The 72,089-nt window shown below is 44.2% G+C and overlaps 1 protein-coding gene and 1 long non-coding RNA gene across 4 annotated transcripts; both read right to left on the reverse strand.

Annotated features, from left to right (window-relative positions):
* Positions 1 to 13,946: 13,946 nt before the first annotated feature.
* Positions 13,947 to 28,756, reverse strand: triqk (triple QxxK/R motif containing). Of its 3 annotated transcripts, none has more exons than XM_040189097.2 (4): positions 28,508 to 28,756; positions 26,291 to 26,365; positions 20,227 to 20,312; positions 13,947 to 15,448 (listed from the first exon to the last, which is right to left on the reverse strand). In XM_040189097.2, the coding sequence occupies exons 2-4, from the start codon at positions 26,349 to 26,351 to the stop codon at positions 15,341 to 15,343; spliced, it is 255 nt and encodes an 84-aa protein (XP_040045031.2). In that variant the 5' UTR covers positions 26,352 to 26,365; positions 28,508 to 28,756; the 3' UTR covers positions 13,947 to 15,340. The 3 variants fall into 3 exon arrangements, with proteins under 3 accessions (XP_040045031.2, XP_040045030.2, XP_040045032.2); XM_040189096.2 differs by having other exon boundaries at positions 28,523 to 28,661; XM_040189098.2 differs by having other exon boundaries at positions 26,872 to 28,642.
* Positions 28,757 to 30,762: 2,006 nt separating this feature from the next.
* LOC144383471 (uncharacterized) lies at positions 30,763 to 32,016 on the reverse strand. The gene is made up of 2 exons (XR_013450888.1): positions 31,624 to 32,016; positions 30,763 to 31,367 (listed from the first exon to the last, which is right to left on the reverse strand). It is a non-coding gene; the product is annotated as an uncharacterized LOC144383471 (long non-coding RNA).
* Between the last annotated feature and the right edge of the window lie 40,073 nt (positions 32,017 to 72,089).

Here is a 72,089-nt window from a genome sequence, read left to right on the forward strand (position 1 = left end):
GTCAGCTATCTGAAGCTTAGTGGCCCTTCATTCCTCTCCATCATGTTGGACTACGCTGTTTGGTTCAGGACAGATGTCATTAATAACCCCCAACATAATGAAACGCTACAGATCCCTAAATCATGATACGGTCCACAAACATGGAAACACTCACCCTGGAGGTGAGGAGGGAAATGGGGCTCCTGGAGTCGTAAACACCGGGAAAGAATCATGTTACAGTGTTTGGAATTACTGCCAAACTGTATTAACTGATAAGATCAGGGGAGGAGTGGGAAAGCAAATTGAAAGTGCCTTATCGCTTGATGTGGAGTAAATCTCAAGGACTTGTTTAGGCACCATAATGCCATGAATAATTACTACATCCTACTAGTGCAGGTCTGATTTCATGGGTTTCTAAACAGGATGGAACTTTTTACAGTTCAAGCTTGCAAATTGTTTTTGAGGAAACTGTTTTAATAAAGTAATTACAAAAGCAAACTAAATGTTGCGATGTGCTCACAGTAAAATGAAAGAATATATTGTGCATATTCTGATTGTTGATTGTTGATACAGACATCGTTGTCCGCATCACATAGTTCTAATTCAGCTGTGTGGAATATTTGCATTTGAGTAAACGAACACACGTCTGATCTTTTAGACAGTTTTCAATCTTGTTATGTCCCTACTAGAGAAGTGAGGGAAGACAGAGGAAGTCCGATGCGAGGAATTAAATAAAACGAGAGAGAGAGAGACTGAGAACGAGGCCGAACGAAAGAGAGCGAGCCAGACTGCGGAGAGAAGATGTATAGAAAGAACAACGCCACAGGAAACGGAAAAAAAGGAGGTAGAGAAAAGCGAGAGGGGAGCTGCGGAGCGGCAGTCTCAGGCCTGCTGTGCGGTGCGTGGCGGAGCCTCATCATTCAGCTAATTATGATCAGGCTTTTCCCTGCAGGCACAAGCAGCGCTGGAAATGGAAAGTCTTTGTTCTCCCACACCCCGATGGAGGCGATGGGGCATGGCGCCATGCAGATGAGATGTGTGTACACACCCGCACTCACATGCAGCCCGCCCCCCACACACACACACACACACACACACACACAAGCGAATCGTGCGGCCTCATTAACTCTACATGCACACACTGCGCTTACTCCCACACATACATGCATGTGTACAGAACGCACACAACCACCATTCAAACTACTCTCTTAATGCATGTTTATACAGTGGCCTAAACTTCTCGGCCGTACTCGTAATTATGCAGCGCCACACACACACACAAGCATACAAATGATCCGGACTTGAGGGATTGCGCACAAACCCACACACATACATGCACAGAAAATTGTTCACAAACATGAGATTGAGCTTTTCACCAAGAATGCATTGGAACATTAAAATTACACTATCAATTGGGTTTTCATGTGCTGAGCAAAGTTATGCATCTGTAATACACAATAACACGGACGTCGCTTAGAAAGAGCAGTGGGGGTATTTAATTAGAGAAGTGAAGACAACAGACAAGAGATTCATCTCCAACAAAGACCGAAGAGATTCCAAAAGGGTTAATTCAAGCTTCATGGACCGGCCTTGTGGTGCCGAGTTGGAGCAATTAGGACAAATACAAAAACACATTATTTCTAAGACTTCTGGGGTCAACCATCATACCAATATTATAATAATATCCATAATGTCCACGAGTGCCTGTCAGGACTACGCTGCGTCGTTCATGGCCACTGAGCAGCACTAATTAATTTAAATGAATGGGTATTTCAAACACTTAATTACAATAGAAAGGACAAATAATTGCTTAATTAATAAATAAAGCAAAAGCCTGCCAAGAAATTGGCAGTGGACTGAATACACAAGTACTTTTCTTAATTCAAGTATTTGACAATAGTTTGATTGGGCCTAATGAATTCTCAGGAAATCTACTCAAACAATATCTGAGAACAAACTATATGCTATGTATTCAAATAGAAATAAATCTTATTTACAGAATGTAAATGTGGCACCGATGAAATAACAAGTTAATGTGAACATTTTAATTACCATGTCATCAATATGAAAAATGTCTAAAAAGTAATTGAGAAAAACACTAAACAGAAAGAGCAGCTGGTGGAAAACAAAACAAGTCAGAGCAAATTTTAAGTTGAAAGATGATAAGATGATGTAAACAGGCCTGAAGATTATTACCATTTAATATCCTTGATGTATCAAAACTGATGGAGGATTATTAGAATATAACAGACCCATTTTGACTGATCGTGTTTCAACAACTAGACAGAGGCAGCAAGATAGCTTCATAAAACAGTCCCAATTGGCCTCGTTGTCCATATAAATCTTATGAAATAGTCACAGTCCCCAGAGTCCCCATCACCTGGTGAGCAGGTCTCCGCAGCGGGGGGCCTGCATGTCCAAGGCTATTGGCCAAGAGAAAAGGAAATAACTGGACGGATGTGATTAACTACAATTTGAACTATGGAGAGCAATAACTAGGTCCATTCCAAAGGTTCTGATTAACAGCGCATCACGGAAGGTGCCGTGCGGGGAGACGGACACGGCCCTTTACTGCAGCTTACAAGAGCAGTATTTCAGTGAGGAGAACCATATCTGCACGCTGGTGCTCTGGAATGAGTTATGATTGGCTTAATGTCTTTAGAGGGGAGTGAATGAACGTTTCGGAAAGGGCGCCGTTGCAGTCGAGTGCCTCAAAAAGCTGATAAAAGGAAATCCTTCTCCAGCACCATCACTGGATTTGCAGCAGCTTGACGCTCTACCTCACCTTAAATTAAATTATAGACGCAAATTTGATTTTCCGCTTTTCAGATAAACACGCGACGAACATGTTTCCGATGCTGATGTGCGTGCATACTTTAGACAAAAGAGGGATGCGGTTGTTGTTGTCTCTTGCTGCACACTGTACGCCTGTCAGCAACTGGCAAAGAATGACAGCAGGTATTGTTGTGCATTCAGGCAAAGCATTGCTCCTGTCCATATTTCCTCATGAAGTCTATCTAGGCAGCCCCCCCTGGCAGACACAGGATCTCTTGGCATAGCTCTGCACCACTCGCCGTCTCCCCTCTCTTGTTTACAGTACAAACACATCTGCCTTTCACGCATAAGTGGCTCCTCAGAGTAGTGCAACGGTAAACGGATATCCCCCCTGCTCCCAGATAGCAGAATAATGTCCCTAAAGCTGAGAGGACTTGGCAAAAACACACAGGTTGTTTTAATGAGCTGCGTGTCATTGGGCCTGGTGCCTGTTGTGTGTGTATCCAATAGACACACAACAGGCCCTCGTGTACCTACGTTTGCAAACGTGGCGCTGTCAGCGGCTCGGCCGACCCACAGAAAGCGCACGCTGCGATAGTTCAGTTCACGTCGTATTTATGAACCCTGCAGCTCATCGGGGAATCAACCTTTCTCCGCCCACCACACCGAACATTGGGTGCATTTAAAGGTGCAAGTGAATGAACTCTCTTTCTACCATTGATCAGCCAAAGTCAAAACAGCAAAAAACTAATTCAGTGACTACGAAGTTTGAAATGATTTGAAATGATCCATATGCCAATAATTGTAATGTAGCGAGGAGTTGGAATTGAACGCTGAGTCGGAGATGTCATCTTGGATTTCTTCCACTAACTGTAATATTGCATGGCTGCAACATGCATGATATAGAAAGCGCAATTTGTCTATTTCAGTTTGGGTGACAGGCAGTCTGCGTTTTCCCCTCAGTGCTGCCTGTTCGTACCTCGCCGTGCTTTTACGTGCACGTTGCGAAAACAAATACGCCCGAAGTGGTTGCAAATGCGTCAGTACATGAGGCCCACAGTGTCGCCAAAATGTGTCAAAGAGCTTTAGCATGATTACCTTCCATGACTTGATGTTTTTTAAGTAAGTTTGAGCAATCATCTTATTTTCTAATAATCCAATTTCATTCAGATGGTTTTCATTGCTGGTCTGTTTGAGTAAATCATGAGAAATATCTATACAGTGATGAAAATGCATTAGTTGGTGATGAATTGGTTGGGCCAATATAATAAAATTCCAGATGAACTTAACGGCGGTTCTTACTGACGGTCTGATGCATTTACAGAAGGAAAAATGGATGAAAGATACATAAATACATACATGTTTGGAAGAACTGCTCCCTTAAAAAAAACATGTATTTTCTGAATCGTTGCTGATGCACAGTACACATGTAACCTTGGTGAAGCTTTTTACTACCCTAACTATCATTAGAGCGGAATCAATATGCCACAGAATGGGTCACCTCTGAGAGGAATCTGGATGCGTGAAATGATGTGCTATTACCAGGCAAATGCCTTTTGAGTAATTATTACGTGCAGAACGTGGTTACAAGCCATTATATAAATGCCCCATTCATACTGCGCATGCATTATTAATGCAGCTATACAGGCTAATTATTCCACTGCATCCCAGGTTGTTGATGGGCAGGTGGTTCTACTTTGCGTTGTGTCCTGCAGGGAAGTGATGATTTACAAATGCACTGTACATAAGAATATGCAATCTATAAAAGGTCATGTACAGCTGTTGACCTATTGTGTTGTTTTCTCATTTTATGAAAACTCTATGTAACGCTGCCTAAACTACAACGGGAATATTACTTTTAGTCTTTAATAGTGTATAGTGCTGCAGAGAGGTGAAATTACAACAGAAATGCCACAGTCATCAGCTATATAATTAAACAATTAGACAAATGAACAGGGACCATTTAAATATCGAACAAAATCAAACAATGTGTTGATTTGGAGCCGAATCAATGATTTTATAATTCAGCATTTATAACGTCCATACATCCCTCTATTAAATTGAAAATACCAGGTACCACCGAGTCAGATTTTTAGTCCAAAATACTTGACTTTTTGATTCACTACACGCAGAATTTGCAATAGTATCTTTGTTAAAGTATTGTAATCAATTAAGTAACAGTCACCAACAAGGGGCGGTAACAAGACCATAATGCTTTCAGTCACTGGTGTAAACGGAATTGGCCGTTGTCATTGTGCAGCGGCCATACTGAGTGTTGCGACTATAAAGATCAGCGTCGCTGTGAAATGACATGTCTCCTTAATCTGGCTGAACACCGGCATGCTGGGGAAGTGGCTTTGAGGTTCAGACGGTGGGATCAGATACAAACGTCTTCTCTTCTCCTTAAACTTGGTTTTCTCTGCTCGGAGCCTCAACGAGTGCACGAGAACAGTGGTCAGCCAAACCGGAAGGCAACTCCCCAACGACCCGCCGGACCAGAGAGCCGGTCGAGTGGACGACCTCGTAGCCAAGCAGCCAGTCGGCCAGCCGGTGCAGCCGAGTGCAGCCGAGTGCCTCCCCCATGCTGCCAGCTCTGTTTCCTCCCAGTAGCTACAATGTGGGATTGTTTACAACTCTTTTTATAGTCCAGTGAATAAGCCCTTATTTTCTCCCAATCTACCCCTGCTGGGAGAGCCGGCCCAGACAGTGGGGAAGTGGCCCTGGGAAGTCGTAATTACATTTGGCAGTGTGTGCAGAGCTAGACGTGTGTAGGCGCGCGTGTGTGCACACCCGCACACACACAACACACACACAAACACAGCGAGGGAGAGAGAAAGCAGTGTTTAAATACACTCACTTGCACATACGCCAAGACACCTGAGAAAGATGGAGTACTTGGAAGTAGCCACACTGAGTGCTTGTTCGTAGTTAACGCACGAGCACATTAAATTGTACTCATTTAAACACCCGACGTACACACAACGGCCTGAGAGTCCTCCGCAGCCCCACAGCACTGTATGAACGCCTCCCATCTCTCCCTGAGGCGTGGAGAGTCCTTTAAGGCGCGAGATCACTGGATGCATGACGGCTCAATGTGTATCGTCTGATTCGTACGGTTGAGTCTACCGAACTTCTTCTGGAAAGGAAGATGTTGCACTGCTTTCATGCAGAGATAATGAGCTAAAAACGATATAAAGGACTAAATGTATAGTGTAGAAAAATGTATTTAGCATCCTAAGAGTCCTTTTTCAAAGCTTTTATTTTGCACTTGATGCCTGAGATCAGCTACCAATGCCTTTATGAAGGTGAATACAGCGATGGCGGCATGAATTTGTGAGAAGTAATCTGGGTGTCAGATTCTCAAGCGAGGGTCACAGCGAAATAATGGGAACGGTGGGTGTAATCGTTTTGCCTTTTCCTTCAGCAGCAGCTCCGGGGGTGCTCTTACGGTAAGTGCCCTTTGTGTCCACGCAACCTGTGTGAGTACGCTGCAATCCATTGCTTTTCTCAAACGCAATTCAGCTATTCGGTGTTACAACATTAAATGAGAGGAACAGAACAACAATTGCACCACAGAAAATTTGCAGCGGACACGTGGCTCCAGTGGAAAAAATGTTACTGATCTGAAACTGGGTAAAAAGGGTTTTGTGTCTTCATTCTCCGTCTGCAGCTCAAGTTTTTCATACTGAAAAATGATTTTCATTCATTCATCATAGCCTGACCCAGGAGGGCTTTTCACGTCGTGTGTTTTACAACTAAATTAGCATCACTTTCCTTTTTCAAGGAAGAAGTTCTCCGTCGTTGGCATTTCAGTTTATCAATAAGAATTCCCTTTTTTTGCTTATTCAGCCGTTGATCATGACACGATTTCCCTCCGTTTATTTACACTGTCACACCCCTCATTAACCGGGGAATATAACAAACACAAAAGCCATAGTCGTTATCAGTTATATATTCTTTACAACCAGTAACATAAATAATACTGAGACTCACATCTGAAGAGAGATGAACTGGATTGATCCAGAAACACATCAATGAGAGGCAAGCATGATCAACACCTACTGTCTGCTCTTTGTTTTCACCACCACCAACGTTGCCCACATTGCCGGTTCCCATCAATCAAACAACAAAGGGTTAAGCTAATTGGTATCCTCTGTGTGTCCGATTAGTGACAGATTTCAGTGTGATGTGGACAGATTGTACCTGACATGGTCAGCTGGGGAGCTTGTGCAAAATAATAAATCAATCAGGCCGAAGCTCATTGAAGCAGTGAACGAAAGAGTGTGAGAGGAGACGCGACTGTATCCAGATGTCCTAAAATCAAAAACTTATAACGCTTATATAACGCTTATAAAGATAAAACCTGTTCATCAAACAACATTTATTTTTTTACAAATCACTGATATTTGCTCATGATTAACTCAAAAATAAATACTAAACTGCTTAACGGGGATTATTTTTCAAAACAGAATTGAGGGCCCCCCTAGGCGATGCTGTACGGGGGGTTATTTTGATGCCGAGGAGCAAAAGCTGGGGCAAATTCAGGAGGTCACTCCCCTCCATACAGATCACGATGAGGCACAGCACTGTGCTACGACACCATGAAATCGTGACCTTAAGCATTACAATTTGACTTTATTAGTTATATTCTTCATTTAATTGGACAGAGACAGAATATTTAAAGATAAAATTATAGAAACTGTAATGCAGGTTCCTTTATGAAAGTGTGTGATATTAATTTTTCCTAAAGCAGAGTGACACTACAAAGAGGGCAAAGATTTTTTGTGTTAAAGTGTTAAAGCTGCTAATTAGCACTGCATGCTGATTAAAATATTCCTCCATATGCTCTAATAGCAAGACTTGTTTGCAATTGTAAACCTCATCACTCTATCATTTATTAATAAAAAGACAATAAGGGAATCTAAATGTGAAGTAGTGAAAAGTAGAAAATACAACGTGACAAAAATAGAAATGAAAGTCGTATTAAAGCAAACGAAACGCACAACGAGGTTATATATTTCCAAAATGAAAGAAAATGTAATTCTAAAAGCTGAAAGCGAAGACAGTGAAAAGAAAAAACAAAGAGAACAGAGAAAGCGAGGAGGGGGGGGGGGGGGGGCATCGGCACGTGGGAGACGGGGGAGGAGAAGCCGGATGAGCTCACCCCGGGCCTGAGGGTGAAACAGGGGGCAGGTATGCAGAGGATGCTCCCTGATTCACCCTGGTACTGGCTTGTGTGAGGCCTGCTCTCCGTCTAGCTCACCCCCGTTTTACACTATCTATGGTTGAGGGAGGGGAGGTTGGCTCAGGGCTGTGTGTGTGTGTGTGTGTGTGTGTGTGTGTGTGTGTGTGTGTGTGTGTGTGTGTGTGTGTGTGCGTTGGGGGCAGTTAGTGTTATGACTGAGGGCACTGGAAGTGGGTTAGGATGAGGAGGAGAGGGAATATGACGGTAAGCGAGGTGTGTACGTGCAGCAGGGAGAGAGAAACGGAACGAAGCTTCTGCTTCAACAAGTCACGGGTAGCACCTCGTCACTTTACTGAGGTCTGTGTTTCTGGAGCGGAGGGTGACGACGAAAACAACCCGTGAGCCGGTGCCTGCTAAGCTGCGATCAGCACTTTGCACGGGATACCACCGGGACGGCCGCTTAAATGTTTAATCTAACCAATAAAGTATTATTGTAACGCCTGCTGTGTCAGTCTGCCGTGATCCTCTTTGCAATCAAGGGTTTTGTGGCGATATGTGTGATTGGTACAATGCATTTTTATGTGTGATTGAATTATGGAATGAGCAGCAAAACAAATGTCTACATTCATACTGTTGCATTGTTTTCACTGCCTGCTTGTGCAGTTCGGTCCACGTTGCCTCTGTAAATGACATCTGTCTTGAAATTATCTGGATTCAGCTGAAACAGGAGGAAGGGATGTTTTTGATGTTTTCTTGTTTGTTTTTGTCATAAAAAAATTATACAGTTTTGATATCAATGCATTAAATGACTAGACTAGACAATACCAATAACAACTGTCAAAAAGGAATTCTATTCGAGGAGCTGTCACACCCACATTTTCCTTTTAATGACATCCGTGTTTGCTCATTGTTTGTCATCTGAAATAGTTTTTCTTTCATTCTTTTCATTTTGCGGTTTGACAACAACAATACAAATAGATATTCACTACTTTGTTTAAGAAAGTTTCTTATTTCTTATGCCGTATTTAAACAATGGAAACCATTGGCTGCCACAAAATGTGCTTTCTGAAAATCGAGGCAGATGTGATTTGCAGTGGACTGTAACTTTCCTCAGATGCTTTCAGACACAAACAATTAATATCCCATTTGGAGAGAACTAATATTCCTCCTGAACAGAATGTAACATTGGGATTCAGGAGCATTCTTAGTCTCTGATGGGTTTCTTATGCAAACTCGCTGCGGTTATTCTTGGCAGAAAGATAATTAAGATGAGTGAAGTGTTTGGAAGCTAACCAAAGTGCGAGTGAGGACGGCATGATGTAGTTTGCATATTGTGGTTTTAATGAGCATAAAAAGAAACAAACAAACATACAGAATGTGACCGTGCATATGTGAGAGCGATCAGTATCTCGCTGGTGAAGTCAGGTGAAGCTGCTGCAGCAGAAGATGGAAGCCTCTGTGTGCGTCTCTGTGTGTTTTAGAGGATGATATTTAGAAGTCGAATGAAAATAAACACAGGAGGCTGTTTTCTCTCCTTTGGACCAGTGTAAAACCGCCATGTCACTCCGTATGCAACTCGCGTGGAGACACACAAGAATCTGGATCCCGTAGTTACGATCCGAATGAAAAATAAACTGTCCATGCCATAATCATTATTTCGCTACACTGAAGCTGCTGTGATGTTTCCCATCTTATCAACATAAGTCTTTACAATCTGCTAAACACAGAACAATGCGCTCAATGTGCTACAGAGAAGTCAATTGGACGTGAGTAGTGTAAAGATGTATTATATCAAAATTGATTTCATATTCTAACTAAAAAGATTATGCAAATTTGATCATTAGACATTTTTTGTTTATTCACAAGTATCACAGCAGGAAAAAGAACAGGCACAGAAAACTCAGCTTCTGGTTGCCATGAAAACATCATCAGGGCGTTGCACGCCGTCTCACTAGCAAATCTAGAATGAGAGAGGTGAAGAGATGAAGGAAGTGAAAGAGGAGAAAAGAAGGCCCTCTCATGCTCCTCTGACTGAATGATATCTGCCCCGACCCCGTGTGACCTCTGGCTCGAGGGGCCGAGGAGGAGAGCGAGTGGCTGGTGGGGCGCTAATAGAGAGGGCAGTGTGTTCCACTGTGGGACACAGACAGAGACGAGGACAAGGGGGAGAAGGAAAGAAAGGGCATGTGTGTGGGGTGCCTGCTGTCCTTCAGCCTCCGGGGAACGAGTCCAGCAGACCCCGATCTCTGGATGACCCTCACAGCACCCCCGAAGGGAAACCGTTGACTCGCTCAGGTGAGGTAAAGAAACGTAATGATTGAGCAGCTAGAACCCTGACGGAAACCACAAAACCGAGATGAACGACGCACACACACACACACACACGACTGACAAGAGTACAGCTTGTGAGCGCAGGGGTCGCCCAAACACTGCGGCTGCGTTCTGGCTCGTTACCCCCCCCCCGTGTCATGTGATACCAGATAGAGAGGTGAACAGGAAGATTAATAGCCACCGTCTTTTTCGACCGTGTCTCATTTCCCACGAACGCTGTTGTCACAACACACGTGCCTGCTTGCTTCGGCCCGTTGAAACGTCGCCGCTAATGATGTGGGTTATGTTGCTAATGACGCTAATGTAACTAATGCGTTGCTCCCGTGACCCCTCCGGGGTCAACTCACGAGAGCGGCTAATTGTTTGTCATAGAGAAGTAAGAACAAAAAACACACAAATGTTCATCAGCCAGCAGTTTTTGGTAAAAAAAAATAAAAAAAGAAGCTCTGAAACACGTTCAGTACGGTTGCAGCTCAGCACTGAAGGATAGAGGCAGTTAGTCACTAGATGGTGAAACAGTACAGCATTTTGCTACTGAAAGCACAATATTATACTCAGGAGTACAGAAGATAACATGGTAACTTTATAAAAGGTGATAATAAATCAACATTGTGACCACAGCTTGTTCTGCTGCCTCAGTGATAATAAAAAAAAACCTTCATTCCTGCTTTAACAGCATGATATTATACACACATTTATATACACAAGATTATCTGAAAACATTTCAATTAAAGTGCAATTTACCAAACAAGTGCGGCCACTCTTGTATCACACAATGAAATCGCAGAAGTATTTTTTAAACGAGGTAGTGATTGGAGAGCCTGATGGTGGAGAAACAATCAAGTGAGCCGCTAAACTCCTTGAATGCACTCGTCAGTGCTTACCTACTCTCTGGAACAGTGACTCGCAGCGAGGGGGGGGGGGGGTCTGAGATCGCCTGATTTCAGTAAAAAAACAACAACCACCACCCAATAGAGCTGGAGACAACCTGTTTGTGTTATTCCCTCAGGTAATCCCACGCTCGCTGGTGCGCGGCAAAGCAGACCACTGAGACAATCACAGCGTCGCCGCTCGCATACATTTCCCCGTGTCTTCCACGCGCTAAAGGGCGGTTATTGAATAAAACCTCGCGGCAAGTATCGTTACAATTCTACGTGTGGTCCTTTCATCATCTCAGCCAATTAAGAGACACTTAACTAAAGACGTTGCGTGTTGATCGTGTTGTTTGGGCCGTGACCGAGTTTGACGCCTGCCAGCTAAAGCTTATTCAGGAGGAGTTTATCTGAGGCATCTCTGGTTCACACTGCGGCCTTCGTCGGCATTACAAACCACTCTTGGAAGGCGAAACAAATGGATGCCCCAAAGCAATCGCGGGACCAGATACAAGCTAAATGCACTCAACGCGTCCTCTCTGCTCTCGAGTGGGTCCACCTCGGATGGTTTACCCAGTGGCTTCGAGTCTCCCGGGGACGGATAGGATGTCAGCCGCCGCTTCCTGCTTCAGCCTGTAACAGGAACTGGCTGTGTTCCAGTGTCTTACTCTGTCTGTGTGTGTGTGTGTGTGTGTTTGTTGTCAGACAGATGACTGGGCAACCAGCCCAGGTACAGCAGAGCCCAGGTGTTCCTCTATGAAGAACACAATGAGTGTGCAAACATGGAGGGACAGGCAGGCGAACGGAGAGGGGGGGGTGGGATCAGCGAGCACACCTGTCGAGCACACCTGCCCTGTCCGCTCGCGACGCAACGTCACGGATGCAGCAGTTGTAAACACACACACACACAAATGCACATTTCCGTCAAATCCAAGATCCAGCCCTCGACCCGCGCGCCAGTCAGCGTGAAGTCGTGCTTTTCCATCAGACCGTCTAACTACTTTGGAGTCAAAACTTTTCCCCCGTCGCTCTCTCCTTTGCTTCCTCCGCTCGCCCCGCCGAGTTTCACGTTCCCGGTGTCATTAGGCAGCACATCGGGGATTAAGGCGGCGATGGGAGGACGTGATTCGCTAAGTCTGGCATTACCACACACCTCACAAACGCACTGGGGAGTTTCTAATCCACCGCACAGCGCAATCCTGCTAATGCATTCATATCAGACTCACGCAGGCCGGGAATTAAACACCAAAGTGTTACAGTCAAGTCGAGCGGCGACGGTGCAGACGGCAGATACCTGCATGCTGGTGATGAAAGAAAGGTGGGAAGAGCTTTTTCTAGGACAAAGACCCGTATGAAAAGCAATGCAGGCGGATATTTCTATACAACACAACACTACTCTACTTCACTTTGTGAACAAGAGAGTACGTTCTTAGTTACAGGTTCAAGCCTTTACGTCCTGTGTCTTTAAAGGCCGTCTGACTCTGGATGTAGGCACCACAGTTTATGACATGATATTAACGCGTATGTTTCGCCTTTCAAGGACAACGGCAGAAGCTGTGAAAGATGTGCAGCTAATCAACAAGCTGGAGAAGAATAAAGAGGGACGGCAGGGAGGCAGAGAGAGAGGATGAGGGAGGGGAATCATTGCGTGAGACTAGCAGTAGTACTTTGTGACATGCACCATCAGTCCTGTCTTCTCACCAGATCTCCCTAATGGGAGCACAGCAGTGTGTGTTTCCGTGGGAGAGAGAGAGTGATGAGTCTCCCTGCCGGAGTGACGGGTAGAGTTGTGTGTGTGTGTGTGTGTGTGTGTGATAGCTCCTGGTGGGACTGACCCTCCTCGCCGGTCCGTCAGAGACTGAGCGCTCCGTTGGTGCGCAACCAACTGCACTGTGCCGAATACTGAAAATACAAACACACTCTGAACGAGAAGAATGCGGCTGCGCATGCCCCACCGTGTCCTCTCTCACACACACACACACACACACACACAATGCGGTCACTGAAACAGACGCAAACGGCGTCCTAGAAACAGTAAGCGGGGGTCAACGCGCGTGTAAGTTGATGTGGCGTCAACGTGCGAACAGAAAATGTGACAGAATGCAAATCTTTATCTTTGTTTATATCTGCAGCAAATAGGACGAAAGGCGAAAACCTATCGTGCCCCAAAGCGTGCCGTGCGCGCTCCACCTGCAGTCACAATTATGATCCACGTCTCGGTTAACAGCCAGACGTGTATGAGAACGCCCCCCCCAGCGTGGGAAAGGGCAGCATGGGCACATTTGGGGCAAAGCGTTATCACTGTTGGTCGACACCACCAACGTGGCTCATTGGTCTGAGGACGGTGGAGGAAAGGCCGCGGCGTCGTTGAAGACATTCCTGCAGTCGAGACAGTTTAATAACCCGTTGCTGATGGGACACTTTTGTTTATAGCTTAGAATTTATGAGATCTAACAGAAATAATGGCAAGTTCATTCCTCGTAAAAGTAAATTGTCACTAGGGTGGGAAGGTTATTCATTAACTTTTAAGACTTAAAGTAACGACTACAACTTAATTTAACTGCTAAATATAGACGTTTGTGGATAAAGTATAAAACGTTACTGGTAGTTAAGACGATGGCACGGTGTTATATTAACTATGCACTGACCATCCAGATCCTATAAATTATACAATAAATATTTGCAATTACACTAATAACTTTGCAAAATAACAGGGTGTTAATTTATAAAGGGATTCTGCTCATGAAACCTCTTTAGGGGATAATTTAATTAAAGAACCAATAATTCTACACAAACAGAAAAGCTTAATTTCAATTCGGCATTCTTCATGCATTAATCCCTTAATGCATGATGATTTTTATTTTTTGAACAATTAAACAAAAAAGAAAACCAGGAACATAAATCACAATATACTACAAAATATCCTGTAACCAAATCTGTAAGACGAAAAGCAAACGGTGAAAATACTTTTATACCATGAGAAAACACTAGCGATACTTTTGTGGGTAGGAATTGAGAGCTCCGTTCCTTTGTGCCGTCATTGGTAACGTTGACCTTTGAGATAACCGGTGTCACGTCTGAAGGTTTCTCAGGTTTGCCCGTCTATTGTTACGCCTGCGAGTGCCCCACAGCGGCGAAGGGAGGGGTCTGGATGTACCGAGGCCAGAAACAAAGCCGCTGGTTGAGAGTACAAGTGCATGCTTATCTTAATGGATTCTTGGACACGTTGTCTTTCACTAGAGGTCGTCAGGTCATGGGAGAAAAGAGCGGAAACCGAAAGCTCAAAATCGGTCTCACGTTTCATCCGAGCCAGTGAGCACAGTCGGGCTCAGACACACAGACTTGTTTTTAAAAGAAAAAAAAAAACACAGTCCCCATGTATTCAGTATCAACCTTTTCTGCATCTGGAGGACAGCATCGCTATTGATAGTAATAGGGATAAAAGGTGGTGAATGGAAGACCCGTTGTTGCACTAGTGCGAGAAGATGAAGAGGCTTTCACAGACCTTCATTTTCATACAGAGACACGTTTGACAAGACAAGAAAAAGAATCAAGGTGTTCCTTGTGAGAAACACGCCGGCTCGGCTCTCGATAGTCGTCATCCATCTCTGCAATTTCCACTCTAATGAAAGAACAGGGTGATATTTGTAATGCTAATCCCGTGCATGTGTGTGTCTCTCCGCTGCCCGTGTGTGTGCGGCAGGTGCAAAGTGTCGTTCCGTATTCTGCGCACACTTCCAATCAGGGCGAGGGCTTTGTGGATTCTAATCTCACACTTTGCGATCTCCAGATATCCCCGGACTGCAGGTTTGTGCGCTGGAATGTGAGGCGAGTGTTTGTCTGAATGCGACCAGAGGTTCAGCAGGACATTTGACATTGTTCTAATAGGAGAAGAAAACAGAGAGACGCGACTGCGCAGAATGTGATTAGCGGAGGCACAAGCGCCTCCAAGCACGAGAGTCACTGACCTTTCGGCGAAAGAGAATCAAAGCTACTCTTTCAGATCTGGGTTCAGGGAGAAAAAAAATATAAGGAAGGCACATGCAAACACGTGGAATAAGTGTGAGTGGAATAGTCGTTTAGTGTGCGTGCAGATCTTCAATGGACGCCATTTCTCCTCAATAGTTTGCGGTCTGTTGTCCTCGGTCACATGACAGACCGTGTTCCGCACTGGCGTTGGAATAGGGTCCACCTCTCCTCAATCCACATCCAGATCCATGTTGATCTCGTTGCTCAGGTTGAGGTAGAAGAAGGCGTAGACGCAGAGGACAAAGAAGAGGATTGCGGCGATGACCAGGAATGCATCCTGAGGGCGGAAAAAGAGACGCTTTTAAGATCTCTATTTATACACCGTCTGTCTCTCTGCACAGGAGAGACTGAGCTTTGTTTGAACGTGTCGGCGTGGTAATCATGTAATCATTGTGCTTATCTTTTCCCAACGTTGTATCTAGATTTGCCAAGTCCCCACTTTCTTTTTTTTCCTAACATATTTAAATATGAATTATCTGAATGTTACCAGACTAACTTGGCGTGTTAGAATACCTTGTTTACCAGCGGTTACTTGTGACTGTGTACTTTCATCATCACACTTGTATTTAAACCATTAACATGAAAATATGTTGGCATATGAAGGCAAAAAAAGCAATACTGTGCCACACTAATGACACTTGCACATTATCACATTTCAGTCCGGAGTCAACATAGTATTTCAGTCTATTCAATTTAGAATTAATATCCACTTTTCCAGCTGGTTTTACTGAGTTAAACTTTTAAACCAAATGGCCTATTTCTTTTCCTTTTTTTTCTTCTTCTATTGGTTAATTGTCAAACAAATTGAAGCCTTGCAGAGGAGTGGCATTCAACTTGAAAATGGGAATTTGAAGCGCTTGTTCATTACGTGACGCTCGCACGATTACAATCTTCATCAGCTGGAGTTTCATTAGGGCCACTCAGCGTATTGAACAATGCCAGTTATTCTTTATCAAGAGAACTCATTAGCAGCAAACTTTCTAATCAACACTGGAGAGCCTGGAGAGCTTTAGAAGGTTGAGGAGTACAGTCTGATTGGGGGGGGTTATTCAAAAAGAAACATTTGATTTGAACATGGAAAATAGTTGTTACACGCAAAACTGGGCCACAACAACAAAAGGGCCACGGTACGACTGTTTATTGTGATTCTACACAAACAATTTACACAGAATGTTGCTTCTAGATCATTCAGGAAATCACTCAATAGTTACATATACGTGCCGTATTTTTACGGAAGGCTGAGTTTAAACGGCGAGCGGGAAAGCAGCAAACAAGACCGATGTGAAAGCGAAACACAAACAAAACACAAACATTCCTTTATCACAACACGACGACTGCAAATCCAACCCGCCGGCCGGACGCAGGACGACACAACGTGTCAGAGAGAGACAACAAGTGCGAGATAAGGCGCGACACAAACGAGCGGTGGTTGGGGGGGGGGGGTAATAATCTCCTTCAACCGACGGGGAGGGGGGGGGGGGGGGGGGGCAATTAAAAGGCGTCACGGCATCCGCAGCTATCTGTGTACATGTCGCGCCATTGGTCTTCATTAGCCTCAGCCCACGTTTATCTCCTCCACACAGCTTTAAGTCCTCGCTTAATTGGAAAACTTTTAAATTTCATGCACTTTAGTTTCATATATTAACCGCCAGGCTCCGCACGGCTTGATTTACTTCCCCCCCATTTTGCCCCGGCCTCGCAGAAAAGAGCGCTGGTATCGAATCACAGAGGCTTGATTGTTTTTACCCCGCTTTTTTTTTTTTGTGCGTTTTCTCACAGCTTTGAAAAACAAAGAGAGGCGTTTTTCTTTTTATTTATTTCATATTAGGCACAAACAACGAAGGACGCGACAAATGGCAACCCGGCTTGTTGTTGTTGGTGGCTGGTGTCTTTCTCTGCTTCTGCTTCCAGAGAGAAAGACACCAGCTGGTCGCACACGAGCTGGAGGCGTTTCGGCGGAATAACACTCGGGTTGTGGGAAGCACCTGCACTTGATTGAGATCATTGTTTTGGAGGAGAGTGGTCCCCCGCTGTGTTGCGTGTGTGTGTGTGTGTCTCTGCCCACATTGTGATGGAGACCTCTGGACGGGGCCGTAAGCGCCGTTCTTCATCGCGTGGCTCTCGCTCAGCGCTGGCGGCAGCTGGCCGCCGGGTCCCTGTCACCCTGGCGACGAGCCACGGCTCAGCAGACGTCCCCTCATCTGCTCGGGCTTTTATTCTCCTCCTGCTTGTGCGCTCGCGCGGGCGGGTTTGTGTACGTCAGCGGCATGCGCCTACGTGCCGCGCGAGAGAATCGCCTCGTTTGTGCCCGTTGGTGTACTTGCGCTGCGGTTCGGAGAAGCACGTCTCATGTCGACGAGGCATCACTACACACAACCCCAGGTGGTACATGATGATTTATATTTGTTGGTTTGGTTGCTGTAAAAGGGGATCCAACACCTTGGAAACAGCCACAGTGGTTTCCAGATGTGAAAGGCGAATTGTTTTATGTGACCAATGCTCAAAACATTATAATTGTAAATTGAATAACTTGATATAAATTAATTCATTGTCCATTCATCTTGAGTAAAATAAAAAACAGCTTTATGCTGATGAAACCGAAAATATGAGTTTAAACCTGCATTCACATTTTGCACCCCGATTATCTTAAATTAGATCTATATATCTAAACTCATCTTCTCACACAGCCCTTTCAGAAGCCTTTGCGACACTTAAAAAAAACAAATCCAGCAAGAGAGAAAGTCTTATCAACGCCATCACAGCTCACAGAGTCTTTTAATAGAACTTTCTGTAAATGAAATGGCATAAAACCTACAAAAGGTGCTATTGTGTCTACGCTCCTAACCAGCTAGAACGTGAGAACGATGCTCGTGAAGCTAATGGCGAGCACAGATAATGCATGCAGTTTGCTAATGAACACTCAGAGCTGCTTCTCCACACCAAAACCAACTGCTCGTATTCAGATTTTATAAAGAACCAAAAAGGGACTGAAAGTATTCGACGACCAAAAAAACAGAACCTTCCATACATTCAGAAATGACAGCTGGAAGTCATTATCTTTATCATCCATCCTCCGCCAATTCCATAAGCAATGTTTTCCCCAACTTTCTTGGCTCAGCGGCTAAATAACACAGAGGGAAAATACTGCAGGACCGAACAGACGGTCGGCGTGCCAATTAGACGAGGCAGCAGGCTCGCTTCCTGTGCTGCAAGCCAGCAGCTACCTCGAAGGCACGTGCGCTTCCACCGGCAGGCTGAGATGGCGCCGCTGACCACTTGCTGCCAGTTGTATTCATCTGGTCTGCGATGACCCCGCGCCGCCTGTGTCCCGGAGGAGCGGGGCAGGAGGAGACGTGTCCGTAGTTGCACGGAGGCGATAACGAGCTCCGTAAACGCACCTCGACTCGACACGCGAACGCGCTGCGCGTGGCTGACATTCGGAACTTCTGAGGTCGTTTTGCTCAGCGCGACGTCTAATCGCTGTTGTGGGAACAGACGTTCGTCCTCTTCCTCTCTCTCGCTCTCTCTCGGCCCCTCCATCCGTTTTGCTGCCAACTTTCCCAGACTGCCCTGCTACTAGGACGGCCCCTAGACAGCCTGCCGTGGCAGCTGCCAGATTCTCTGTGCCCACATGTCTGCTGCTCCTTCTGAGATGCCAGCTGCATCTGAGACCTGCATCTCAACCGGGGGACACGGTGGAAGAGGGAGGAAGAGGAGGAGGAAGGCGAATAGGAAGAGGAGGAAGTAGATGACAGAACTGAAGAGAGATGCAGGCCGGATCCTTGCTGTCAACCGAAGGACAAGAGGCAAAGACAGAGAGGGGGGGGGCTGTCATCAAAGAGCAGTGTAAAAAAGAAGAACTTTATGTAAGGCTAAAAGAAGCCGATGGGAGAGCAAGTGTGACCAAATATCCATTACATTTGGGCGGAATTTCAATCGGACTCAGGGCCAAAGGGTCTAAGTCAATTTAATAAACTCGTCCCAGAGGTATTTTTAAACCAACCTCCGTCTTGAGCATGGAAAAACCTGAATTATTCATGAGCAATATCAATATTTCAAGATATGGACTAATCTAATTGGATTAAAGACGTGCTTAATGAGGCCTTGCGTGTCTAAGAGATGCATATTTTAAAACCTGACCAGTTCACCCAGCGTTTAATCCTCACTATGATTTGTGCATCTCCGTGTACTACGTGCCAACTGAGGCTTAGGAGCCAGTGAAGCCTTTTGCCAAAATGTCTGAATTATATTTCCCTGCGACAGATTTTCATTTAGTGTTAAAAAAAATAATGTTTTAAACAATTTTACCTGACGACCGGATTTCTTGTTATTCTTGTCTCTGCACGTTCTGCAAGCGGATTTCAGGCTAAATTAACCAGATCTTTTATCGGCATGTGCTTCGTCCACACGGAGAGGCCTTGAAACAGTGAAACAGTGGATTGGTGACCCAACTGAACGAGGACTCGTGTGGAGTCATTCCCCTTTGCCGGCACCTAATTTGTGCGTTGTGACCAAACAACGGAGGGATGCACTTTTCTATCCGAGCAACAACGTCCTCCCCTTACACGCTGCCCCTCCCTCCTCTCCGTCTTACAACATTCCTTTTCTTTGCTACTCATTATATTTGCAACTTGTCTGTCACTCTCTTCTCCTCTATTGACTCTTCATCATTAAAAGAATAACAAAACTCTCGACTTCTAATCCTTCCAGGAATTCATTATTTCTTCATTTTGACAGACGGGATGCAGTATTTTAAACTTCATTCTATGGAGGATGATGGTTTTCAACACAGATCTTCAAAGGATAAGCAGCACTTCACTGAAGGTTGTTGTTGTCACATTCCCCAAAGACCTGACGCAGGTTGTAAGAGAGCTGAGAGCTGCGGTGGTGAACCGACCGAGTGAGACAGACTCAGGCAGAGCAGACACACAACAAAGGAGATGCCTGGCAGACACACAGGTAACTCGAATCACAGATGGGCCGGCGCCGGCAAGCAGGCAAAAATAACAGGAGACCAGTAGACGTGCAGCCTAAGTGAGTCCGGGCCGGTCTCACCTTGAATCCAGAGGAATTCTTCTTGGCTTCAGCTTTCAGCCGTGTGGCCTTTAAGGCTGACTTTGTCTTTTTGTAGTCCTGCTTACCTGAAAGACAGAAAGTAAACACAAATGAGAGGGCTGAAAAGATCGTTTTATCGTTTCATTCACTGTTAACAAGCGAGCACCATTAGACCGATGCTGATGTCAACGCGTGTTCATCCGAGATAACAGTCTCCTGCCTTTAGATGCAGTTTGGATATTCTAATAATCGTGCTCACTGCAAGATAGTGAATAAGAGTTTTTTTCCCCCAAAATGCCGACCTGTTCATTTAAACACAACTGAAATAGCTGGAAATAAAAAAAAAAAAACGTTATGGTCCGAGCTTTTCACCTGCGCTCACGGGTGAGTCTTGCGGAAAAACCGGCCACCTGGCGAAGTGCGTGTGTTGTAGGAGTGTGAGTGTGTGTTGTGCGAGTGTGTGTTGTGTGAGTGTGTGAGCATGAGGCTCATCCGGCTGTCCAATTAGAAACAACACACTGCAGGAAAAGGAACTCTGCTAACAATAGTAAGAAGGCAACAGCTTGCTGAGGAGCGTGTGTGTGCGTGTGTGTGGACATCTTAGCGAGTAACTAAAGATGTTGAGGGATAAAATTAGACTTTGGGTTTGGGTTAAGCGGAGGAGGAGCGTGGAGGCTGGGCGTAACATTCAGATGGTTACCTTTCACCCCCCCGGGTCAGCTTTGAGAATTTATCCGTTGATGACGCGACATGCAGAGGCCACGTTTTTTAATCCAAGCCAATTAGGCCTCATTTACGTCAAAAGAAGAAGGCAGGAGGAAGGAGAGGAGAGAAAGCGTCCAGGTCCTTCTGGAAAGGCAGTGGGAAGGAGAAAGGAGTGAAAATGAGCCAGGGAGGAAGAGGAGGAGGAGGCGACTGGTTTGTATCACAAGATATCACGTATGTATGGAACTTTTCCGCGTACCAAGTTCCTTTCCCCGTCCCTCATGGTCCCAGACCCCCGTTCTGCCTTCCTGGAGTAGAGGGGAGCGAATAGAAGTGGCCGGCATGTTGCCAGAAGCAGGCAGTGAGCTGATTCATTAGGACGTCTCCTCTTGTCAGGAAGCTCCATCGAATGCTTCTAATTCTATATTGAAAGGAAACTAAATGCAACGGGAAGGAATCGCTAAAGTGTGCACTCCTTTAATATAATTTGAATGTAAAGGTGCCGTCACACCAGAAAGTTGTAAACTTAAATGCATCTGTAGGTGGAAATAGGAGGTTTCATAAAGAAACAAAATAATATTGATACTTATCACAAGTTAAAGTTAATGCATAGATTGCCACAACACAATATTGATTCCATCTAGTCCAGGGGCCTTTAACCAATATTAAATAATATCATAAACACATAAGTATTATATATGAAATCTTTAAAATAAAATGAATATTGTGAATCATTGAATCAGTCTGCTGTTGCTTGCAGGCGAACCACCAGCCAGGCGTGTTCCGTCAGCCACAACAGAACTTTCTCGGTACATGTGGATTTTCTACTCATTTGTTCTCGGGAATAAGAAGATTTGCAAATTTAACCAAAGTTTGTACACGTGTTTGATTCACCACTGTGAGCAAATCAGAGTAAAGTTATTATGTAATGCTAAAGCATCACACTATTGTATATGCCAGTGTGTTTTTAATACAAACATTTTCTTGATGAACAGAATAACAATACTTTATTATTCACATCTGGTGGTCTTCATTAACAAGTCACCCTCTGAACAATTGTAGAACTCGTGCAACTTCTCCTGTATCCAGTTATGGAAATAAAGTTGTTCACTTTGATTTAAAATTGGACAATCTGTACTTTCTATTTTGTTACAGGGTGTTCTGAATGAATTGACATGGTGTAAAGCCTCTTGTGGTTCCTTTGCATGGGTCTGGGACACACACACACACACACACACACACACACACACACACACACACACACACACACACACACACACACACACACACACACACACACACACACACACACACACACACACACACACACACACAGAGCCCTGATGATATTGCATCCAGCCTTTGAGCGCTCAAATCGGCGGTCGCTGTTCCCTCTGCTGTACAGGCTCTGTAGACACTTTGTTTATTTACCGCCGCTGCGCGCCGGCCTCCCACCCGTCTACACTTGTGACCGCCGCACTGAAACGGCCCCACTGTCCGTGTCTCGGAGGAACATTAGCCCTGGCGAGGGGGCCTGGAGGGCCTCCTGAGGGGCTTCACTCAGTGTGCCTTTCATTGAAGTCATCGCGGTTTTCATGTCAAGAGGACAAGAGAAAAACAAAAAATGCCCGCCCACACACACACACACACACACACACACACACACACACACACACCCTTTGATGCAGGTTTCAGGGTTTTCCTGTTGCATATTTGTCATTGCATTTGCTTGTGCAGGTTGTTTGATTTGATTTTTTAATCTGGAGCTATTGTACTGCTTAGCATAACGAGAGGTGGGGGGCATCATCTAAAATGAACCACACAGGTGATTGAGCACTCAAAAGGTGGGAGGGGGTCGTGTGTCACACAAATTGGCTATTTACGTGAAGCTAGCGGAGGGGTCGACATCGATGTGTCAGTTTGTGGGACTGAAAAGAAAAACAAAGTTTAAAGTGAGAATAACCTTTGTAAAGATGTTGCGCTGAATGCGCTCCTGCTGACCTGAACAACCAAAGTGTAGCACTTCAAAGTTGTGCAGAGGGAACCAAAAGAGTGGATGATGAATTACTGACCGCTGTTCTTTCATATCTTTTATATTGAAGACAGAATAATTAATAAATCCATATTAAATATCTAATTTGAGATCCCCGCTTTGTTCAGAATAAATGTTTGCATTTTACGCTACTGTTCATACAAGTAGGAACTAAGTAATAAGCTGATAATTCATTTTTAACAAGTAGTTCCTGAAGTGTTGTCAGCAATAGAAGTCAACAAACTAATCACTAATAATGTTGGATACAAATACAATTTTAATTGTAATTGTGTATGTTTTGTCATTTGAAAACCAAAACCTGAATATTTGAAATGCTTTGGTGGGCAGGCAGCCATCATTGACGGTTTAATGTCACGTCAGGATTCAATGCATTTATTTGGGCTGAAAAGTAAATCACGTCTTGCTAAATTGAATGTTGCCTCATTACACAGACTTAATACAGATGCTTACTACATTTAAGCCATGCGACATGTGGTAAATACATCTGTGTATCAAGCTTTCAATGCAGACTCAACAAGTAAAATAAAAAGCACCTAGTAATTACCTCCAATGGTCCTTTTCATCAATAGGACTGTATTTAATTTGCCACGTTTCAATCATGGAAAAACCCTGTCGGAGGCCAGTGTGCGACCTCAGGCCGTAACACACAAAAAAAAGCTTCAGGATTTGTGTGTCACCATAGTGAATTACATTTTTCAAACAAAATGTGACAGCAGCATTCATTGGTGTTTGTAGACTGTGAATGCGCTCTGTTTAAAAGCCGCTGTGCACAAATCGGCGCGAGGGCAATATGACGCTCGGCCAAAGCTGCAAACGGAGTTTCTGTGGGGAATTACGCACCACAGGCAGAGCAACGGGCTGATGTGGACAGACAGACACCGTCCAGTGGTTTCTGACAGCCCGGTGGGGGGGAGATGACGGCCTCATGCTGACAGCGTGTCCGAGAGCTCCTGGAGCTTTGGCTTCCGTGTTTGCGTGGCGGCCCAGCAGTCAGTGACCACGCGGTGCGGATCGCTGGCATCCGCCGGGATGGAGGGCTGATGCGTGCGAGGAATTTCGTGCAGCGAGGAGAGTCCTCACATTTTCTGTCTTTGTAACCAACTACTTTTGAGTGTTGTGCCTTGTGATGTACTGACGCCTGCCTACAAATGTGACTGCAATCTCTCGCCTTCCCATCGCCCTTTTCACTTTTATTCGCAGAACATGATTTGAACTCCTTTACAATATGAAATATGTGGACAGTTTTCCCTACTTTGTTCAGCAGGCCGCCGCAATCATCACTCAAACCGAGTGACCACTGTGAGAACACTAGAGCTCTGCCTCCAACTATTATAGGCATAATAATGGTATTTAAAAAGAGAGTGTCAACAGCGGCCCCCTGACTGACCACCATGACTAAAGCCCTCCAGCAGAGATGATGGCTCAACGACTGCTCAAGTTGAATGAATAAGCCTTTCTTTAAAAATAAAAATGAATGTGATTAACGGTAGAAAGCTGGAAGGTAGAGAGAGGACGAGTGTCCCAGAGGCCGGTGTTATATATATTTGCTGAGTTGAGGATAAACAAAACACTGCAGAGGGAGGGAAAAAAATTTGATAAAAAAACATTCCGTGCCCCAACGTGATGGGCGAGCTGATACACGGTAACAGCGAGCTGATGAATTATAATATCATAATTATTCTTTTGTCCCACTACGGGAACTTACACACTTACATCACTCTGCTTTATGAGACCCCGGCCATTGTAGAGTAGACTTTTCTGAACAAACTATCACATGCCTGAGAGAGACAAATACCGCCACTGCTGCCAGATAGTCGACTTCTCCAAATCAAAAAACTGTCGTGACTCCAACCAACAATGGGAGATGTGAATTACAAGGAGCCATCAAACAATCAGCAAATTGGGAGGAATGGGAGGACAACAACGCTGGAGTTGACACAACCTCCAGGACACCGGACGTGGATTACAGAACATCTTCACTGAAAAATGACCAAAGAAAAGATCAAACATTCACAGGGAGGAAACGTAGTGTGATGAAAATCCATCTCCATTCCACACGGTGTCCACATTTCCACTAGTCGAGAAAAACAACTTCAAGGCTCCCAGAACCTCCAGGAGAAGCTAATTTGTGCGCAGCACCACATCTAAGGCGGGAGGGAGGTACGGCGTCAGAATCCTCCCAATTAATGTCAACTTTGGACGAGTGATCAAAGAAAACCACAAGCACCTTCAGAAGAAGTTGGAAAATTTGATGCAACGGGGCCGCTGGATGTGATCGTGAAGTGTTCTCGGCCCGCGAGGGTCGCGGAGAGTCACTTGGGTCGCGACTCGTATATGTTCCTATAGAGGAGTCGAGTGAGTATCACTCCTTCTCCAATCAAATAAGGCCACTACGCAACACCTCATGTACACAATGCATACCACTCCTGGGGTTTGAAGCAAGTATGACGACAGATTGCTGCGTACAATTATGCAGAACTGCTTTCGGCGACCTTTCGGTTTTGCTCCACAATAGGAAAACAAAAACAAAAAAAGACACGATACGAGCTGTGATCTTCAAGGAACCACAGCTGGCATGCTAGAGGGGGACCAAACTTTTGATTGATGCCAACCATATGGCCTTTGTTAGGCCTCTGTGATGTTAAAGGGAAGGATGGGGAAACAAAATACTGCAGGATTAGAGTGATATTAAACTTTGACAGAGCAGCTTCTGACACGATATCAAAAGGAGCGGCTTTGTACCGTCTCGTCACTTCTGTGACCGTGGACGCTCGTCTCAAAGTGGAATTAGTTGCCTGTACACTGGTTCTACTCCAGTGAGTCTGGTTTGAAGTGTGTTTGTTACAGTACAAATTTGAAGTTTTATTAAGCTGATTTCTGCATAACCAAAGGTTGACCTTCGAGGCAGTTTGGGATCTATGTGAAACTAACAAGGCTCAATGCACCACAGTATGATGTGTGATTTATTGATTGTGACGTTATTTTGCTCCTATGAGAGAAGACAGAGTTGATTTCTGTGTTGTGGTACAACTGTCCACATCAAGTAATAAGTAATGAGGTTTGTTTAAACGGAGATACAAAGCAAGTCTAAACTGTCAGAGAGCATCATTGAGCTCATTTATAGACTTTTTTTGAACTTTTAAACTTTAAAATTATTTAGTATACAAAAGACTATATTAATGAGAATAACGCATTTCATGCTACAAAGAAATACTCTCATGTTTTAACTAATGTCAAAATATAAAATCAACTGAAAACATAAAATGGACAAATGGATGGACCCCAATGGGATGAATGAAGACTCACCAATCTGTTTTCGGTACTGGTCAACTGGTAATCTGGTCCCATAGGCGTCATTCTTCCCCATTCTCCTTCCTCCGCCTGAGTAGAAACGAGCAGAATCCAAAACACCTTTTGAGTGAGAGAAGCTCACAGCTGGGTTTCAATGTAACACCTGATCATTTAGCTTAATCAAATACAGATAAAGCTTCGCTCCTGCAGCTGGAGCTCCAGACAACGTGTGAAATCTGCAGGAGGGATTTAAGTTAATACGCAGCCATATATAGAGAAGAGTAGTCAGTTTTGATCAGGCAGATGGTTTATCTTTCACATACATCTGCTACACATAATTCAATTAATTCTAACCACCTTCCATGCGTGTTACATTCACAGTGTGCACACTTCCTATCCATCTCATTTAGTCGAACACTATCTCCCTTCACACTATGAGCTCCCTTTGATTAGCCGGCTACCGGGGAAGCTAAAAAGTGAAAGAGCCGGGGAGTAATACAAATAGTATACTTATGCCCTACATGTATCATGCAAGATGTGTGACAGAATCATTGTCAGTCTACGGCGCTTTACAATCACCACAGATGTACATTTACCTGAAATAACTCGTGCTCGTGTATAATCCTCAAAGGGCAAAAATGCAATGCGTGCGTTTCATGAATCCATCCAACACGCTTGTTTCTCAGTGAGCTTAACATTCCAGACAGACTCCCTCACAACACACGGCATCGATCAATAGTGCAGCCTTTTGTTTCAAATAGTGGAAAAAGCAAGTATGAACTGATGGGCGGGCCCGGGCTTTTTTTTTTGGGATGATATTCAAATCTTTCTGACCTGTTCTGCGGCTGAAATATTTGAGCACAATTTAAAACATATGCCCGATATTTTTTGACCATTAAAACTCAATATCCATCACCCTCAGGCCAACGTTGCTCTAGTGTTTGTAAGTCTGATAGCTGAGGGAAACGTGCAGGCTATTGCGCACAGGGGAGAAAATAACGGGACCATACAAAAAGGGGGAAAAGTATCTATGTGCATCCAAGGAGAACCGGAGTGGTGAAGATTGCAGCGGCGAAGCGGAGGAAGAGAGGAAAGAATCTGCATGTTCAAGGAGCGTGGCCGGCTGCTCGCGCTGCCTGATGCCTTCTCCTGGGAGGCCGACGACCTGGATTCTGCCGTACAATAAAAACGGGGGGTTTTCAGCTACATTTCAAACGATGTCCGTGCCAGCAGGGACGGAGTCCGCGTGCTATTGTTCTCCAGCGAGTGGAGAACAGTCAGCTAATTAGGAGGACATGAGAGGAGGACAAAGGGACGGGAGGAAATGATCCGCATGCCGTGTTTACACTCAGACGCAGCAGGCTACGTTGCAGTGTGCGGCAACAGCAGTAGTATTTCATCTAAATTGCCATAAGCAACACATTTGGAGCCCGTGTCGTCCCCTGTGGTCATTTCTCAACTTACGGTATATTTTGCATTTGTAACAGTGAAGGAACAAATAAATAGCAAGACGCTGCTGAAGGACATATCGCGGCATACTGACAGCAGCATTGCTGGTGATGATAAAATGATATGTTCTCGTTCATATTTGCACATAATATGCAGAGATGACATCGCTGATACTACGTTCTAGTCATTAACCGTAGTTTGTTTCGCTAGTTATTAGTCCTGGTACAGGAGAATTTGCAAGTCGAAGTCAAATTAAGGGTGACTTTTTTTGTCTTGCGTATACAAAATGTTAAAATTTAAGTCCAGGAAATACAATTTGAAAACTAAATTTAAAAAGAGTATAAACTGGGAATTAGTTGCCAATTGCCAAAGTCGGATGTATTTTCTTAATAAGTAGTGCAGTCCTTTGATTAATTAGAGCATCATGCTGGTTTGCAATGTTCCCTTATGCTGAAGGTGTTATTATCCAACTCTCCTTGATAACAATGGGAGTCTGCTACACATCTTTTATACATGGAACTCGCTGTCGATGCCACACCGCGCAGTTGTGAGTCATTGTGGTCTCTGGGATTCAGACGTGTGTGTTTCGTAGAACATTCCCAGGATTTGTTCTCTCCGCAGACACGAACACACGAAGACTCTTTGCAGACCTCCATGCAGTTTGTTAGCTGCTGGACAAACTAGTCGACTCAACGCTCAACTGCACAAGACGTTAAATATTAAGGTGTAACGTTAAATGCAATCGACACCAGGGAGCTTTAATGCACTGACGAAGATACTTACAGTGCTCCTACTCACCGAGAGAGTATGTCGCTTATTCGAGCTCTGTCTGAATTGTCTGTTTTTATTGTACTTTGATCGAAATTTCCCCAGAATGCCAACGCGCCACTCTTTCCATTCCGACTTCCTGGTTTACACGTTGACACCGTAAACACACAGTCGGTTTCTCCAATCAGACGCGGGCATTGGTCAGGTCGACCAATAGCAGGAGGGTGGGACGGACCCCTCAGACAAAGCGTCATCAGTCGACGTGCCTTCCCGTTTCCAGATAGGGCGCTCTTACATTGACATATTCCATCTACAAAAAACACAATGTAAACAGATTATACAGAAGAAAGTCTCCATTACCACAAAGGCCTTTTTGAATGTTACATGTAAAGATGTGTCCAACAATTGACACATTATTTCAGGGATGAAACGCTATTAATGAAAGAGTCACATCGGTTTGACCTATTGGCCACAAGTCATTCCTGCCTTGTCAAATCACAACAAACGACATGCGTATCCTTGTTGAGGATAGTAGCATAATGCTGTGACAAATAAAAGCAGCTATAGACGACCTCATTAAACACAACACAATCTCATTCCTCTTTGTTTACTTTGTGTAGAAACGTACCACCCTCGGCCTTCTTCCTGCCCCCGGCGTTATGGGTTGACTTGCCGCCGCTGTGACTTATTGAAGTTTTAAATAATTTTCCACTCTCCCATGAGCATGCTTCTTGCATGCAGCCCCGCAGTAGCTAATCCATGTAAATTGCCTGTAATGTGCCTGCATTATGCTATACTTTATATTAAAGCTCGGGTTGCTTATCTTCCTCAAAACATTTCTACTTATATTTGTTACCATGGGGGGTTTCTTTTGGATTATTATTCTTATTTGTCAGCTTCTAAATATAACCTAAGATGTTATTGATTGTGAGCACTTTAACATTTATTCTATGGTGATCATTTTATTCACATAGATATTGCTGGGAACCGGTGCTCCACATTCACATTGAAGGCTTTCATGACTGTAACACCTCGATTAAGGCCAATAGCATGCCATACTATACATTTAGCAAATGTAAACAAGATATGTTCAAGTACAAGACAGTTAACTTAATACTGTTCAATAAACATAATACTGAATATGTTATTTTAACATGACCATCAAAACCAGCACAAGCCTAGTTAATGCAGAGCTCAAATACTCTCTTGTTATACTAAATGTGTGTGATTAATTTCTCCCGTTGAGTGAAACAAACCATCGTGCTGTGCCTGTCAGAGTGATAGATATGGAATGCATTAGCATCAACTGCTAGTGTAAATGAAAACTAGGCAGGATGGATTTGCCTAATGAACAGTTGCAGCGCACGGACTGTGCACATCACTGTAGTGTATAGATAAGACTTGAGAGGAGATGAGAGGGTTTCCCTCAGGGCCCGTCAGCGGGAAAGTTTTCACCAATGATCGAGTACCTCTTGGTAGATTACAGAAAGTTCTAACTGTACAAATGGCTGCTGTTTTAATAAATGACCAGAGAGAGAGAGCGTCGACCACAGTTCTGCCTTGGCAGGTTTCCTTACATGATCGTGTAGTTTTTGAGATCTACTTCTGTCGTTATGTGTTTTTCTCAAATATTTTGCCTCTCTCTCATTAAACAACACTCAGTCCCTCTCCATTCCCCCCTCTCTCTCTCTCTCTCTCTCTCTCTCTCTCTTTTTCCATCACTCCTTCTCTCAGGCAGTTAGACGGCCTTTAATTGCGAGACATTAAGAAGAATGCTGGAGGAGAAGAATCCCCTGGGGCAATTGGCGGGCTAAATGGCTGCTCGGCTGCCATCGCCTCCTCCTACACGCAGCAATGAAGACGTGTCAACATAATCTTCGGCAATTTTCAGTCATCATCAGGGAGACTGATTAATTTTCCAACCGAGTTCCAGCCGTAAACAGCAAGACTGTCGTTCTGCATTTTCTTGTCTTTACATGACTAAATGTTTAGTAGTGATAAACAGCATTAGAACAAAGCATTCCAACAGATTCAAACCATAATCTGTAATAATGACATAAACAGGTTGTCAAATGTACATAATAGACTTGGTTTACCAAAAGGGCCCAAGGACCCTGAACACTGTATAACCACAGAGATCTGAGAGGTTTATTTAAGTCACACTGTGCATGAAATGAATGGCTTGTGAATTGTAGTTTTATGATTTAAATGGGCGGTGGAGAGGGAGAGGAGGGGGGGGGGGGGGGGTAAATAAGTATGCAGAGCCCCTCGAGCAACTCCAGCAACTTTAATGATTTAATAAAAGTTTATTCTGCTTCATTTCATGCAACATTCATTTGTTTACAGCTGTGGGTTGCAGCAGCAGACATGAATTTCAAAGTCTGATGTAATAGATACGTGATGCTTCATAATCAAACTGAAATGTTCTACAATTCACTGTCCTTCGACGCAGACCCTAATACATAGTGTCAGGAAACACAGAAACACACTCTGCTCTACATTTTGCAAAGTGAATTCTAGAAGATCTCTTTTCATTTCCATCCTCAGTCAGTTCGTCAGTTTGCCGAAGACACAATTCTTCCTTCTTTTGAGTATTCTTATCTAGGTTTTTCCCGCTTATGCCTGCAGTGCGCGGTGAATTCTCTCCCCCTCTCTATCTCCCACTGACGGGGGAACTGCATCAGCACAGGTGAAATGAATTTTGTGCGCGTGCAAGAAGAAAAAAGACCCAGAGACCTCGAGAGATAAGTTATCAAACAATAAATTTAGCCCCGTTGCGCTCCAGTCATTATCCTGTATGGAAGCACTCTGACGGTTGGGAGTTATCCTCCAGTGTGTGAGGAGGGTTCGGGGCTGTCAGACGTCCCGTTGGGATCTTGAGCAGTTGTAAAAATAGAAGAACGGGATAGAAGAATGTGAAGAAAAAAAAAAAAACTGAACAGCAAACACAAAAACATATACACAGAAAATGCACACTTCACCTAGTTTACTTGATCGGTTTGGGCAAATGTCTTTGTGAAGAAACAACACAAATAGGGTATCCCGTTTGTTAAAATATCAGCCTTTAGCCGTAGTCCTTTAGTATAATATTAAACACGTCATTATGTGCATTGTCAAATAGCCTTTTTTACCATTAACTTCACCTTCGGTAACTTCAACAATGGCGTTGGCGTGCGGCTTCGTTTTCTAAATTCCAGTTAGCTTCTGCTAAGTGGCGGCTCGTCCTCCAGGGCTCCACGCGCGCTGTGATGAATGTGCTGCCTTGTTATTCCCGTCCCTCTCGTTTACCGTTAGCTAAACGAGAAAGACTCCCCTTTTGGATAGGAAAGGGAGGTCAACCCAGAGAGCAGCATATACTTCCTTCTCCCAAACACAGGGCCTGCCTGTCTCCCAGCTGTGTGTGGCGGCTGCCCACACCGACTTCCACTGTTTATTCAGGTGGTGCAGCTGGATGTCTGCTATTGGTTCCCCCCGATGGACGCACTGCAGACAGGCTGGCTGGGTGAGAGTATTTCCCTTTTCCCTGGTTACCTCGCCAATTCAAATCGGGCCTCCGCTGAGAGCTATTCTTGGGGCGCTTCATTTTTTTTTTTGTTATCACTTTGACACATGTGGGTGATCCACACCAGGACCGACACATAAGCACCCACTCACGGACGCACGCTCTGTAAAATACCCGCAACAATCCACGTAGCACACACCCACACATGCGTAAACCTACGCTACCCTGCCAACTAAATTTGGTACACCCCGCCATTACCTCGCCTGGTTGTCACGAGACAGCTGCAGAGTTCTGACATGTTAATTTCAGCCCTGAGTTGACCCCCGGCTAATTATCCTTCAACTCTGTAAACACTAGTAGCACCAGTTAACACCAATTAATGGCCACTAATCATTGCCAGATGCTGCATCTCGAGTAATTTTCCCCCACTTCCTACACTTGCACTTACAATTTCATACATTCCCTTGATTCTGGATTTCTATGGTGTGTTGATCCCTTGCAGAGAGTATTAACAATGGGTATTTGTGCACCACTGAGTTCCTGCATTCATCGTTAAATACACAACTTGATGGCTCTAGGGTCTCCCTTAACTTGTTCAAATGTGGCAGTCACATGTATGAGACGAATGCATGTTAATTTAACACAATAATGAATATAAACAGGCCCAATGTGATAGAGATTTTGCAGGGGCTGTACAATGGATCCCATTTCCTCACAGCATTTCATTGACTATTTATCCAATCTTCATATTTCGTTAAACACACACACACACACACACACACACACACACACACACACACACACACACACACACACACACACACACACACACAGAGGACAGATTATGAAAACACATAACTAGATCCCTTAAGACACTGTCTTTTCTGCATCGCAAATAATACAAACTTTATTGTGTCCGCTTGATTTGCCGCTTCATTGTTTGTATCGATCAGTCGAGCGCGTTGCTTTTGCTGCCTCGTCTGCCAACTGTACTGCTGCCAGAGGGAAAGCGCCAACAAACCTCTGGCAGCAGCTGTGCCGCATATGCCGCCGATCAATATAAACAAACACGCTCTCCCTGCACCGGGGATGAGAATTGACAGGTATGATTCATCTTCTGTTCCGCGGGTGGGAGGGCGCGCGCAATAATAATAAGCAGAGACAGATCTTTTCCCGTTGCGGAACGACCACTGGGGTTAGTAGGGGTGGGTCGGAGAGATCATTCGCCCCCCCTGCCAAGGTAACTGGCAGGGTTCCCGACATAACCCCTTACAGTTTTGCTAAGGATTGGAGCAGCATGAATCCACAGTCTGCAGCGTTCCGTACGCACGGAGCGAGCAGCGGAGATGGATGGGAACGCGCACGGATCATTGGTGCCGTGCCAGTCGCACTAGAAACTCAGGCATATTCAACAGAGGTACCGGCATTATCTAAGTGATTCATGAACACTCTGCCTTATAATAAGCACTTTGTAAGCTGCACCACTTCAGCGTATGAACATCTCATCAAGCGAACGGGCGTCTGATGCATTTGACGCCCCAAAGTAATGATGAAATTTCTATGCAAGCGCCGTTTAAGGGTTTCGATCATTGCGCGACGGGGAGTTGGGCAGCTTGTTCATCACGTCTGCCGGTTGTCTCCAGGGGCGCAGCTGAAGACACGCGCGGACCAAGGAGGACAATAGCTGCACGACGTCCCCCTGATGAAGAGTAATGGCTCGAAACAATATTTCCCCCGAGGAGGAATCTGAACGCTGAACGCGTCGTTTGGAGATGTCGGATCGGTTTTGCATGGTGCTGAGGGAGGGGAACAAAACTAAGAATGGTTCATATGCAGAAAGCACTGCTTTGTCATCTGCTACAAACATGGGACGTCTAATGGCGAATGGGTGAATGTGTCAAGTTCTCAAGAGCTAGACTGTGTTATTATTCACTCATACTGACTATTGATATGGTCCCTTAGAAGTCAAAACAGGGGTCACTAACTCTGGACACTCTTTCCTTATTTTAATTTTAAATCAGGGTCAGACAAACCCTAAAAAAGTGCTAATTAGAACCATAAAGGGTTGGAGAGCTTGTCCTGTCAGGTGAACCCTCTGTTAGAAAAGTTTCATTTTCAGTTCAGTTATATGTGTGAAAATATTCTAGATATAAAGTTCAACAACAGTGATATTGATTTCGGAGTTTTTCTTGCAGTTGGCTAGAAGACATTTGTCTGCTGCCCTCGTCCAAAGCAGCACATTCCTTGGCCTCCCGGGTGCCAACATCCGTCCACGCATCATACTCCACACAACCAGTGTTCAAAACATACAAACTATGTCTTTAAATATATAAAAAACACTTTTGCTGTGGGTATTATTCCTTTTTTTGTTCTAAAATGGTAATTAACAAAACTTTATTTAAATTTCATGCAATAATTGCACGCTCTTAAAACCAGATTGTTTTCAAATGTCTCTGTGACCTAAGATTATTAGAATAATTAATAACAATACGTCTTTAATCAGTGCCACTGATATGACGCTACTTAATAATCAGGGTTGATATTTAGATAAGGGTTGATTGGTTCATTTAAATCAGGCCCATTGTGTGATGCAGTCAATAACAAGACCACGACTCTGTTGGAAACCTCCATCACGCCGGCTGTCAGAAGCCACGACTGACAGCTTCCTCTGGCGGCCCCACTATGACATCCCAACTATAGTCACAGCTGCAAAGGAGGAAGTTAAGAAAAGTTTTACTGCACAAGGCAGTTATATTATTTAACCCACGCTGCAACCGGAGTATAACGGACAGATCTTTTCTCACAGAAGCTCAAAAGAAGTAGCGATTGTTGCAGCGTTAACCAGAAATGTAGAGGAAAATAAAGTGTCAACGGCTGAGTCCAAAACAAGCATCAAGATGGAACACTAATGCATCTCTAGTCGAGGCCGAGGCAGCAGTCTTTTTCTCGCTGATTCTTTGAGTTGAGCTGCACAGCTGTAGAGATAATTTATTTGTTTACTACATTCACCAGTCAATTACATTTTAATGTGACTTGCCAAATGTCCGCATTCTGTCTTCAGATGTGGCCGGTGTAATGACTGTGGAAGCTAAAGGACAGTTTAATTACACAAAGCCCTAATTGTCTGCATGCAAAGCCCCCCCCCCCTCATTACAGGCACCTTGAATCTAGTCCATCCTGGGGAGGGAATAAGGATGATTTGAAGTCTTTGTATTACAGCTTCCATAAAAAAGTGTGTAAATGTTGCCTGTGGGGGCGTGGGCAATGACAAAAGATTTCAAGGTAAGCCACTGAAGGGAAGGGGGGGGGGTTGAGCGAGACCCCGCGCCTCCAAACAAAACAGATGAGATAAAAGAAGATGACAATGTAATGGACGTTTTACGGCAACAACAGCTGCTTTCCTCTCTGTTTAAAAGTGACACACACACACACACACACACACACACACAGCGAACGCCCGTACACATCAGTCTGTCCCTGCGCCAAGTTTGTTAAGAGGAAAGAGAATATTCTGGTCGTTCCTCTCCGTTTGCTGGATTGAATTTTAGTCCCAGCGCGGAGCCATTTGTTACTGCTCTGTCAGAGCTTCTAAGGGGCCTTAACAACTAATTGAGATGACATTTCAAAATACACACGCACACACATACACACACTTCCCGCGTTGCTATGCGCTACAAGTGGTTTCAGCCACACAAGCACGTAGAGCCATAAATACTCAAACGATGGAATACAACTTAGATGTTATGTCAACAAACTGACTCCTCAGGGTCTTATTTTCAACTATTTTTCCTCTTTTTTTCTTTACTTTGAGAATGTTTTTTGGACTAAAACAAAGTGTTTTGAATGGAAGTTTAGAGATAAGGGAGCGACTCTTTCCAGGTATCCCTATATCAAGTTAACAACCTCCCAATAAATGATAGGCAGAAGACATTTTACGTCTCGTGTCCTCCCACTATCAGGAACACTTTCATGAAGAATAATCCACTGCCTTCCTACATCAAGACAATCAGTGTGTTTACATGATGGTATAATTGGAATCTTTGCTTAGTCGGACTATGCTATCTTTCGGGGCAAGTGCTTTTATTCCAATATACATGGCAGTGAATAAATCGAATCATTGGCCTAAAGCACGTCATATCCGATACGATAGAACTAGTTGTGATACAGCCATTTCCGCTTGACCGCTTCACCACTACCAACAACAACCAACAACAACATTATGAGAAAGATGGTGAACGGAGAGCAAGGTGAAGCTACATCCCTCTACTATCTTTGCATGATGTTAATAGGAGCACAGCGAATGCGAATGGCGCTATTGGCTGATTTGATAACGGAGAGAAGACGCCGTCGGGATCTCAAGCATGCGCAAAGACGCAAAGTCCAGTTCCTTATCCGATTCACCGTCACATGCCGCAATAGTCAAACTATCAACTGGATCGGATCGAGTTATCCAGGGGTGTTGATCGGATTGTAGTCGGACCGCACATAGTCGGACAAAGGTGTTTACATCAAAGGGATAATTCAATTTCAGTCCGACTAAGCCAGTTATTCGAATCCATGTAACCACGCTGACTGTGTTGGCGCTCAAATGTCCCCCACGGAGACACTACTGCAGGTCGGCCCTGTGCTCACACCAGAGTTTTTGTTTTGTGCTGCCAAAGAAAAGCCACAACTGCCAGGAATGTTTTTATCATTTTTACCCTAGCAATAAAAAAGCATTAAACTGTTTAAAATCATTATTTTGTGACCGAGTCACAAGTTTCTAGGCTGCAAAATGTAATTTCGTAAAGATCTTCTAACCTAAAAAACCTTTAGAAGACCATTATGATTGCCCTAATAACTGCAAATTATTTTTATTTAAATGATACCATAATGATTAAACTCTGAATTCATCATTATTTTTGTTAACTGTGGAACTGGCCAGCATTTATTAAACCTATTTTATTTCAGATAACTGATTAGGAGTTATAGTAACTGAAGGTTCTCAATAACGCCATGATTAAAACACATATGTACACACAGTCACCCACACACATTGTGTCCTCAGAACCTGGGAGACGTCGCACATGAAAGGTGCTCGGCATCAGAGGGAGTCAAATTGGCCTTGGCTGGGAGGATTGGTCCAATCAACCTCCAACCGTATAATTAGTAATTAGATTGGGATTAGAGTCAACTCTGAGTGGAGGAGCGTGGCCAATGCAAATCAGCATATGAAATGTGATTAAATTAATAAGAGAAAAATTGAAATATTAATGTCCTTTTTTTCCACTGGGTCTCAGTTTGATTTATTTGAACTTTGGTTAATTATAGACTCACACATAGTAATAATTGGTAGCTATTCGTTTTCTATTGTACATGGATGGCATTTTATCCAAATAAAAACCTTTCAGCAATCCCACATCGAAACCTTTCTCACTCATGGGGAAAAACTTTACAAATGTTATTTATTTGATCTCATTTTGACTTAAATGAAGATTTGGTCTTATCTTAATCTCTGCTCTCTCTTTTCTGCCAGTTTCCGATGGTCAATGTGACGTATTTAAGGAAGCAGTTTGCTCAGGAAAAGAGATTTTTAATATCAAGAGAACATCGTTTTTCAAGATCAAATAAATTAAAATACATGTATACAAAACAATATATACATATATGTGTACAAATACGTTTTCTTGCTATCTGGCAACGAGTAACGCTGCTGCCCTTCCCTGAGAGAGTCGAAACTTCTCTGGCATTATAAAGAAATGTTCAGCTTAATTGTTCACACGGTGGTTTCCTGGAATCCAGCAGGTCAGACAGGACTTCTTGGACTAATGGCCATAGAAACAGGAGCCTGCCGCACCGTGAGACACGGTGATTGATCACCCTTTCCGTTCTCCACTAACCATTTGTGTCAAAAGTTTCCTGCATGATTATTGCTTAGGCATTAAAAGGATTAATTCTTAACAATAAGCCTGTCACCCTTTTTAAAGATTTAATAAGCGCAGTGATCAAACGGGTTCTTATGTGAAGTTGACAACCACTCATTTAGAAAGGGCAGGTATTTCTATTCCTATTAAGACCCAATACATAATTTGTCTAAATTCCATTATTCAAACTTACACTGTTCCCTTTAGTCTTTCGCTGCCGACCACTTGGGTTTTGAAGGTGCATCTTAAATGATGTGGTATTAAAAGGTTTAATTATTTATCATATGATTTATCACATTACATCATGATTATATTTTAATTTAAACCTCTGTTAGACACTGCTCGGCTTTTGCGCAGGTACAAAAGATTTGGGTCAAACAAGCCTTGTCTGAAAGCAGGAAGTTAAATATTAAAGATCTAGTTGTGTGTTGTGCTTCAACAACAGGGAACGATGGATTTTTTACCAGCAGCCGGGTGTGTTTTACAGAAAACAATAAGCGCCCCGTGACGGTAGGACGGACAGAAGAATAGAGCGTTGGGTTCGATGGAGAGGAGGGACTTTAGTAGAGGTACCTCAAGGATGTGCAAACATGCAAATAAGCATCTACCTTGTTTGAGCCCGCAGGCTTTGCCCCAAGGCAACTGCCTTAGCCTCAGTTAACTGCAGGTCCAGCTAATATATATATTTATATATAAATAAATATTAATCTTAATCAGAGGGCAAATTCATTACATTTCAGAAACTGAGAAGGAATACATAAATATGGTCTACCTGGTAATCTTTTAATAACATTTTCTGAATAAATTGATTTATTTTTTGATGGTTTGATAACAACACCAAGATTTATGTGATTTGCATTTCAATGCATACCAGCTTTTATAGCAACCTATTGAACACCATGTTCATTGGAATGGGGTGATTCTTGGCAGAGGAATAGATTATAAAATTAGAATTATGTTTTATTAAAAAGATGCTTGTACTACATAGGGAGGGGTGGAAAAGGATCGCACGCACCTCTTGTGGGACGTGATCACTCAGTGCATTAAAATGTATGATACAAGGGAGCTAGCGAGGCGGTTATCTACGTGGAGAGAAAAAAGATGAATAAATATTGAAACGTGCTTATCAAATATTTACACCAACACAAACAATGAAAGTAACTAAGGGATTTAAGAGTTGCCAAAAAGCCCGCAGGGGAAAACAGTTTCAAAGGCAGCAAAGCTGTATACAGTCTTTTAGACATTTTTCTCTAAGAGGGAATACGGGCAATTTTCTGAAGCATCTCAGATGAACTGCTTCACAGCATGAGAAAATAAATACCTCTCTGAGATCACAGGTTTCCCCTCAGAGAATCCTGTGTGTTTAATGCATCACCGGGAGACGGCGGGGCAGAAATAAGAGCAGCGCATTGAATACGATGACTCCTGAGATGTTGGATTTATGGTGCCGGGTGGATCTTTTGATACGATATTTGCCTAGAAGAGCACTTCTGAGAAGAGAGAAGCTTTCCTTGATGGGCGGGTTTGTCGTGCAGGGCTGTTATCAATGTACTCATTGTTAAACTGGTAATGTTTTCATCTGTCCCTTTCATATGCTTGTCGTCCCATCAATCTCTGCTGCAGGGTTTACGGAAGGTTTTTTCTTGAATCTGTGAATCCCACAATGAGCTCGTATGTCAGAACGAAAATAGAATAATAGGTATTTCACATTTAAACCTGCGTTGGTCCATATTCAACCTGGAGATGAGTTTAGGAGAATTGTAAGATCATTTTTCAGGTCCATGTTGTTGCTGCCTAGTTTTCATTCGTCAAAAAAAGTTTTAGCTCTGCTTGTTTGTTGTTGTCTCAAAAGGCACTGCGCTGTAGACATGCACTTGCATGCCATCAGGATGCTGTTGCGTCAAACCTGCAGAAACACACTGACTACTGAGATCCTCGGGGGATTAGAAAGGGCAAGACAAGTACAACCTCTCAGACACCCTCTCGCTGCAGGAGCAAGACAAGGAGACAATGCCAGAATGCTGATTGATACACTTTTGATCTCTGCACAATGTTCTGGAAGCAGAGCTATCAACTGCGGGGAGATTGGGGGAGAGAGTCTGTCTCTGTTGGGAGAAAGACGTTTGTGAGACAAGCTATCCATTCAAAACTAAGCCGACGGGATGCACTGCACATGTCTGAGCGCTTGGAAGCCAGAGAGAATGCACGCGGAATAAAAATATATATTTGCAGGAAGGTTGAAAAAGTTTTAACTTTGGCAAAGTGCAGCTCTTAAATACATTTAAAACGTAAGTGTACGTTGAAAAAACAAGACCAACAGAAATAACCGGTGGTCCTTAATTCTTGTATTAGTTCTATTTGACTGTTGTCAGTCGCAGTAAAATGGCTGTGAGCTGTACTTCCACGGTGCCTGATGGCTCATCAAACTGTATTTTTCCTTCCATTGATCAAACTCACTGTTGTTTCTCCATCCGAGCCTTCTCTGCCCTTTGTGTCTGTATGGCCGCTTTTCAATACACACCATGTTTTTCTTTTTTTTGCAGCAGGATAAGGTCTGATAGTAATCATCTGCTGGCTCCCCATTGATCCCTTCATCGCCAACACTAACCACACCAACACAAAAGGACAGCGACGGCATTCCTGCTGTGTGGCACAAGGTATGTCCCTGCTCTCCGCCCAGGGTCGCAATCAAGCATTGGAAGTGGAAGCTTCCGGTTAAATCTCTCCAGAAGAGAGAGACACACGACAGAAAGGTATAAAGGGTTGTATTCTTCCACTTCTCAGTTTCTCTGTCGGTTTAACTGAAGTTCTGACAGCTTCCCTCATTTTAATTGGACCGAGAGTAAGGTAAATAAGACCCGCCCGTCTCATTAAAGGAACGGAATGCAAGGTTTGCTGCACGGGATCCACGCTCCTCCACGCAAACGTACATTCAGAATAATCGATGGCGTTCGGCCTCATGGACGCACGGCAGACAGAATACTGAACAGGCAGTGAAACAGACAAAAGATTCCAAGGCGACAACGCGTTACCTCCCAGGTCCCACCGCCTCCTCCTTTCCCTCCCGCCACCACCCCTGGGACATCACAGTCTCCACCGATCCATCCTACCCACCTCCGCCCCTCTGTCATTTAAGCACCAGGCCTTCAGGTGGGAGCCTGAGGGATGGGGAGAAACACGCACACGCGTGTGTATGTGTGTGTCTCCTGCGTAGGAGTGCACAGCTGCACGGCGCGTCTGCTTCCCCTGCCTGCAGACATGCTGCCATTCATCGCCTCATTACCATGAAGGAGAGGAGCAGAGGATGGGCGAAGGTAGGCTGCACAGACTGCAATCAGCTCCCTGTTGCTGTCTTTTTCATGCATTGCACATGGCATTTCAGTTTCTGCATGCTCCACAGCCTCCCGCACCAACAGTTACCTCAAGTGAAATGCGCTGAGTAACTGCTGGTTTGACGGCGGTGGATCGGCAGTGTGTGGCTTGCTATTGATTTTACATCGATGCCTCGTTACTTTTAATTAAATGAATCATTCATTATCTTCTTTTTATCACCTGACCTGGATAGAAGTTTACTGCCGGACGTTTGCTCATTATTGATTTTGTGATGTAGCCTCTACAGTCTGTAAATATGACAAATGAATGTGTGCACATGCAGGCAAACAGGAGACGTTATATGAGAACCAAAGGAAGTAAACATATTTCCATTAAGAGTTGTCAAAACAAGATGCACAAAAATCTTCTGTTAATCTTTGTCAGCAAATTGTTTAATTACTCTAATTTAGATTGTAGGTTTCAAAGCACAGTTGCCTGGCAAATATTATAACGAGATGGATTTTCATGCAGTGTCGTCTCCTGTGTTTCAGCGCTATTTAAAGTTTGGCCATAAATTATAAGCTAATGCATTATTCATGATGCCACTTCTGCACTTTCCCGGGGGGGGAGTTATGCAAAGCATCTCTCTCTCTCTTCTCTCTCTCTCTTCTTTCTACTATTTGCATTATCTCACTAATGGTCTGAGTCAATGAGTCATTCTTACACTGGACGGTACAGGTTGTTGATCTAAAGTTAACAGCAAATTTACGGTGTCTTAAAGAAAAGGGTTCGAACAAACTGAACATCATTGTAGTCAAAATATGGAATGATTTGATTTAAATGTCAAATGTATACTACCTGAGGTCACTACTGTCTAATTCGCCTGCAAAGTGAAGCCAGCTGTCAAAAAACAATTTGCTTCCGGACTCTCTGTTTTTTTCTGCAGCAGAACACGGCACCAAAAGACCACGAGGTACAGCGAGAAAACGTACAATACAAAGAAAAAACACCCATTCTCTCACTTCAGGTTGGCCAGCCAAAAGGTGGTGGAGGCTGGTTGTGGGTGTAGCGCGATGGGGGAGGCGTGGATAGTGGATGGTGGACGGAGCGAGGCCTACCAACGCTGAAAGGAGGAGAAAATGTGTTGACAGCAATTTCACCGCAGGGTGGGAGCACACACAGAGCGCTCCGGGCGCCCCGGACCATACACAGGGTCTGATTGCAGTAAATTGGGGTGCTGTTTTTAGTACACAAACAAACCTCACTGTGTGTCTGGCTGCTCCGTTCACTGAGGACAGACGAGAGGCAGAAGGATTGCTAGTGTGTTTCACTGAGGCAATGAACAGGATCCTGTGATATTGTTTTACAGGACTTTATGGTTGTTTGTGAAAAAACGTACTAAATAATTTATTCATATATGTGCAATTACCTCAAGTGCTGCGCAGCGCTGCTGGTTTGTTCACAAACTATCAATTATGAAACAAAATGCACTTTTTTAGAAGGGGAGAGTGTATTTTTTTACAATCAGACTTTTTGCCATGTTATTAGTCAGAGCTTTTTACATTTCATCAAGAGCGCCCAACATCTAAAACGTTATTACAGCAAAACATTGTAGGAAAAAAATGATGAAGCATGGCCATACTAATAGGCTGCGACATCTCATTTGAGATTCCCACATCGTCTAACTGTGCACTTATTTTCCAGAGTGAAAAGTGTTTTCCTCCTATCTCATCCATCTCGCTTATGCAAATGCGCGTCTTAATTTGGTTTGGGCCACAGTCATGTGGGAGATAGTAGAAAATACAATCTTGTTTACCTAAATGGGGAATGTTTTCAGCCCTGTTAACCAACACGCAGGTTCATTTAGTAAAGTATGAATGAGGAGGCTGATAGAACATGGCTTAATAAAACACCTTGTGATTGAGGATGAAAACACTGTGGCACTGTCTGCGTGCTGCACACCAACTATATAACTAAAATGTCTCAGGTTTTAATCAAATCTGTTTATATCTTTAAATGTCTCTATATACATACAACATTAACCTGAATGTATGTTTTCAAAGCGCCTGACTTCGCGTCTCTGTGCCTGCTGGTCATTAAATCTTTGTTTTTGCATGTGTGTTTTTTTCTTTGTGTCTCTACTCACATGCAACATAACACGTAATGTAATGTAACCCCGTGGTTCAGATAACCATGGAGATGTGAATAGTTCCTCCACAGGAAGTAACAATAATGATCTGAAATGGTAAAGAGAACAAAGGACTGAGGTATAATAATTGCGGCTGCCACTGACCTTCTGTGATAGCCACGCACAGCGAGAAGGTCTGAGAATAATTACAGTCAGCTGAATACAAAGTATTTCACTGTGAATGTCCATTCGCTTCTCATTCCTTCTTGCAAAGATCAATATTTTTTTGGCCTGACAACTTCTCTGCTCGATGATAGTTTTCAGTAAATTTGGGCAATTACACACGCATGTTTTTTGACATGACATACAGGATTTGTGCATGAGAATATACTGTATAGATGCTTAGAGGTGCTTGTGCATCCTTGATAAATCCTCTGGCTGCTTGCATGCCAATGGGTAGATGCAATAGAAAATGAATTATGTTCTATTAAATATGAATGGTCAGAGTGGCCATAATGAAGAAGATTTATTTTCTGATCATGAAAACAATATTTTGGAAACCGAACATAACAAGCTGGTTCACATAAGACCCCAATATAATCATTTCATGATCAGGAGGAACGCGGCAAAACTTACTTTCACATAATGACATCCTCTAATTTATTTAATGTCTGATTTATTTTTCTCAAAATCTTAAAAATAGAGCTCATTATTTCAACCTTAACAGTTTGCCATGATAACAAGAAAAGAATGAAAACAGTTTCCAGCCTTTTGAACATAATTCATATTTAAACAACAATGCATCTGTATTTAAATGGGCCAATTAAACATATCCAATAGTTTAATGTTTTGTTAAATGCTAAAAAGTAAAATGCACAAAAATACAAAAAATTAGCATGCTGGTTTCAAACTTTTAAATAAAAGTACGTCCGACCAAACACAAATGCCAATGGGCAATTACTATCCTGCCGAGGCTTGTGCACGTGTGACCCATGACCTTTAACATCATCACCACCCGCTACCCTTCTCTCTCTGCAGCATTTTCCTCCATCAGTAGAGCCTCAGAGGAGAGTCACACCAGCACGGTCCGCTGCGCACTGTAAAAGGACGTGGGCTTAGTGTGAAAGGCAGCCCCAGGGACTCTGTGTGTGTGTGTGTGTGTGTGTGTGTGTGTGTGTGTGTGTGTGTGTATGGGGGGCAGGTAAATGGACAGCCAGGTTATCCCCTTGTAGCAACGCCAGCTACAGTGCATCATTACCTGTGCACTTTGATGGGTGTGACATTCACCTCACACACGCACCGTGACCATCCACCGACTCAACAAACACACACACACCCACATGACGCGCAGACACACACACACACACACACATAGAAAAACTACCCCCTTTGATAAAACCATTTTCTGTGTGGCTTAGAAGTATTCCACGACCAACAAGTTATGGAAATCATTTCAGATTTTTGAGTCTTTTGCATTTTTTTAAATTTGACCTTACGTTTGATGAGGAATAAATTGTTTTTTGTTCATAAATATTACGTTAGCAACAAAAGGTTTGATCAATCTATCTTTATCACAAACAATGTTTACCAAAACAACAAGTCAATAATGTTCAAACGTTAATGCGCTCAACGTCTTGTCATTAAGAACAAATAATTGCTAATATGAACTGGCATTTTGTGATACTCTGAATGCAGTTATTCTGTCTGACACACACACACACACACAAGCTATTTCATCCCGCTGAAGCTCTCTGTAAGTCACATTCTGGCGTCATGCTGTGTGTCATTCCAGCGGCTTTAAGGCAAAGCTGAACTCTTCTTCTTTGATATGCAAAGAAAACACTTTCGGTGCCACGAGATAGAATGAGCTGCAGTCTGAGACCAAGGTGTCATTAAATTATATTCCAGACACCTTTACCCAAACAACACTTGCTGCTTAAGTGAATGTCCGAAGACCGTACGGGCCATTCCTGGGAGTTCTAATATTTCCAGATTTCCTGCAGTTTTTTTTGCTGTTTCATGTCTAATCACTTTTCACAAGCTGGATTTCGCAGCAGTAAAAAAAGAAATAAAGAAGGAATATACTAAAAAATATAAGATGGTTCAGGATTTTCTTTCAGCATTACAAAGCATTTTGACCAAGTTATTTCAACACCCATCACTCAACTCACTTCCCACTTGTTGGTTTGGGATCTGCACATCTTTGTGTTGCATCATCCCACGCAGCTCCTCACAGCGCCTGTGTTTGAGCATTGGAGCCATCTGTTGGGATAAACACGTCGTAGGAAGAACTGAAAGTGAGATGGCAGCGACGAGACGCTCGCCCCGAGGCACTTCCTCTGTCATCCCTCCTAGAATCCCGTTGTGCAGACCATGAACATTAACTTCCGAAAGCACTCTGTGTAATCACTTGCAGCCTCACACTAGCCAAAACAAAGATCGCAGGGGACTTTCCGATGCACACAGTTGTCACACAGCGCGGGAATTGACAGTGAATGAACACTTCATTCAAGAATGTTTTATGTAAACAGCAAGTGTTGAAAAATCAGGGGCGTGAAATATAAAAAGTCACTTAATTTGCAGAAGAATCACCATGGCAGATCTTTTCTTGGTGCTGATGCGAATGAATACTTATCTTGAAACCACACAAGTTTCATAGTATTTATGTCCCCCAGGGCGGCGTTTGGCATCAAAAGACAATCTGTGGTACAACGCCAAGGTGAATATACGGAGGCTCTAATCCACTTGAAGGTTTTTTTTTTTTCTCCCTCTGCTGCCTTTTCTGATATAAAGACCTAGATCAGGCAGAGCATGTAGACATCTGCCACAATGCCAAAGAAGACCGGCTGATGTATGAGGAAGCAGACAGTGAACTGCTGGGGACAGGTAGGACTACAGACGAGAGAGAGGGACCAGCAGACATCACACGCACCCCCACAAACAGCACACATCAGTGCTTCCAGGCCATGCAGCGTCAAAGGCCAATTTGTTTTCTTCAAACTCCATCTGGTCGTGAAACAAATAGAGTCGTTTGTCGGCCAGTGAGGTGACTGTAATTTGTTTGCCTGCATGGCTGTAATATTCAGTTTCTCTCCAGGTTAAAACACAATTACTTCCCAGCAAACACCACTGGACTAAATCGGCCACAGTGCCTAAAGTCTCGCCATCTGTTGCCTGCTTGCTGCAGGATGTGAGCGTGGCTGGAAAAAGCGGCTCCTGATTCGATGTTGCATAGAAACGATGATGTGCCCTCATCTGGTGCATGTAAGGCGTCAACAAACCAGCGATAAGCTCACACGGGTCGTGGTCGCATGCAAAGTGCAGACTCAGCGGGGATCCAGTGTCTGAAGTCAGTAATCTGCCAGAGAAAAGGAGCGACTTTGAGGTGCTGCCCATTATAATACTCAATACATATGGAATGTGTTTTTTTCACTCAAACCCAGCTGGATGCCCGATCACCTCAAAGTGTCCTCTCCTGATTCCACTAAACTGTCAACTTCAGCTGGAGAGACGACATTTAAGGAACGATTTTCGGTGAAAATGTTCCATCTTCTGACGCTGTGCCAAGCGCGCCTCCAAAGAGTCCTGCCAAATGTTTTCCCCTCCAAACCACTGAGACTAACCTTAAAAATACAACTTTGGTGAGATAAATTCAGCAAGCATTTAGAATTATAAACATAATATACCTTATTAGATTACCATTAGAGTCTTTATGCCATGAAGCAAGAACTAAACACTAAACGGGATGTGGTTTTACATTTGGCTGAGAAAGAAAGAGTCCTGGTCACAGCAATCAGCTGCAGCACTTTCAGCCCTTTGTGTGTTTAAACCACAGCAAGAAATGCCCCCTTTCTCATTCTAAATTACACCTTGGTGCAATTAAATAAATACAATAAGCAAAACCATGCCTAAGCTAATTAGCGGCAGGCTGCCTTACAATGGATGATGAATACAATTAATCAATGCGTGTGTGTATGTGTGTGTGTGTGTGTGTGTGTGTCATGTGTGTTTAGGGTGTTTTGCGCCCGCTAATCTTCCGCCGTGTGTTTTTATTCGACAACATTGTTCTATGAAATCAGTTATTTGCTTGCTTACAGTTTTGCATATGCATAAACGGAGGCAGGGCAAGTTTAGATTTAAATTCTATTCTTACAATATTTAATGGATTAGCAAAAGTCTGTTGTTTCTAATCACCCGTCTCCCGGGTAGGTCACCTACCAGTAGTGTATGAGATCAGCCCGTTGGCTTTTTGCTTTCAGCTCAATTCAGTGGGAGCGCGTCCACAGTTGGATCCGTTCCAGATGCAAATCATAATGTAATGATGTGGCCCTATTAATAGATTGCATACAGTCTCGCCTGCTGCGATATATTAAACATGATATGACATCTTGGCAGCAGTTCCAAAGCTTCCAACCAACCCAGCAAGGAAACACACTAACTTCTCTGAGTTTGAATCAATTAAGTCATCAGTTTGATTGTGTTTTGTTTACTGTATTTCTTTAATTAAAAGTCTTTGTTAATTCATATTAAGTACAAGGAAAGCGTGTCCCCTCTTCGCTGTGTCATCAAAACACAAAGCGGTCATATCTTTCCTCATTAAATGGTGTCACTTGGCAAGTATATTTCTGAATGGACAATTATTGCCAGTATAATTACTATTATTAAGCAAAAATAAAATGAAATAGATAACGAGAGTAAGTAAGTAAGTGAGTAAGTTATGTGTTTATGTCTATAGACACGTCTCTCTCCATATTATATCCATTTCACTAAAGCCTGATGCCGTCTGTGGAGACAGTGTGACTGCGGATGTGGACTGAATCAGTACAAGTCTTCTGCAGCAACAAAGAGAGCCGTATGGCCGGGGCCCCGCGGTCTAATGTGTACCACAACAAGCCCCCCCCCCCCCCCCCCCCCCCCCCCGTCAGCCATCAGCACATCAGAGCCGAGCCACACGGCGGAGGAACGGCTGGACCTCATCTCACCTCTCAAAGAGCTTCGTGACCCCGTTGCTCCCAGCTGCATTCACGTTGCCTGACACCAAGTTCAAAGTCATTTCTCCTGAGTGTGTGTTCGCGGGTGTGCGTGCATGTGTGGCCGAGAGAGAGAGAGAGAGGGAGGGAGGGAGAGAGGGGGAGTAAAACAGGGGTTTGTTCAGGGTGCGGCATGTTTCTGCGTGCATGTGGTTGTGTTCTTGTGTAAGTAGAATACGTCTACATGCACGTGAAACAAGTGTCTATACGCGTTGTGTGTCTCTGAAAGTGTGCGTTACCAAAACCCGTCTGTTTAGCTGAGCTGAACATCTCACACATCATCCTGCTCGCAGGTCAATCCGTCTCTTGAGGACGGTAAATGTAAATATTCTCTTTTCGTCGATTGCCAACATCGGTGTGATGTGGTCCAAGCGGTCCAAGCGGTCCACGCGCGTGCAGACTTGGGGTCTTGAGGTTGCAGCCTGAGGTAGTTATAAGGGGAAGTAAGTAGCCATGGCAACTGTGCCTTAGAAATGATTTGTTTTGTATTGTCTAACAAAAAATAAACTTTGAATTCGGTGCACCCTGGGTTTTTTTAGGCGGAGATGGAATGAAGTGAGGAACAGAAAGATGAAGAGTTGCAGGTCGATGCCCCTCAGAGGAGTCGTCTTAACCCCCATTCTCTCCCCTCCATTTATTTCAGCACAAAGGCATTCTCTCCGTTCTACAGGACCCATTTAACACATGAGTGGCAGTGAGATGGAGCAGGGGGGCGAAGGCTTCATAGAAATGATGTACCTCGACGTCAGCTGACCTCCGTCATATGGTTCTATCTGCCGAAACTGTCCTCCACACGCAGCATGCAGCGAATACCTGGCTGTATTTTAAGAGGCAACGTCTGAAGGGAGCGAAGCATCCATTTCATTACAGGGGAATTTGTATGGAGGTGTGTTTAAAGTGGTGTTTCAGAATATAGACAAAGGCAAAGAGGCAGGCTCACAGTAACGCCACTGTGAAAGGTCTGAGAAGGATTTCCAACAGAATGGCGAGGTTAAATAACACTTGTCAGTGTTCGGCAGGAGAATGCTGAAGACGTATCATCAAGTCACTCCTTACAAAGCGGAACCTCATGGAATAAGATACAATTTCAAGTAAACGGCTTAGTCGGAGCCGACTACCAAAGACTCATTCTTGACGACGTCTACCAAAATTACTCACTCTTTTTAACCCCATTTGCATGTGAATCGGCGGAACTGAAGAAAACACAGGTGCTAGAATTCATGTCGTATAGAGTACTACTGTGAAAAGCACTTGATCACAATCTTTGGCTTTGGTGTTCTTCTACAATTCTTTTCTTGAAAGAAAATATGCAAAGGTTTGTATTTACCTTAAAAGGCATTATCTAGATGTGTTGTAAACAACTGTAAACAACATTGATTGCATTGACATTACGTTTTCATTTTGGCAGCGATTCTTTATAGATGTGTTCCAACTAAAGAGCGAGCTCATTGAAAAACCTCAATTCAATGGAGGTTTTAATGCATTGGAACTAAATTGAGCCAGTGAAGCAAGGACGAGCGATCGAGAGTTGACTTCTCTGGCATTCTCTCAAAGCTCATAATAAAGCTTGACACCTCCCATGTCATTGCCATGAAAACTAAAGCTTTAATTTTGTAATTGTGTGCAGTGCCAACAAAACATGCCAGTAAAGGGGGGGAAAAAAGCACAAAATCCCTCTAAAAGCCAAGGCGCATGGAAGTGAGCAGAAGTAATTGACAAAACGTTTCTAATAGGCTTTTCCTCGCGGCTGGCTGAAATGGCGCCTGGATTTGTGCTTCCACGTCAATTAGTAAAACTTTTCTTGCTCTCGCCCTCTTTCAGCTCTGAAAAGACTTAAAATTGCCACCGTCCGGCACAAAAAGAAAAGCCTTTTATTGCGCTCGCCTTTCAAACACGCTGTCGACAAAACAAGCTTTCTCTCCGCAGTAGCGAGCTATTTAGGACCTGAGAGGCAGAAAGACGCAGCAGTCACAGCATCTTTCCAAAAAAAGAAAAAGCTCGAATTGGGCGCGACAATATTTTGCTTTCCTCTATGGTGCCGCGAAGACAACGCACCTCCTTTTCTCCAGCGACAGACTTATGACTTTGCAAAATTGGCAAGATAATTGTTTGGCTGCGCTCCCATTAATGAGCTCAGATGAACAAGAAAAGATACTTTCATTCAAAACGGAAACCAAGTGGACGGGAGCCGTCAAGAGTTTCACCACAACACAGCGCACAATAAATCCTTTCAGCCGAAACCGAGGTTAGATTTGACTGATGTGGAATTTTGACATCAAAAAGGATGCCGGGGAGAAATACAAATGAAAACGATTGCACAAAAGAATGTGCCCATCCACTCCTTTGACTTTCCCCAGCAGACTACGCTGCAGCATTAGCATCACCACTGCTTTGGTTAATACCTCAAAACAGGTGCCGCCGCGCGCGCGCACGTGTGTGTGTGTGTGTGTGTGTGTGTGTTTGAACGCGGCCACATATGTCAAACAGGCGGCCTCAAAGTGGGTGGAAAGCGCTGATGGCTATAAGCTACACGGGGACCAGAGAACCAGCTGGCCACCAGCCCCCCAGTAGCACTCCCAGCCCCGGGACAGGCATGAAAGGGCCCCCTCAGACCTCTGGGGAGTGCTTAGTGTCTTGTCGGCCATTGTGGCCCTAATAGTACCCCGCAGTCACACTCAGCATTCATAGCCGGCCATTATCCTGGACCGAAACCAATCGCTTTGCCACGCCTGTTGGAGTCAAGAGAGGACGTAGGCTCCCGTTGAAGCAATGACAGCGGCGCAGAGCTCGCTCGGACTTGGACACGGGACTTACGGCTTCAGTTCCCTTCAGCTCCGACACTTCCCCGCCGGGTTCTTTCTATTTTCTGATCTCTTTCGACCCCCCCCCCCTCCCCGCCGCCGCCGCCAGTCCTCCCGCCCCCCTTTCTCTCGGCTTTCTCTTTCTCTGTGGTCAGCTGCTGGACTGTATGGGGTTGACAGGGGCTCCAGTAGCCGCCACCTGTCCACCTTGCAGAGGATGAAGGGCCACACAAAGACTCAGCGGACGTCCATAAGTCTCGAGGGCAAAATTACATTCTAAGTGGCTGCTCGGAACTTCCTTTTTTTCACACTTTTAAAAATATAATATGGGTCCTTTTCTGTAATAAAGGTCCATTTACAAATTATATTTCGCATAACATACTCACAAGGAGTCATTTCATCTACATCCGACACAAAGGAATAGGCCAAAACAAGGGGAATTAGCAGAATGCAACTGTGTAGACGGTGAACAGACGTCGCCGAGGCACAGCTCGGCTCTTTAGCGTACAAACCACACACGTAGTCTCAAAGTCACCCCATCAAAGCTGCTATCAACTGGGTGGCGAAGCACTTTGATGTCCCAACAGTCTCTCAGGTGCACACGGGCCAATTAGTGAGAGTTCTCTTTGTGCGACGGTTGTGTACAAGTGACCTGATGCTTGATGTCGCGGTGAGTTCAAAGGGGCTGACAGTGTCAAAGAAAGTCCCACTGGGGGCTGAATGAGTGAACGTACAGCCCTCTGCTATGCAAACACAACCCCCCCCCCCCCCCCCCCGAAGCCCCGGAGCTCCAGGCAGGGGAACAATATCACGTTGAGCTGGTGAATCTGTAATGCGAGAAGGAGGAGACGTGTGCAAATGCACGCATACACACAAACACACACACACACACACACACACACACACAGATGAGAGAGAGAAAGAGACTTTGGGAGATTAGTTCAGGTTTGTGTGTGGGGAGGCAGGTGAAGTGTGGATTGAGAGGAAGGAGGGAGAGATCTTGTCTATCGGGTCTATGAGAGACTCAGAAATACAGTTTAAAAAGTGCACAGTGCAGAAAGCAAAAACTTTTTACTATCTTTCACTGGGTCTTGCAGAATTGTGCAGCAGTAAACGTCATTTGAAGCGGGAAATGTCCCTAAATAACCTGACAGGACTTAATAAAACTGGGGAGGTTATATCTTAACGACTGTGGACTGAAGCTTTGAGAAAGAAATTGATCCATGGACCTGACTAATGAAAACAGTTTGTCTTATAAACAGTAGTCCTGCTACACAGGGATCCATCAACAAAGGCCAATTTTGGTTTAGAACACTGCAGTTGTGTGAAATCTCCAAAAAGTTTCTGTTGCTACTCTTGATATCATTTTTCCGAAGACACCTCACGAAGAACCATTTTGTTGAAAATGTTGCCATGTGGGAATGCAGGTAATAAAACTCTTATATCGTTGGATAACTGCAGTCTGGGGTGGAATTCCAAACTGAGGGATTGATGAAAGTCAGTGATGTTGTTGTTTGCTGCGTCTGCACCACATCAGTAGAGAGGAACGATCAAAGGCCATTAAAGGCCACAGTGCGTCTGTCCTGTAACTTAAATTCAGGATTGCGCAAGATCTGTGGTATTTATATATGGAAATTGCTGGAGGGGAACTTTGATAAATGTATTATGAATTCTCAGCAAAGTTGTCATTTTGGTATAGCAACACCTTGCTTTAGGGGACACAGAAAGGGTAAAGTATTGGTGAGGTAATCCTGAATTATTAATGCACACATAGGAGCCTCCTGTTTTTAGCATTCTGCTCCACACTATTCCCTGTGCAAAAGAATGTTGTCAATTCTAGGCTACGTGCATTTGTTTATTAAAATAAAAGAGACATTTGCGGTTAGCCGATGGCATTTATATTATGAAAGAAAGTATCCGTCCACTTGCGTCTGTCTCTCCCTCGCTTGTTTTGAAGTTCAAGGACGCCGCCCTCTTTGACAGCACAGACAGAATCGGTACATCTCTACAATTTCTCTCCCATTATCAAATGTCCTAGTCTATAAAACCTTCTCCTTCCTCCTGCAACACAGTGAAGAAAAATAAATAACAAGGCAGGAAAAAGACTGCGGGGGAAGTGACACACGGGTTCATGGCGGTTCTTGTCGTTCCCTAGAGACCGAAGGAAGCAGAGGAGAGACGGTGGAGGAGAAGTGAGGGAGTGGAGGAGAGACAGAGAGCACAGGCGCGTTATAGTTGGTTATATGGATGGGTTTCTTTGTTTGTTTGTTTGTTTTGAGGTCTGACAGAATGTGAAAAAACAGAAAGACGTTATCGAAAGGATTTTTAAAAAGGACTTGAAGGATGATTCCGGTTTGTTTTTGTGTTGTTATCCCTCGTTTCTATCAGGTAAAAAGCTTTGTACTCACACAAGTAATTGCTATTCTGAGAACACGGCAATATCGATGTATCATAAGTCCGACCGCGTCAGTCGAAGCATTACACGGGTTGCAAACAAACGGCGTCGTCAAATCGTCTTAACACCTCGTAACACCGAATCTAATTCAACTATTGTTATAATTTAGTTATTTCGGTTTTTAAATCATTTTTTCAGGACTGTTGTTCTCGATACTATTAAACTGTGCTGCATTTCTGCACAGTAATACAGCGGTGTAACATGTTGCACCATGTGATGTCTACTGAGTATCCAGGTGTGGCTTTCATTGTATTTTTTTTTCTGTTATAACTGGAATTACATTTGAATCTTTGGGAGTCCGCTCTCATATTTCCGTGCAGTTATTTATCGAGGGCTGCACAGCCGATACAGCCTTGCAAAGAATCCATTCTGTCTAGCTGGAAGGAAACTCATGAAGATTTCAACAGACCTCAGTACCTTTGAAATAATTCTTTTCAAAAGCACCATGGCGTGAATCCATACATATTTCATTGTGCATGCTCAGAAAGGCAATGGGAATTATTTATGTGGTCCAAGAGGAGAGGGAGATAAAGGAAAAGAGAGAGAGACAGAGTCAAAGAAAGAGAGAGAGACGTCTGACGCCATTCCCACCAAACTCTGTCACAAATTGCGCAGGGCAGAAGCCAGAGAGAGATTCATGCTCAGCTAATTAAATGTCTAAATTAAGTCATTAAGTCTGTGGCCTTCGCCTCTGGATAAAAATAATGAAATCCCCTCTACGTTTTGCTCTCGTGCTGCATCCCTTTTTCCTCGACACACCTTGTTGGACACTGCAGGATACGTACCATTAGTACGCACAAAGAATCCTGTGTGGTTGGGTGCTGCGTGGTCTTTGCTTGGCTCAGGCTGGGGGGGGGGGCATGTCATCGAAACAGCGACTGCAAAGACGGACACCGGGAAAGGTGTGTGAGGAAAAATAACATAGGTGCATAATATATGTGTGTGTTCGGTGAGTGTGTGCACATGGGGGGTGAATGTGTGAACGCGTGTGTGTGTGGGGGGGGGGGGAGGGGGGCTTGCGGGGGGTTAGTACGTTCCTCAGTGGTGTGGGAACATTGGGGTGTAGACATCTGTTCGGGGTGCTGCAGTTCTACCTGGTGTTGTGTCTCGGGGGGGCGGGAGGAGGGGGGGGCTTGTTTTGTCAACTTGACACGTTCCCAGCGTGTGCTGTGCTTGCATCTCTTAGCCAAGCACACAATGGCAATAGAAGAGACTCCTTTCTCTTCCTCTACTTCTCACATTCTCTGTTTCCACACTTCCCCTTCACTCACATCCCGTCAGGCCGAAGTACGCTCTGATAGCTTTTCTCTTGCATCACAATAGTCTACACACTGTTGTGATGTTCAGACGGTCCCTTTGAAGGCTCACATCTGACTCCGTCTACATATATATCTTTATGAATATATATATATATATATATATATATATATATATATATATATACTGTATAGATGTATATATCAAATAAACTGTGTCAGCTCTGTTTCCCTAAAGAGCCAAATCATTGTGTTGCATGTTAATTCATTGAGTGGTAGGAAAGGAGACAAAAGGATAAGAATGTGTGTGTGTGTGTGTGTGTGTGTGTGTGTGTGTGTGTGTGTGTGTGTGTGTGTGTGTGTGTGTGTGTGTGTGTGCGTGCGTGCGTGCGTGTGTGTGTGTGAAGGGGAGGGGGTATATTTGTCAATTAGTATGTAAATTCATGCGGGTGCCTCCTTCAAATATCCAATCAGACTGTCACCTCAGCAGGGGGTGTGATTATGAAGTCCCTATGAAGTGTGGCTCTCACACTGCTATGCAAAAGAAGGGAGGGGGGCAAGCTGAGGACAGGATACTGTTTGGACGGCCGTGTATTGTTTAATGTTTCAGATCAGAGATAAACATGTGCGTGTAACCTTCATATGACAACTGATGCCACCTTCGTGTTTGTGGTTTGAACTTAACCAGTTTAAAGATCTGTCACTGTTTTGATCTCCTAACAGGCTTTATTGTTCGTCTAGCTTGAATGTTTTTTGTCCTTTCTTGCCTTCACCCACCTCCATAAGCGCCCAATATGACTTATACATATACATACATATTTTGAAAGAGAGATATATGTAATTGTGTGATATTACAAAGTAGGGTGTTTAAAAAAAAGGAATCACAAAGAAAAGTAGCCACGTTTTCTACAGTGAAGCATCTTCGGCGCCACCTTCACTTCACGTCTTTGTCCTCTCCGTTTCTTTTTTTGTGACTACGTGGCTCTTTGCCTCGAGGCCGTCGTGGGCCTACCGGCTATAGACACAGCTCCGGTGTGTGTGTGTGTCTGTGTGTGTGTGTGTGTACCTGTCACAAGGGGAAATGGCTGGTGAGAGATTAAAGCTTTGTCTTGTCATAATGAAAGGTTAGTGCGACGGAGGGATCTGAGACCAATGAAACGAGAGGAACAAGACGGACAGAGAGGGAGAGAGACGGAGGGGGATAAAAGGAAGAAATAAGAGGAGCGGTGGAAAATGAAGATCAGAGGCACTCAAGCATCGCACCGGTGAAGTCTGGCCGTTTTTCTCCTTGAATTCAATCAGGCGAGTGACAGACTGCCACTGACAAATGTTACCTCGGAGTTCTCGGTCTCTATCTTTTCCCTCTCCTATTGTTAAGCCCATGGATCAAGGGGTAAACACTGGTCTATCTCCTCTGGATGGCTGCGCAAAAACTGCAATTACAGGGAAGAAAAATAAAGCCCATTTCCATGGAGAAACTCAGCACCGAGCCCTCAGATTTATTTTTATTTTGTTCTTCACGCGGCATTCTTCTTACTTTTTTAATTTGTATTCATTTCACATACTTATACAGAAATACATACTTCTATAGAAACTAAATGCTATGCTATGTTATGATATGTCATATGGCATTTCTCTGGCATTCATCCCCCTGGCATTCAAACATGTGAGCGCTCTAATAGTATACCACAGCTCCCCCTAGTGGAGGAGACACATCTACTGAGCATCAGGACGCTTGAGCTTCGCCTCAATTCATCCAAAACCTGCCGGGGTGTTGCTGACAGTCGATTATTGAGGCATTTGGAAAGATTTTTATTGTGAATCCGCAGTGCGCTCACTTCCAAAACGTATATATCTGTAAATCCTGCTATTGTTGTCGTAGCAATAAAACTTAATATGGATCATGAGAGTCTTCGATTACGAAACAGTACATTTTATACAAGTAATCATTTATGCTTTGGAAATATGAAGCAATTAATCATCCCTTCTACGTGGTTTTCATTCTAGTCTTCCACCAACCATCTTTTTTTACGAGTAACAGGAGGATCGAAAGATAACGTCTGTGGCTGTAACAAAAGCCGCCAACAAAGATCACTAGACTTTCCTTTTTAGTGACAGTCTTTTGGGGACGGGGTTGAACCTGCAAAAGGGGGGCACCTCTTTAATGCACAGCAATCATTTCAGCGCTGAGGGGTGACACCAGAGTGGCTCTTGAGCTAAACACGGGGACATAAAGGACGAGCAGAAGAGCCCTCAGGGCTGATCAGAGGGGCACTTGGACCAACGAGAAGGGCACTTGGACAAAGTTTCAGAGGGACACTTATTGTCTCTAGTGCTCCAAACTGTGACACTGGAACAAATATTAAGAAAAAAGGGGGAAAGCCCCAATAGGGAAGGGACATACCCAGGTTAAATAAAAGGTGTAAACAAAGTTGAACACTTAAGCAGTCAGAGCGGCCGTCCTTTCGATGTGCACGGCCCTTTAACTGCCCTTTCTTCGTCGTCCCCAGAGCCTGTTTTTCGTGTGGTGGACCAGTTCTCACAAATAATAAGCTGTCAGTAAGCGAGCACACCTGCACGGCCGTTAAGCTCATTGACTTTTGCATCTTTGTATTTATTATTCCACGAGAGAAGAGCAAAACGTAGAACGCGTGTGAAGGTTACCGCTATTCCTCAAACAGCCTCAGCGTTGTCTAAAGGGATGAAGATGATATTGTGATGTCCGTCAGTGTGTGTTATTTTAAAATCATTTAGTTATCCCCAACGGACACGCCTGGGTGAGGGGATTTAAGGTGAATGTATTGAAGCCTTTTTGCGTGTGTTACACCAGATCGGGTTGCTGTTTCCATCACAAGATTTTTATTATCCAAGAACAGTTGAAGGGCAGAGAATTATTCATCCTCTTTCCTCAGCACCCTGAGGATGATATTCCCAACAGCGTCTGAGACATATACACACATACATATGCAAGCATGCACTCGCTCTTGTAAGCATTACACAAAGACACACCACCACAGCTCCTGAGGAGATTTGAGAGGAGGAGGAGGAGGAGGAGGAGGAGGTGAAGGAGAGGAAGAACGTGTGCCGGAACAGTCAGAGACACCTCACGTCCCAAAAGGCCTCAGGCTCAGCACCTCCAGAAACACATGGCACCCACAACAACGCTAAAAGTCCCAGAATCCTATCTGACTGCCATCAAAGAACATTGCACATTTTCCCTCAATATTTGTATGTGCTGTACAAAAGAGGCATTGTAGTGTGATGATATCTTCACCGTGGCTGTGCACCTCACTCAGCCTAGCAGTATTTAAATGCCCTCTCCTTTTAAATAACCTGTTTTTTGTTGTTGTTTAGTTTAGGGGTTTTTTTCCATTTCCTTTCACGGCTATTGCACAAATTGGCCTTCCCAGCATCAGCTGAGCCACACCAAACAAGCTTGCGTAGTGCATCGGCCACCGCTGGCAACGTAGCGGCTAAAAAGAGAAAAGGCTGGCTGTTGTGTCTTCTATTCTGCTCCACTGGCATTACTATTTTACAAGCAAGCAGGCTCATTACAGAACCATATGCTTGGTAACGATGAAAGCTGTGGGTGCATCCCTTCTATGAGCTGGGATGCTTAAATTATTAAATACACCGCCGAGGCTCGATTCAGATGTGGCAGGCAGCCCAGTTCTCTCTCTCTCTCTCTCTGTCACACACACACACACACACACACAATCTCACACACGGAAATGAAAAAAGGCATGAGGAAAAACTTCAAACACCTTTCCTGTGCATTTAGTGTAATGAACAATGCCTTAATTGAGATTGGCTAATTACCCAATTTCAAGATAATTAATATGATACTAATTAGCATATGTAAATGGCACATTGCGTAATTGAGAATCCCTGTTTTGAATTAGATGGCTGTAAAGTCAACCGGCACGTGAAAAGGTACAAAGCAGCTATTAAGAGTTTGACGCCGCATTAAAGCAGGCCATCATTCAATGGGCGCTGATGAAACGCTCAGCGCCTCACAGATGTTCGGAAACATCGTGGAATGTGGTTGATTATTGTTGAGATGATGGTGGGACATCGCTAATTAACAGCCATTACCTACTTATCACTTTTGTGCCACTACTTTAGCAGGAATGAAAACGATCTTGGTGGTGGAATTGGGGTTGGTGTGCAGAGGGTGAGAGGAGCAATGTGCACATTCATCGTTCACCTCGTCTGCGTTCTTGGAACTTTGTCAGCAAAAAGTCTCCTCGCGGCCAAGACCCTCTCGATCTGACGGTTATGGTGAGTCATTGTTCTAGAAAATGCATATCTGGCCGTGTGCGTGGCCAATCAATTATGGAAAAGGCCGCCTTTGATCATGCACGTCCGTGACGGTATCAGCACCCGTCTGAACCTTTGGCTGGTCGCCCATATTATGCCAGCTATTTAAGAACACACAAAACACAGAAAGACTTAAATAATGGATCCTTCTGTCAAAACAAGAGATGCGATACACAAACCTTGAACGCTTGAAACTGGCATTTCTTGCACAAAATGAATATCCTATTTGACTCTGAATTTCTCTTATTTGATGCATTCAAATGTTGCACGTTTTGGGTCATCAATGCACAAGTCTTGTGTGCAGGAAATAAAAAGGGAACATTCTGATAAAATAGCTTCTCCCAAACCCGTTTGATGCAGCCTAACAATGTTGACTGACCCATCAGTGGTGGAATGACACGTTGTCCTCGGCGCGAGCTAATATTGATCCGGTAGCAAGTGGCAGTTGACTGAGCGGCCCTGAAGGGCAGCAGTAATGGGAGTGCCAGGGGGGCCGGGAGGGGGGCAACCAAGCACCTGGCTCTCCCAGCTGGTAGCGAGAATCCTAAGGCACACAGAGGACCATGGCTGGCTGTTTGGCTGACACCCACACTGTGACACAAACACACACACACACACACACACAGCACAGACAAAAATGCACACGCTCTCTCCTCGTCCCTGTGTTTGGCTCTCAGTCACTCGCTCACTGCAGGCACTGTCCAGACTCGGGGCATCAGCGCTGTCAGAACACAGGCCTCCGTGTTGGATCCAATCACCGGCGTTGTCAGTCAGTGGCGCGCGCACACTAACAGACACGCACGCGTCGCCTCTGCTTCCCTCCCTGGCAGAAGGGGAGCATGTTGTCCTTCCAGTGTGATTTCCTCTTCCCTCCCGTCTGCCGTCTCCGTTCCCTCGGCCCTGTCAGCTTTGCCCCCCGCCCCCCCCCCGCCTTCTCCTTGTCAGAAGCCATATGGCTACACCCCCCCCCCCTCCTCCTCCTCTCGCCCGCCTCACCCTATGTCATCCCCCCAAACTCCTTCCCCATGCCTCGTCCCCATGCTGGAGGGTCACTGACAGCTCTAAATGCACCACTCGGACCGCCTGTGCAAGTTCCACACAATCACTCCTGAAAACATTTAAGAGACGTATTTCATTCCCACTACTATGTCCACACACCGTCTATTTAGGGGGATTGTTGCACAAGTGTTGTTTATTGACAGGTGCTTGCTTAGAGGAGGTAGTACGTCTCGAGTGAAGTGAAGACTTTAATGCTTTTACTTGCTGACTGCGGATGAAAGTGGCCCGAAAGCTATAAAACCAGAAAATGGTGAATGGTCCGTACTTGTATAAGCACCTATTATCGTTCCGACCACTCAAAGCACTTCAACGCTTCGTGTCATTATTCACCATTCACCCATTCACAACAAATCATACACTTGTGGCAGGGGCTACCATGCAAAGTGCCACTTGCCCATCAGGACGCACACAACATTCATCCAACATTTACACACAGCAGGCAAGTGAGCAATTTGGGTTAAAGTGGACATATCAGCATGCACTGAAAGAGGACCCTGCGCCAGCACTCAGCCACCTCGTGTTTGTGTTTTAGGCACAACTTTGAGAATAAAAAAAGAAGATGTAAAGTTGACTGTTGAACAGGAACGTTTTTGCCTTCTCTCTCCTCTCGCAATGGAACTGACGCGAAGCAGAAAGTGATGGAACACGGTCGGCCCGTTCAGTAATGAAGAGCATGTGCCATCGGGGGCAGTGATCTGGTCCGGTCCGTTAAAGACATTACGAGAGAAACAGAAGAGAACGCCGATGCCGCCGTCTGACGTCAGGACAACGGGCTGTAAATCTGTGATGGCTAAAAGCTGACGTCAGACGTTATGTGGAGCTGTCATCTGCTATTACAGAGGATTACAGCCACTGTCTCGACTCTGAGTAGGACACGGCGTAGGGAAAGGAGAGATTAGTGAGGACGGAGAGCGACAGAGAGCATACAAAAGAAAAAAGCTCTTGTTGACAAGAGACAAGTGAAATAGTCCGACTTGACAGCAAAATACACTTGTGAGTGTTGAATGGTGACAGGCTGAAGACTGCAGCACACACACTTTAAACTGCACTGATCAACACACATGGCTGAAGGCGTCATGCTTTTAATAACTGTCATAGTGCATCACACAAGGACTGGAAACACGTCCTAATGGACTGTCAATAGTGGGTTTGAATCGCCCGAAGCAGAAGATTAATAAGGATATAAACTATTTTATCTGATACAACGAAGCAGATGAGAGATGATAATCTTTTAGGCACTCAAAGCGGTTGAGGAGTAACGGGAGACAGTCCTACCGTAGTCCTATCACGCTGGCTCCAGCATATTTAAAGCACGGACAAAAAAGAAGTATTGAACTTTACATCCACTGTCAGCAAAAGAGACAAGTGTTGGTTAACACTACTTAAACTTAAGCTGGGTCAAAATACATACTGTACCTTCAGCAGAGATTTTCAGAATATACCAAATAATGAATTTTGGTGAAATGTATGAAAAAAAACTACAAGTACAGTATTTTCATTGCACTGGTTGGTTGGTGGTTCTTAAAACATTAACTTAAACGAGCTAACAGAGAATATAGGTTATGTACTGTACGTCATACTGCAAGACGTCATTTATCTGCCGACCTTGAAGTCCTTGAAGGGTTCAGAGGGCTAAATTATTTACATTAACAACGTCGGCTACGTGAATCGATCCTTCATTTTCATCAAGGACGCAAAACTCAACTTCACTCCGTCATCCTTGAAAAAGTCTCTAGTAAAACAGCTCCGTCGTGGCAAAACCCCACAAAGAACGAGTTTTAATTCAAACACGTTTACTGTTCTGTTAATTCCATCAAAGCTTCCAGCGAGGTCCTTCCCTGTAAATACACGCACACACACACACACACGCCCAGGAGGGAGGAAATGGGACTCCTAATACCGTGAGATTAATGGTTATTAATAATGGCAGCCGCCCGTTACGACAGAGGAGCAAATAGAGGACACACACACACACTTGCACGTTCCATGCAAGTACCATCCGTCAAATCACGTTTGATTATTGTTCCCCTTTCTCTCACACACACACACTCACACACACACACACACAATGTTGACATCTGCAGCTCGGTGCGTACGGACAGACAGGAGCTCGAAGGCATTTGGGTGCTATGAAGCCCCCCCCCCACCGTGACTTGTTCTAACAGTGGCGTTAACGGCTCACATATGGGCGTGACAAATGAACTTTGCAGTGACACAAATAACAAATAGTAACAATAAGAGTTACTCACAGATGATAGCACAGACATCGTGGGTAATGGCTTGTCTGTCATTGCCGGTTTGTTGGATGTAATTTAACCACAAATGATATCGGGTTTGCGTCCCAGTTTGGGATTTCTATTTGTGGCGGAACAGAGTAGATGTTTAAAAGCTGCTGTAATGGAGCATTAATATCCAAACTATCGGGCATAATGAGAAATGTGTCAATGTTTTACCATCAAATTCAGTTTCTTTTCCAATGATGTGGCTGATGCCACATTGCTTGTATACCTGGTATCTCCATTCGCTGCATAAGCCTGTAGATGTCACATATAAATATGCAATAGTAATATATTACAACACCAAGGTGAGCACAAACAGAGCCGAGAGGGAAATGTAATGCGTCCACCTGCTGTAGGACACAATTCTGAATGATGTCCCCCATATCCTAGGCTGTAAAAGTCAGTGGCTGTATCCTAACTGTGCATATACATGATTAATGCATCATTACTCGTTTGATGCTTCCTGCTGGCCATTTTATGGCTGGCCACACATTGGTGATCACTGTATTTTCTTGTTTTCTGGTACGGGGGAAATACATACTATACATTGCAATGTTGTGTGGACTGAGATGTCTCTGTCTCATGTGTGACCTGGCAGAGCAACACAGACTGATCCTTAATGTACATTGGTGCTATTTCTGTACAGTAGGCTTAACATAATCATTAGTTATCAATGAATTGTGCACAACTTTGCAAACTCTTTGTCTTAATACATTTCCATTGAGCAAATGTATGCTTTGTGGACTCCTAGCTCAGCTTTCTCCCTGCAGAGATATGAGTTTCTTCAAGCTCATTAACTGGAACAGTAACCCAGCTGGAAAATCAAAACATATCTCTGTGCGATTCGCTGGAAACAACTTCATGTTTAAGAGCGGCGTGCCCTTTGTAAAGCAAAACAAAGACTGTATCCAAGCTGAAGTTGACAGAGCAAACAATATGGAAGCGTTCAGCGAGATCCGATGATGTGAACAGACAAATTAGCTCCAGCTGGATCGGGTTGGCAGTGATTTTCGAAGTGTACTCTAAGCAACATGTCTGCAATAGTTTGGTTTTCTCATACAGTGATTAAGGTCGCCATATTCCTGCAGAGCCTCGAGGGAGGAAATCGTTTTTCACGCAGTCATCAGTAAAGGCCTTTCTACGCGAGCAAACACGAGCCTACCGAGCTCCATCAAAGGCGGGACTTGGAGCGAGGCCGGCGGCTTTTCTTCGGGTGTTTTACAACGCCGGGGCCCCTTTTAGTCGAAGATTTGTCTATTTTTTTTGTCTTGTATTGGATACACACTGTGTGTGGTAAAGATGAAATAAGGGAAATTAAATGAAGAAAAAGAAGATTCTGCGAAAGTCGCCGCTGCATTTTGTCCTCCGTGTGACTGCGTTCGTCCTTTTTCCGCGCTCCGGTGTACGAGGGAGTGTCGTCCCCTGTAGACAACTGCTGCTGACCTTGAACATGGAAATCAGACCAAAAAGAAATAGAGTACAGGAGAGCAAAGGTGAGAGCAAGCGAGACAGTGATGGACAACACGTGTCTATGTGTGTGTGTGTGTGTGTGTGTGTGTGTGTGTGTGTGTGTGTGTGTGTGCAGATGTGTACAGTACATGTCTCTGCTTGTTTCCCTGTATTGTCAGTGACAAGTGTCTGGTGTGACTGCACCTCTGTGTATGTGTGTGCATGTGACCAATTTGCACGTGCGCTTCTACGTGTGTGTGTGTGTGTGTGTGTGTGTGTGAGAGGCAGAAATGAAAGGCAGGAGTCCCATCTGTTGTCGTGTAATGACTGTGCTATTTGGAGGCAGGAAAGGTTTGGTGCGGGAGCAGCTGCTACCTCGCCCGGTGACCTTTTAGCATTCCTCCCCTCACCATCTGACAGATGTGTCAACTCGATTATTTCAAAAGGCCCCGAATAAATAAGCGATTGTGAGAGAGCGCCGCCCGCTTCGCCCAGAGAGCCGACGGGGCGCGGGCACAACGCGCAGGTGAAACCCGAATGCGACGTGCAACGCGCCCGCAGGCCCGCGGACGCCCTCCAGGGTACCTGCGAGAACCAGGGGCCGACACAGAGCGCATGCACGGGGGGGGAACGGCACAATCAAATTCCCCTCCGCCGAACAAAGTGAATGATCCCAGAGGTGAGCGGACGCGTCACCCCTGTCGCTGCGTCGCTCGTTTCCTACCTCCCCCCCTTTACCCTCCCCCCTCGCTCGTCTTCGCCCTCTCTTTCTTTTCCCATCATCTGCTAAATGGGTGTTGAGGCGCTGGTATGAGGCTTGGTAAAAGAGGGTACAATGGGGGTGAATTGAGCGCCATTGTGGCTCGGGTGCCCTTGGAGCACCGCTATTAGCTGACTATGGGTGCGGAAGGAGGGAGGGGTGGGGTGGAAGGGGGGGGTGGGGGTCCTCAGGTGTTGCCGGGAGGCCGCCGATGGACTCTCATTCCCCGGCGGAACCCACAGCGGACTGAAAGGGAATGGGAGTCTGTTGTGCATATTGTATGTGTGTGTGTGTGTGTGTGTGTGTGTCTGTGAGCGTGTGTGTAAGGGGGCGGGGGGGCTAATTGACTCACTGAGTGATTGGGGGACTGTGAAGAGGCGACCGCAATCAGACCTGCCCTGATAGAGTTTGATGCCTCCCTAAATAGTTTTCAAATGGAGGAGCAGGTGCTGTTTTTCCGAAGCAATTCCCATTGCCCGAGTGCATGAGTGAGTGTGTGTGTGTGTGTGTGTGTGCGTGTGTGTGTGTGTGTGTGCGTGTGTGTGTGTGTGTGTGAGCCTGTCAGTACGTGTGCAGTAGTAAGGCTGTGTACAGGTCATTTTGTGGGTTTTAGTCATTGTATGGCTCTTTATTGCTAGAAAGAAGGTAATCTGAATTGTTATATGTGTGAATGTGTTGTTTCATCTTAGCATTTTGTTATATTTTGCGTTACTGTGCCCTTTAATTTGTGTTTGTTAAGTCATTGATGTGATCACAGGAAAAGATGACAAAAGAAACTGAACATCTTTGAGATTGTGTGTGGGGGAGGGGGGTGTGGTGAGGGAATATAGATGAGGGATTTGTCCCACACTGGAGCCACTGTTCCCTCCGAATTCAATTTTGGGGACTAAAATTGGAGATAAGCCCTTTATTTCGTCCATTGCTCTTGTTCAAAACCCCCCCAGGGATTTTAACAGGTCTCGGCCCGTCCATCTTTTCTCAGCGAGTGTGAAATGTGCTTCATCAAATTTATGTCCGGTCCTCTTGATGACTCTGGATGAATCCAAAGTGGTTCGCTCTGGTTATTGGGATTTCATGCTCCTAGATGTGCAGTCTTGGCGCAGTCCTTTCTCTGCTTGTTTCATTGCCTTGTTTTACATCGACTCCATACGACATGCTTTGAATAACCCACTAAGTGCTCAGGAAAATGGATTATTTGGAGAGAATTCATAACACGTCTGGCATCGGAGCCGTCGCGAGTGGGTGGGTGCGCTCCAGACACTCTAGACTAGAATTCATTTTGAATATTCCGAATTCAATCTGAAGCTTTTCTGGATCGTCCCAAGTCGTATCAACCCGACCTCAGAAGCTAAATCAACATCAGAGAATTTTGCCCGCTGGGTCGGGACCACGCACCATAACCGCGGTGATTCCACCCAGGACCCCCACACCCCCACCCACCCCCGTCTCAGTGCTGCTGTCAGCACAGCCAGCCCTCCCCATCCATCATCTTCATTGATCTGCACTAATGACAGATGGTCGTTACGGGTGGGGGAGACAGATTGCCTTCAGCGCGGCGTGGCTTCACAGGCACGTCCAGGCAGCACAGACTGCGTGTGTGTTCTTTGGGCGTACTGGAGTATCTGATAGCTTCTTTTTTTTCCTTTTTTTTTCCGTTTCTGATAAACAAAAAGGCCCGAGTCTATTTCGACTGTGAACACAGCGAGAGCCGCGCTGCGCCGGGGTTTTATAAGGAATCAGGCAGGAGCCACAAGCACAGGAGGTAAATGTTTCATCATCGTGTCACACAGGATGAACATTGTGAAACCATGACATCACCCCAAAAAAAGAGTATTGATACTATTGCATATGTATTGCCTTTTTTTTTTTATTCGGTGTGCCGTTCATAGCAGTGTTTTCCTGGCTGATGTAATTATAAAAAAGTAACATCTGTCCGAGAACAATTCCATGTTTTTTAGACACCTAGAATCCCATTTCAGAATCTGGGTCACTTACCCATTCAGTCATGTAATGCACCCGGACACCATCCAGATGTGTAGCATGGGGAAGGAAGCAACGACGCTCACTTTGCACTGAAGCATTTTGCTGAACTTTTGTGCGTTATGCATTTTGTATGTGGGCGCTTCAAAGAGAGAACGTGTGTATTTAAAGATGCAAAAGCCATGTTTGACACAAGCCTGAACTTTATCCCAAAAGGCTCAGAGTCAAGACCAGCATGTGGGACGGAATTGATAACTACACACAACATTTAGGCTTTACATTCAGAGGTTCACATAAACTAGTTTGGGTCATGTGTGGTTTCACTTGTTTGTGTGAACCTTTTCATCCTTGTATTAGTGCAAAATTTAAATAAGGAAAGTAAAGGTTATTGGAATTAGCTATTCATCTTCTAATTTTGTCAATAGAGTGGAAAATGTTCTTGTTTTGTCCTCCGATGTCTTGCTGTTATAGGAGACAAACAAAAACCAGAACCTATTATGGCCTATTTCATTTAAAAAATCATAATGAACAAGGTTATATTGCCCCGTTATAGAATGAGCAAGTAACAGCGTACATAAGTATTTACTCAAATGTGCTCAATACAAATCAATTCAGAGCATTTATATAATGCCTCCACACAACATAGACGCCATTACATAAAAGGTGGAGCCCAGAAAGAGAGTGACTTTATACGTCAGGTCACACAACAGCAAAGGTCCTGCTTTAGTTTATTAACTGCAAATCTTGAAAGACTTGCTCTAACTGGCTCAGTGTGATTTATTCCTAAGACTATGGATCTGCATGCAGCCGTGTCTGAATGCAGCACGCTACCGTCAATAAACACATTGGAATTATTCATCACTCCGTTTACTGATTTCTTCACAAATGTGTCAGAGAACATCGATATTACATTTCAGTTACTACTCCTATTATAGTGGAGCGGGTGGGTGAGTTGTCATTATTTTTGGCATTTATTTGATACATATGCCAGTTTTTCCAGTCATGAGGTTGGCCTAATCAATAATTATTTCCTTTCGGACCATAGAACATCAATCCGCATGCATATTTAAAAATAAATCCAGTTCAATGCAAAGCCTTAGGGATTGAACAGTTCATTATTTATATGAAACAGAGGCTTGATCAATGGAAACAACCTTACGTCACATTCAGTGTATCGCCAAAGAGAATTTTGTACAAAAAATACATGCTATATGCATTAAACAATTCCAAAATGAGAATACACATTTACTTAAATATCAAGACATACAGAGAGTAAGCTTGGAGAGATAAAATGGGACCCGGATGTGTAAACATTGATCTTGTGTGCAGCAGCAAGAACACATCTGTAGTTCAAAGGAGGAGCTGTCTCTGAACGCTTGATACCAAAGGAACCTGGTACCAGCCCAGTGATTTAGATGAGGCCCTAAAATCCTAAATGGAAATAGGAGGCGAGTTGCTTAATTGACCTTTATTGGGCTTTCTGCTTCATTTGAACAGTGGATATTAAATTAACATAATAATTCAGGCCCGGCGTGTTAATGCCACCCCCACCCTTCTACATTTTAATATTACCCTGTAACTTTTACGGCTTCCATTGATTTAGCGTTGCTTTTTATTAACTGGCTTTAATTTTCCAGATTGGCACACACTTACACAAAGAAGGTTTTACTCCAATTGAGCAGCGCTCTGTTACTGGATTGAGGGTTTATGAGGCTGTTAGTATTAAAACCCTCCTCGAGGATTCCAGTGACATATATAGGCTGTAACCTGGAGATGAGATGTAATATGTACAGGGAAGCCAAGGGTTTGATGCTGTGCAATGGGCACAGCACTGGTGTCAAATAAAGTGGTTTTATTATTGATTTCAATTGTGCTGGAGTCATTCCTGTGTGTTTAGTTACAGTCATATTTGTCCATCCCTCTGAATACCTCAAGCTGTGAGCAAAACCCCAAGCAAACCGCACCGATACACGCAGCTGAATGCAAAAATAGACTCCATGTTTTGTGCTGACTATGTGAATCTTGGCGAGGACTTTAATTTACATACGGTCAGTGTAGAAGTTATGAAGACAGTGCTGTGACTTTGAAAGAGGAGCCAAGAGAACGCTACTGTCCTCTTGTGGAAGCAAATAGAGACAGTGGAGAAAAAAAATAATCTTGATGGTTAAAATAAGGATGTCTTCCAGAGCGTCACATGAGCAGAGACACAAGGCCAAAGTCAATCCGTTTTTTTTTGTTTTTTTGCCATTAAAAGTTAAGAATGTTGACGCAATCACCAGAGAGAGAGAAAGGTGGGAAAAGGGAGCGGCGCCCTATGTGAGCTCAAAAAAGGACTAGACTTCCTCACCGAATGTTAGAAATAGACGAATTAAAGAGGGAAATACCGTTGAAAATGTATTTTTAAGAGCCAAAGCTCTCCAGCACCCAGTGGAGGACACATTATCGGTCCTGCTAGAGGAGGCTGCTAATAGCTGTGAGCTGGCAGCAGCCCCCTGCTTCTGCCGGCCATTAGGTGAGGAACAGAGAACGACACCTTGTTATTCCTTCTGCTTGTTGGCTGTCATTATTTATTGTATCACTTATCAACATGTAACTATGCTTAGGTTAGAGACACAGCGTTGAATCCTGCCAACGCTGTACTTGAATTTGAGAGTGAGCGAGTTAAATGGAGACGGGGCAACGCTGCACTCAAATGCACACGACACACAATGCCAATCGGACCAAAAGCTAATAACCCACCAGCACATTAGAGGTTGAATTGCTTCCCGGGTGCAGCCCTTTCCCTCTTTCCCCCTTTCTCCTAAGTGGTTGCATTATCATTGTGTGTGTCAGGGGGGAAGAAAGAAGGCAAAGAATATGAATATGCGCTTACATCTGTCCCCCATTAATATGCATGCCTGAATCCACATCTCAACACAATGCCAATTTTCTGGCCATCTGTGGGATGGCTTGCAGAGGTAATGAATATTCTTTATGAATACGTTTTATTTCGCGAGGCAGCGATACATCATGAGCATGCCACTTTCATTCTCCGCTCTGTCTCTCTCTTTATTTATTATTATATAATTTCTTATTATTTGCTTTTAGTCCGATTGGCAGTGTGTGTCCTATTTGTCTGGTGTGCATTTGTGTGTGGGGTTCCCCTGTCTACATTTAGCTCTCTCTCTCTCTCTCTCTCTCTCTCTGAGGGGCACAACGTGATGAATTTAATTGGACCGTACAGATGAGGGATGTATGGACAGATGGAGGAAAGGTTGGATGGAGAGAATATCTTTAACCACACAGTCTCTTTCTCTTTCTCCTCTCTCTCACACACACACACACACACACACACACACACCTACCTGCTCTGTTCCTGGAGAGAGAAATACTGCTGAGATGATTTCCTGAGGTACAACTCTTCCATCTGACTATGCAACAAGGCAAATCATCTTTCAGTTTAACCTTTACCTTTAGAGTCGTAACAAAAAAACATCAAAACAATATTAATAATAACGATAATAATCTAATTATTTCTGGCAGAAATCCACCAACTGCCTAATTAGGGGGCACATGCATTTGTAATTTTGATCACACCAGAGTTCCAGAACGTGGAGAGGTGGAGTGTAGGATATGTCGGCCTGGAGGCCCTTTTATATGTCACATTGATGATTTAGACATCAGTGACCGTATTACTTGTGCTTGCATGTCTCTGGGGCCTTGGCACAGTCCATTGGCTACCGGTGTCCTTTAATGATTTATGATTGAAGTTAGCCCATGAAGTCCCCAGAGCTTCCCCCAGAGCGGGAGGCACGGGGAGTGACCGGTTTTATGGCAGCACTGGGAATCAATTATGCTAACGGTGGCTAATGAATGCACTTGAGGGAACTGCTCCGCGCACTCAAGGGCCATTTTTTACCATTTGCATATTGATGGCAGAAGGACAGCGGCCACTTTCGTCCCCCTTTGATGAAGCGCCATGGAAATGGACTTCCGTGTGTTCCTCTTAGTCTTACTGTGGATCACTTTAACATTTCCTTTCTGTCTCTGCTTTTAGAGACATGGTTTACATTTAGCCTAGCAGATCTTATTCATTAGTGAAAAAAATTATTTACACCAACGGTCTCTTCCTCCCCTCTTCAGACCGAGCGTCTTTCTCTCTTTCGATAGTCTGAAGTCATTTTCAATTAGGGCTCTTTTGCGGTCGGAGCTGGAAGTGCTCCAGTTTCTCCCCAATGGACTCTGATACACACAGTTAAAGAGGAATATTGTTGAGGCCTTTTACTGCCTCCAAGGTTAACATGGATTAAAGTCATCTGTTTGCAAAGATGGACGTCTGGCTCCCTCACTCACTAAAATGCATTAAGGTAAATAAAGCCAGGCCCACGGAGAAATCACTATGTCCGCTGCGTCTCAGTGAAGTAAAGAAGGCTATGAATATGAAATGCGCTATGAATAAGTTATGTTGTGGGGGTAAGATTGCAGAAAGGACGAGGTGTGAGATTAAGACTTTTTCTGAATGCCGTTGTGTGGACTTCCTCATTCAACGAGATGATGAAAGTGATACATTTTTCATAGCAATTTTATAGCAGATCAGAACATATTTTTTGGAGAAATGAAATTAATTTCTTTCTTGCAGAAAGTAAGATGAGAAGATTCATACAATTCTAATATTTGTCTTTTAAACGAGAAGCGCCACGCAGATGAAGTAGTTTTTTGGAAGGGTGATGAATGCAACCCTATATATATAAATATATATTTTTATTATGCAATTTTAACATATTGTGTCCTTTATCGTAATACAAGAGAGTCAATGCGTACTTTCATATTCCTACCCTACTGTACATTTAACTAATGTGAAACACCCGTCCCTACGGATGGGCATTGATAGTTGATTTGTGCTCATTTATTTTAAGCTACACAATGCTAACAATGTTCTGACTCCAGCTTAACAAACAGATCCGTGAGTGGTATTGATCCTCATATTTTACTCTCAACAAGAGAGCAAAAACAAAAGGTCCCAAAATGTCAAACTATTCATCAAAATGTTCAACCAACTCACAAACTGGTGCCTATTATGTCCTTCAGCGTGGCCGCCACCATATATCTCGTACCTGGGGACAGTAAAGTTTGGACACTGATAAACTTCTAGAAACATTCATGATTGATGCCTTCACTCAGTGGAATATACGGAGGCAGGCAGGCAGGCAGTGTCGCAGGCTCTCACTAATCTCTGGCTCCTCAGGGGTAAAAGAGCAGCAGCGAGTGGGTGAGCAGTTAGAGAAGGAGGTGTTAGGGGGAGAGTAAGAGAGACGGAGGTGGAGAAAGAGAGAGAGGAGAGACAGAGAGAGAGACGGCAAAGGAGACACTAATGAACGCAGACA

This window comes from Gasterosteus aculeatus, chromosome 10 (genome assembly GCF_964276395.1).
Source record: "Gasterosteus aculeatus chromosome 10, fGasAcu3.hap1.1, whole genome shotgun sequence".
In the NCBI taxonomy this organism is placed as follows: domain Eukaryota; kingdom Metazoa; phylum Chordata; class Actinopteri; order Perciformes; family Gasterosteidae; genus Gasterosteus; species Gasterosteus aculeatus.

Bases quoted from the DNA above. Each gene is read 5' to 3' on its own strand.
- triqk (XM_040189097.2), bottom strand. From the start codon at position 26,351: ATGGGGAAGAATGACGCCTATGGGACCAGATTACCAGTTGACCAGTAC. The intron at 20,313-26,290 runs GTGAGTCTTCAT...TCTGTCTTTCAG, and splicing joins CCAGTACCGAAAACAGATTG to GTAAGCAGGACTACAAAAAG. The intron at 15,449-20,226 runs GTGAGACCGGCC...TTCCGCCCTCAG, and splicing joins AGAATTCCTCTGGATTCAAG to GATGCATTCCTGGTCATCGC.